Source organism: Podarcis liolepis (assembly GCF_965112155.1).
Source record: "Podarcis liolepis genome assembly, chromosome: 2".
NCBI classification, from domain to species: Eukaryota; Metazoa; Chordata; class Lepidosauria; order Squamata; family Lacertidae; genus Podarcis; species Podarcis liolepis.
This window is the reverse complement of record NC_139555.1, coordinates 86206264-86278352: the sequence shown is the minus strand read 5'-3', so window position 1 is coordinate 86278352 and position 72089 is coordinate 86206264. Positions and strand designations below refer to the sequence as shown.

The 72089-nt window shown below is 42.5% G+C and overlaps 2 long non-coding RNA genes across 3 annotated transcripts; one reads left to right on the top strand and one right to left on the bottom strand.

Moving 5' to 3' along the window:
* The first annotated feature begins 19724 nt into the window (after positions 1-19724).
* LOC310701024 lies at positions 19725-41554 on the top strand. Of its 2 annotated transcripts, XR_014522896.1 has the most exons (5): positions 19725-19971; positions 22996-23102; positions 36447-36480; positions 38420-38559; positions 40767-41554. It is a non-coding gene; the product is annotated as an uncharacterized lncRNA (long non-coding RNA). The 2 variants fall into 2 exon arrangements; XR_014522897.1 differs by lacking the exon at positions 40767-41554 and having other exon boundaries at positions 38420-38595.
* Positions 37281-55306, bottom strand: LOC310701021. Its single transcript, XR_014522891.1, has 7 exons — positions 55154-55306; positions 50707-50764; positions 48063-48245; positions 45234-45475; positions 42277-43450; positions 42053-42109; positions 37281-37530 (listed from the first exon to the last, which is right to left on the bottom strand). It is a non-coding gene; the product is annotated as an uncharacterized lncRNA (long non-coding RNA).
* Positions 55307-72089: the final 16783 nt, after the last annotated feature.

Here is a 72089-nt window from a genome sequence, read left to right as displayed (position 1 = left end):
ATCCAATCAGTGAATGTCACTTTCGATCCCTTATTTGCATATGTGGACCTGAACTATCTACAGTATCCCCCTGCTGGCCCAGGGTGAGAACTTCAGTACATAACAGATTCTTTGATATTGTGCTCATGGAGCTGTCCTAGCCTAAAATGTTGGAATGAAGAAAGAGGCATCCCTTTGTTATAAGAATGTTAAGGTCTCAAATATAGAATACATATTCATAAACGCACACTTATCTAAATATATGAACCATGTGTCTGAAATAGTGTGGGAAAGCAATCCTGAAGCCTTTTTGACTCTCCCAATGACCTCAAATATTCCTCTGCAGTAAGGGAGGCAAATGGGGAAAGCCTTCCCATTGTCTTTTTGCTTGCAAATCCTGTCTTAAGGGCGCATTTGTGTATGAATAGGGCGAGCCTGTGACCTGGATTCAGGCACTAAAGTATGAACCATCGCAAAGGAATGGCCAGACTGTCCAGGTAATGCAATCAGTGACCATTATTAGGTATCCTGGCAAACAGGATTTCTGCTGTAGACTGCCTCCTTCTGTGATGTATGTATGATGTTTTAGGGAAGTGGTCTTGGACTGCAGGGTTGGCAATTTCAAAAGTCTATATAAGGGCTTGCGCACCATTGTTCAGGGTTCTCCTCCCTCCTGCATGTGGTGAGTGGGGACCCTGTTGCAACAGTACCTTGAATAAAGATCAGGCTTACTAGCCGCTTTGCTTCTCAATTTAATCTGGTTGGCCTCTGTTACTTTCTTCTACCAATAGGGAACCTTAGAAGGACTCTATATGGACTCCTGGATACCCCATAAAGGAAAGAAGAGCAGTTTTTCTTATAACACCTTAGACAAGCTTGTGAGTACAGAATGGACCTGGGAAGCCACTTCAGCAGGCCACTACTAACTGACATGTAGTGCTAAATAATTTTTTTGGTGAAATAGCAGCAAGGCTGCATACCAAGCAGAGAAATGACTAGCTTGGTCAGTTCTCTCTTATTCTTTTTAAGCCAGAGCAAGGTGGCATAGGTGCTAGAGGAGGACTAGTGCTATTTTATGTATGTATTTATTTCATACAATTGCTCAAAACACACAAATCACTCTGGAGCTCAGTCCCTCAGTGTCTGCTTCCAAATTAGCTGTTGCCGCGTCTGAATTCTGCCCCTTCCTCTTCCCACTTTTAAAGCCCCACTTACACTTCCTTTCCTGTTCACACTTCTCATTAATTCTTGCGTGCCTACGTGTCTTGGGATAGGCTATTTCTGGTGGCCCTCCCACTAAGTCCGTTCTTAAACTGTCAGTCTGTGTCTTCTCCTTGGAACTCCCCCCTTCCTCCTCCTTGTTCTCAGAACTCAGGCTTCTACTGCAACTTGGCTGCTCCTCCCTCTTTCCGCATTCCTGCCTAATTACCTCCTCCTGTCTTTCCAAGCTCTTCCCCTCTGTCAGCAATGGGACGCAGTTGACACAGGCTTTCCTTGTGCTCATAGGGTTGGCATGGTCATCAAAGATGGAGAGGCCATGTGCATCCCCCTGAGTTTTGTTGACAGGATAGAGAATCTTAGAATTCTAGTGTTGGAAGGGATCCCAATAGTCATCTAGACCAACCCCTGCAATCTCAGAATCCTGCCCACAACTGTCCCTTGTAAACAGCCAGATGCACTGACCAATTGTGCAATATTTATTTAGGTCCAGTCGTGGCCGACTCTGGGGTTGCGGCACTCATCTCGCTTTATTGGCCGAGGGAGCCGGCATACAGCTTCCAGGTCATGTGGCCAGCATGACTAAGCTGCTTCTGGCGAACCAGAGCAGCGCACGGAAATGCCGTTTACCTTCCCGCCGGAGCAGTACCTATTTATCTACTTGCACTTTGACTTGCTTTCAACTGCTAGGTGGGCAGGAGCTGGGACCGAACAATGGGAGCTCACCCCATCGCAGGGATTTGAACCGCTGACCTTTTGATCAGCAAGTCCTAGGCTCTGTGGTTTAACCCACAGCGCCACCCGCATCCCTTTTAGTATTATTATAGCCTCCTGTTAATTAAAATCAATTAATTAAAGACTCAGCATTAAAAAATCAGACAGCAAATATTATATGACAAACAGAGCAAATTATGTAACAAAGATCACACACATATTCAAATTGAATGCATGGCAGAAAGAAGTTGAAATTATTTCACACTTAGCTTCGGATTAGGATCAGAATTTGGTCATTTGGGTCTGTATTCTGTGCCAAGATTTGCAAAAACGCAACATCTTGCCCACAGACACAAAGCACAAGACTTAGTCCAAAAGCAAATGTTTTGATGTCTTATAAGGAGTTACAGGTTCAGTGGTTCAGAGATACACAGTGTGTGTGTGTGTGTGTGTGTGTGTGTGTGTGTGTGTGTGTGTGTGTTCTTGTCTGGGTTTGACAGATTTGCCCAAACAGCTGAGGTTGTCCTTGAATATTGATAGAAAAGCACTTTGGTTCTTCAAAACAAGCACAAAACCAACAGTTCACACACACACACACACACACACACACCAGAGAAAGACAGGAAAACATTAGAAAGGAGGTCATGGCTGGATTTGTTGTACAAATGAGTTCTCCTGTGACTGCATGATCTCATCAAACTCTTCTCGATTTAAAGGAGTGTAGAACAATGGCTGACCTTCAAGCCCAGCATGAGAAAATGTGGGCAGATTTCCCACAAGAAAAGCCCACCTAGAAAATCGTAAGACATTCCCACACACAAGATGGTTTCTACATGATTGTTTAATGACCCCGGAAACAAATATTTTCTTTCAGTTAGATTGATCCTATGCATAGAAAGCATGTAACAAGGACCCCGTGTTTCAACAAACAACATGTCCAGTACATTTATGCTATCTTGTCCTTGCTGTATGGATTCGTTTTGGGAACATTTTTCAAAGATTGCTGGGAGGTTGTGGCCAATGAGGCTAGGCTACTCAAATTAGTTCCAGCTAACTCTTATTCCAGGCCATTTAAGGAGAGAGGAGGTAGAAAATACTGACACTGATGTCCGTGGGGCTTTACTGAAGCATCGCCAGACAATGTGTGCTGCTTCGTCATGAGTTTTAAAAGAACCTATTGCATCTGCTTAGAAAAACCAGCTTTAGCACAGCGAATGAGTGACAACGCAAGGATGTCCTTGCTGGCTTAAACCAATTACTGTGGGAAATAGATACTTCTGATCAGCAGGCTGCTGCTGCCTTTCTATCAGAAAAAGTTGTTGTCTTTGTCTTCTTCTTCTTCATTTTTCAATCTACTGCGGTTACTGTAGATATAAATGAGATAAATCACTGCACAATTAAAACGAGAGAGAGAGTTAAACTCTACAAGTACTGCCAGCGGAACTGACAGGGGCACATCCAACTTTATTACAGCAGTTGTGTATTACTTCTCTTTTTTTGGCATCACCCTACAAACAGGTCACGATTTTGATTTATATTTTGCCATCTAAAATGCATAAAAGATGTGGCGCGCTTGCTTCCCCATTAATCTTCCATGTTTTCGTTTGAAATTTTATTGAAGGTGACATGACAAATTACTACTGGAGTCAATCTGTTCTTGAACAGCGCATATATATATATATATATATATATATATATATATATATGAAAGGAAGAACATAGTAACGCAAATTAAATGGCCTTTCCAGGTGTGCTCTTTGCTCATACTGTAATGGCGGCTCCATAAAAATACTGCATGACTGGACAGAGCGGGAAGTCATTCACCAGTATAAGCTATTCACACATTTGTATACAGAGGCCAATTTTTTGGGAGTAATTCCACCCCGCCTCCCCAACACGACCACTAGCATGCTGTTAGCCCTAACCCAGCATGGAAACAATTTGTTTTAAATTAAGAAAGTCATCTGATAGTGAAGGATACGGAAAAGGACTACAGCCTTGCATCTCACATGTGAAGACTGCTGCCCAGAAATTGCAGCTGGCCACTACACTGCAAACTGGGACCAGTTGCTGATGTCACCACTGGCTTCTGGCCCACTTCTGAGCAAAATTGAAAAGTTCAACACCTTAAATAGCTTGGGGCCTAAGAACTTGAGACCGTATATTTTTCTTTCCCATCACAGAACCCAAAGTAGCATACATGGGGTCAGATCCGTCTTTAGCATATCCGGTGCCATTGTGCAAAGATCCCTCTGGCGCCCCCCCCCTTCCCAGAGTTGTCGACCTATTTTTAGGGCTGGAGGAGGCAGGCAGCGGCTGGAGGGCAGCTCCTCTGGCGGGGAAGAGGCGGAGGCTGGAAGTGGTGTCTCCCGGCTCAGCTGGCCACTTTGTGCCATGGTGGCCACAGCAGGCAGCACACCGAGCGAGCGGGCCTGCGCTGGGCGAGTGAGGGCACGTGCACTGCTCCCTCTGAGTGTCGGCTCGGTTTTTTCCCTTTTAGCCTTCTGGTGCCCTGCAGAATTCGGCGCCTGAAGGCTAAAGTGGGGGGGAACCGATCTAACGCTCGGCAGGAGCAGCGCACGCACCCTTGCTCATTCAACGCACTCGTTCAGTGTTCCCCGGACTCTTGCCTGGTGCCTTGGCACCCAGCGCCACTAGCCTCTATGAGTAAGACGGGCCTGCATGAGGTTCCCAGGAGATTTCCTGTCCAGGTACTGACTGGACTTAGACCAGCTTAACTGCAGCAAGATGGCAGCTTCCTCTGCCTCTGAACAACACCCTGGGACCATAAAGTAAGATATTTCTCCAGGGCACTACACCAGCTGACTCTGAAGGAAAAGGTCTTGTTTGGTTGTGCTGTCTTCTTTGTGGAGTTCACTTCACATGTGATACACAAATAAGACAAAACTATGCAGATTAAGAGGGGGTGCCTGTTTTGGGGTTTTTTAACAGCATGCAGATCAATGTGGAGACAGGCACCCAAACATTAGAGTGTGATGTTTAGGTACATGTTCCATTTAGGTACAAGATGTTTAGGTAGCCCTGCTAATAACGTATAATCTTAGTCACTAAAGGACTAATGATTGAAAAAGACCAAACAGTTTTTATTGCCCCTTTTCTAATTAATTGCATAACTCTCAATAATCCTGCTTGCCTTTGCTTCTCGCCCAACAGCAACCCAATTTATTGTTAAGTACATGGAGCCAGAGGAATCGCAAGCTGGCCTTGGAAGCAGCAAAAGCCCCAAGGACCCAGCATTTATTTGTATGCACATTTAAGTATCTGCCTGTCTAGCAATCAGTCAGTCCATGTCTCCTTGAAATCAAGGGGTTTTAAATACTCCTGATTGGGGATATGTATAGAACACGGCTCGGAGTGAAAAGTATGCAGAATGTTTTATTCAAAACACTTTGAAGAGTCAGGCTAATTAAGTATTTGACCTACTTTACTTAACCACCAACATATGAGTGAGGGGTGCTCCCAAGAGCAACACTTTCCCTTTTATTGAGTGAAGAATGGCAAGCGGGGGAAGAAGGGTAGATACACACACACAACGTATTTTTTGCATATGTCCCCAGAAACGGCGGGAATTTCAATCGTTTTCTGTAAGCTCAGATAAGCACCAAGTATGGTAATTCAAAATACCGGTCAGTCCTAATATATTCTCCACCCGCGAAGAGCAAGGATTAAATTTCTCATAAATAAGAACATTTTACATTTGTGTGAACAAAGGGAGCACTAGAAGAGTTTTAACATATGTCAAGAAGAGGACAGAGGAATCTGTCAATCGCAGAATCTCATTTTTTTAAAACAAAATATTAAGTTCAGTTCCTCACATTTTTGCATCAGTTTGCAATTTTTTAAAGGCCTCGTGTAACTTCAGCTGCATCTTAATACGAATTTCTCCTAACATCTGTATGCAATGTTGCCTGTTGTGCGCATTTCTGCAGCTGCTTTCCCTAATACAAATGATCTCCGTAAGTTATTTCCACTAATATATGCAACTTGTGCAGACTTTCCCCTAACATGCACATTTTGGCACACATTGTTAAGTTGAAGATCTGCGTCACAAAATTCAGAAAACTCTAAAGGATAGCTTTGGTTTGGTTTGCATAGTCTTTCATGAAGTGCAAATTGGATCCAGACTGAATTTCTCCCCCACCTTTAGTCAAGTATTAATTGATGAAAGCAGAAATTCTAGATCCTCCAAACATGGGCTTTGGTTCAGAGTTCTGCAAGGCTCTGATGTGTGCCAAAAATTACACACAAGCTGGAGAGGCCCTGTTCTTCTCACCATTCCAGCTGGTAGAAAAACAATCACCCCAACATGGAAGGAGTATATTGAGGAAGGACAGTTGAGCCTCTTGTGAGAACTGTACAACAATAATAGAACCATAGAATTGTAGAGTTGGAATGGACCACAAGGATCATCTAGTCCAACCCCCTGCAATGCAAGAATCTCAACTAAAGCATCCATGACAGATGGCCATCCAGCCTCTGCTTGAAAATCTCCAATGAAGGAGAGTCCACCGCCTCCAGAGGGAACCCATTCCACTGCCAAACCACACTTACTGTTGGAAAGTTCTTCCTGATGCTTATTCAGAATCTTCTTTCTTGTAGCTTGAATCCATTGCTTGAATCCATGCATCTAAAGCATAAAATGTCTTATGATAATATTTGTAAATCCACAGTGAAACGTCTAAACTTTTACTTCGTATATGGAAATGTCATTCTAGAGGGGCATTGTGTATATGTATACATGTGCATACTTCTTAAAGTGCAATGGAGGAAAAAGATACACATTTGCCATGCTAGTTGCTCAGTTACATGACATCTGATGTCAACAACTAGCTCTCAGATAAGAGAAACCTACTGGTAACTAAATTAGCATTAAAATATTTGCTTCGTTCTTTCATATGTTCATTCTTTCATATATGTTGGCCCTGTAAAAGAGTATTGGGAAATAATTCATAATGAATTGGGGGAAAAATGTGTAAAAGTACTTTTTTGGGGAGGGATAAGTCAGACTGAAATTCCCAGGTGTCAAAAAAGGCTATTTATATATACCACCACTGTTCTGTTAGCCCAAAAATGGAAAACAAGTGAGGTCCCAACTAAAGAAGAATGGCAACTTAAACTGATGGAATATGCGCAGCTTGCAGACCTAACATATAGAATAAGAGAACAAGAAGAACATATGTTTAAAGAAGATTGGAAAATGTTTATTGAATATATGGGGGGGGTAATTGTGTACACTTGAAAATGTTGGCAGCAGTAAGATAAATTCAACTGTGTGAACAAGCTTTGATGGATGTAATAATGGAATACTGAATGGTTTAGTTTATGTAAAATATGCAGGGATTTAGGCTGTGCAAAATGAACCATTGAAAGAGAAGAAGGGAAGCCATTAACATTTTAAGGTTGTTTAAATGAATATTCTAAAGTGTAAAACAGGAAATTTAATCAAAATTATATACCAAAAAAATAATATTTGCATGGACAGAGGTTAGAGGAGGGGTGGAAGAGAAATTCATTTCAGTTTGCATTGGAAGGGGAACCTACCTATGTCACAGTCATCCTTCAAAATCCACATTTCTCCACATTTTGTAATGTAGTTCACCAGCCAAATAACGTGTGTAAAATGCAAGTGCTAGGCTAGGGCAAAGTGCATGAATAATGCATATGTTAGTGAAAATAGCATTTAAAAATCCATTATTTACAAAATCTCTGTTTTACCTGCTTAGCTTTTGTGTATTTTTACATTCTTTCATTGGCCTTAGGTTGTGTTTTTGTTTTAATGGATATTGTTTTTTACATTGTACACAGTGTACACCACACATGGAATTTTTTTTCTTTTTTAAAAAAGAATTCAAAAAATGATATTAGGGAAGATTGCTTTGCAAAAAAAATACCTATATTAAGGGAAATTGCTTTTCATAAATGTGTGTAATAGAAGAAATTCACACTAAAATGCTGATGAATTTTCATGAGGACTAAAAAAAAAAGTTAAATGATGTGGAAATATGGAGAGTTATATTTCAGAGTGGAAAAATAAGGAAGTGTGTGTGTGTGTGTGTGTGTGTGTGTGTTTAAATACCAAAACTGAAAGAGTCACTCATTCCTCCTGGAAGGCACAGTGCAGATGCAATGGTGGTGGTAGAGATGTATGCTTTCTTCCCTGCCATCACTGTTGCAAATAATCCTCTGTGACAAACTCTGACACGCATTCAGTTGGATTCATTGCAAGTTTCTTTCTTTGCATTGTTGCTCATAGAACATAGAAGGCTGTCTCATACAGAGTCAGATCAGTGGCCCATCCTAGCCCAAGTAAATAAGACTTAAAGGGTGGGGGCAGATGGCTATTCTCTCCAGAAATTTTAACACGATACACTGTATGGGCCAAAAGTTGACTATCTTAAAAAAAAGGAGAGGGCCCTATTGCTAGATGCATCCTTAAAAAATGGGTGGTGAATTTGAATTGTGGGATTTTAGAGTTGGAAGGGAACTTGGAGTCCAACACTTTGCTCAATGAGGAATCTATGATGCAAGATGCAACTACAGCATCCATGACAGTGAAGGACAGTCCACCATCTCCCCAAGCAGTTTGTCCCACTGTCAAACATCCCTTACCATTAGGAAGTTTCTCCTGTGTTTAAATGAAATCTGCTTGTTTGCAATTTCCACCCATCAGTTCTAGTCCTCTGAAGCTACAGAAAACAAATTTAGAGGCTTGATAGGATGGCTAAGTGAACCTTTGGCAGACAAAATGATCTATCCCCATGCTTCTCCTCCTACCCTGTTCCCTGGATATTCTTATTCTTGTACAAAGCCATGAGATTTCTTTGTTGTATCACCTAAAAGGAAAGCAGGGCCCAACCTGGCAAAAACAGAATAAATGATGCAAGGAGGGAGATGTAGATCAAGATAGGAAAAGAGGTGGTAAGGGAACACCTATGAATTCAAATCTCTAGGGCCTGATGAGCTGCACCCAAGGGTACTAAAGGAAACTGCAGGTGTAATCTCAGAGCCTCTATCGATAATCTTTGGGAATTCTTGGAGAACATGTGAGGTCTCTGCACACTGGAGGCAAGCAAATGTTATCTCCATCTCCAAAATGGGAAAGAAGACACAGGTATCTACTGATCAATCAACTTGGCAACAATACCTGGAAAGGTCTAGAACAAATAATTGAGCAGTTGGCCTGTGAGCACTTTGAAAAGGATGCTGTGATTACTAAGACCTAGCATGGGTTTCTCAAAGCCCATGCCAGATGAATCTCACTTTTTGATAGAATTACAAGCTTGGTGGATTAGAGGAATGCTATGAATGTAGTGTATCTTGATTTCAGTAAGGTTTTTGACAAAGTCCCCCATGATATTCTTGCAGAGAAGCTGGTAAAATGTAAGCTTGACAAAGTTACTGTTATGTTGATTTGTAGTCTGTTTTGCTCCCCCTCCATCTTTTTCATAAGATGTGAAGAATTATGTATAATTCATTAACACATTTGTTTTAAGTTTCACACTGGTGGAAAGGGGAGGGAGAGGTGGCAACATCTAAGGTGCTAAGTAATATTAATCACAGTTTCCTGTGTGTTCAATTCTGCTACATGTTGTAAGTTATTAGAAGCCAAGCCTATTTATGAATCAAACAATGTTTCTGGTGATGAAAGATGGATTTGAGATCCTGAAGATGAAGAATGGGCAGTGGGGATGGGGGTGAGTTTTTAGATTTTGGATGCAATTGTGGAACTTACTTACAAGCTCATAAATCCCATTGACACAGTGGTATTTATGAACTCAAAAGTATCAAGATTGCAACACTAGATTCTATATATTTTTGCTAAAATACACAAACAAAATAAAGCTATAGAGTATGTCTTGCAAATATTGAGTCATAAAATGCCATCATCAATCAAATGCAGAAACATTTCTTATATTCTGGATGCATTTGCAGTACACAAGACGTGTTACATAGTCAATGTGGTCTCCTGGGTGGAATTTTATTCTTTGAGGTATGGATTCATATCCTTTCTCTGAGAAGCACCCACACTGGCTGGCCTTGAGCAACTGGTTGGCCATAGTTCAGTGTGAGACTCTGACACATTATGCATTGAAAACTTTGTGAGAAGGGGGCATCTGACTCCCATCTTAGAAGATGCTCTGTGAGCATGGAGGCATAATACTGAAGGGTTGGGACATTCTCTTCCTCACACACAGCTCTCTGTGACTCCGAATTGCAAATTGATCATCTTTCAGGGTAACTTTGTTGCCACCGTCTATAAAACATGAATAGGAAGTATCTCAATGAACAAGATAAAAAATTGTAAAGAATTTTACACTTTGTTTCCAAATTATAGGGGTCCTTACAAACGAGGCTTTATGAGCACCATGGATTAATATGAATTCATTTTATAAGTCGGTTACCTTGGAGAATTTATAGTGTGCCTCTATCCACACCTGAAGAACACGTCTTCACATTAATTAAAATGAAAAGCCGTTAGCAAAGGACGGCAATATTAAAGGGGAGCTCGTACCTTTATGATCTTCATAACACAATGATTCTCGCAGTCCAGCAGTGTGAACCTTCCCAGACCAAGATAAAAACAGTTTGAGCCTCCAAAAATTAATTAAAAGTAATAAAAGTAATTGTCAGGGAAAGAGCCCACTATTGTCTTTCCCTCCCACCATTATTTAATATGTGAGAACACACATGGACTTCCTCTTGTCAGAAACTGATTTGGTGAAAAATGGTGCTCCTGCCCCAAATAGGTACTAGGCAAAATCTTAAATGTTTCAGAACTGATTCCTACAGAAAACCCTTTGCTCCCTTTGAGGCTCTTGCTTCCCACTCTTTCCACCTAGTGTGCTGATTCATGCACAGCCTCACTTATGAACATCCTCCTCCTTAAACTGCATAAATCTGAAACATGAATAAAATCTGTGACAATTTGTTGCAGGGAACCACAGGCTAGCTGTGGACAAAGGACACATCTATTTAAAGCACTATGATGTAGATTTAAACAGTTGTGGCTTCCCCCAAAGAATCCTGGGAGCTGAATCCAATGCCTTCTGGGGATTATGTATATTGACTGAGAACCATGCCCAATTCCCTCTTCATAGACAGCTATGTGTACATTCTTGGAGAGATTTGATGAATGCTCACAATGGCCATTAACTGCTCAACTTACATCACTTCACACACACACAAACACATTATATTATCAAAAACATGCACACTCATCTGTGCTTAAAGCTGCATATGTTGTTTGTATATACTGCACTTGCTATTAATTAAAAACGCTGTTTTTTATGAAATAAAATCAAAAAGCCTGAGAGACATTGCTGATAGCATTCCTTGACTATTTCACTCTTCTATTGTGTGTATTTCCTCCCTTAGCTCTCTGGGAAACAGTTGTGTTGCTAGCTCTGTATTTTACTTTGGTTTCTTCTTGGTGTGCTAAGCCAATCTGAGCGAGATTTCTTGTCAAAATAAAATGGTGCTGTAATTGTACCCTGATCCTAATACTTCCATGAAAATAAATTTCATTGATTTTCATGAAACGTCCAAGGTTTCTTAGCATCATTCATTTGTCATTCCAGCATGAGGCTAAGAAAGAAAGAAAGAAAGAAAGAAAAAAGAATAATGGGTAATGTGTATTAAGGGGTGTTGAAAGGTGAGCTTTACACAGTGTGGCGAGTGGGGGAGTCATAGTAGAAATATGGAGTAAGGTCCTCCATCTCCTAGTTTCCTTGTAGTTTTTGATGGCTTTAATAAGAACAATCAACCACACGTTTTGGAATTTAGGTGTGAGTAAAGGGAGATTACAGCTGGCATTTTGAGGAGAGTTAGAAATGCTTAAACAACACAGGGCATTTTCTGGTCCTCCTCCTGCCTCTAGCCCATGTGGAGGGAGCAGATAACAGTGGCAAGAGGGTGTGCAGTCTACTCTGCCACAGAAGAGTGTGCTTTCTGGGGGGTAGGGAGGAGGGGGAAGGGAGAGCGGCCATATGTGCTTCTGAGGCATCTCTGGCTGCTTTGAACCTTATCAACAGGGACTGTGCAATGTGGTTTCTCTTCTCTCTCTCTCTCTCTCTCTCTCTCTCTCTCTCTCTCTCTCTCCCCTTCAAACTCTTCAAGCAAAACCTTTACGTGCAAGGAATCTCAGAGCGACAACAGGCCGGGAGATAGTGAAGAGAGCCAGGGAACTCAGAGATAGGAGCAGCTTTGCTTTCATGAAAAGCTGGGGTGGAGAGAAGGTAGGAAGCCCGACCATGCTCCAACTTTCTTTCCTGAAAGTCTGGGCTGTTGATCATTTAAGGCAGCCCTCTTTAGGGGAGCTTTTAATGTTTAACAGATTACTGTATTTTAATACTTTGTTGGAAGCCGCCCGGAGTGGCTGGGGAAACCCAGCCAGATGGGCGGGGTATAAATAATAAATGATGATGATGATGATGATGATGATGATGATGATGATGAAGGGCCACAGTATTTACCTGAACGCTTTCTCTTTTTTGGAAAGGAGAAAGTTATAAGGAAGGATGTCAGAGAATTCTGACAGAAATGGAAACAGGAGCAGAAATTTTCGATGTTTGCTTATTTGTCCCACATCTGAGACAGAAATCAATCCAGTGAATATGGTTAGTATTTGCTGCTGCTGCTGCTGCTTTCAGTCAATATGTAATTGATTAAGGTCCCCCACATCAGCATTGTGGCCCCTTTCTATTGAAATGAATGGAGTGGAATAACGGAATGATAAGGTACTTAAAAGACGCCTGCTCCTTGGGAGAAAGGTGATGGCAAACCTAGACAACATCTTAAAAAGCAGAGACATCACCTTGCCAACAAAGGTCCGTATAGTAAAAGCCATGGTTTTCCCAGTAGTGATGTATGGAAGTGAGAGCTGGACCATAAAGAAGGCTGATCGCCGAAGAATTGATGCTTTTGAATTATGGTGCTGGAGGAGACTCTTGAGAGTCCCATGGACTGCAAGAAGATCAAACCTCTCCATTCTGAAGGAAATCAGCCCTGAGCGCTCACTGGAAGGACAGATCATGAAGCTGAGGCTCCAATACTTTGGCCACCTCATGAGAAGAGAAGACTCCCTGGAAAAGACCCTGATGTTGGGAAAGATGGAGGGCACAAGGAGAAGGGGACGACAGAGAATGAGATGGTTGGATGGTGTTCTTGAAGCTACTAGCATGAGTTTGATCAAACTGCGGGAGGCAGTGGAGGACGGAAGTGCCTGGCGTGCTCTGGTCCGTGGGGTCACGAAGAGTCGGACACGACTAAACGACTAAACAACAACAAAGGTACTTTATGTAGGGTATGTAATTAGTTATGTAAATTACGTAAGTTATGCAATTTTGACACAGCGGACAGTGAGACAAATTACATAGTCCTTGCTGGCAGATGAATCGCAGTGGAATGGAAACAGTGCGGCATGCAGTGTGAACACAGGGCAGAATGGAAAACAATGCTTCCTTACATCCCTTTGTAAAAGGGTGTGGTGTTATTTGCAGATAGGGTGTTCACAAGCTGCAAATGCCTCTGCATGTGACGTTGCCCTGAGAGGATGTTGAGTCGCCTGAGTATGCACTGAGTGTGCCAAAAGCGGTGGTAGGGGGGCAAGCTTGTGACATATACACCCCTGCACATTTGCACCAAATTTCAAGTCCAAGGCTCTTGAGTCCAAGTTGGACTGCTCCCCCAACCCTCTTCACAAGCTCAGAAAAGGGAGGGAAGCAACCATCAGCAAATGGAAACATAGGAAGTTGCCTTACACCAAGACAGACCATGGGTCAATCTACCTCAGTATTATCAGCAGTGACTGGCAGTGGCTTTCCAGGATGTCAGGAATGGGTCTTTCCCTAGCTGAAGATGCCAAGATGCCAAGGACTGAACATGGCACCTTTTCTATGCAAAGCATGTGCTGTGTGATAATGAGCTGCAACTTTTCCCAGCTCTCTGCCCAGGGAGCTCTCCATGCTGCCTGCTTCTTGGCTGCTGAGGTGAAAGTGATGACACCATAATGTCTAGTGCCTAGGCTAACAGGCCTGCCTGTTAGAGAACGGGGCTCTCTCCCATTTCTAGCCACCTCTTTCCTTGCAAACAAAAGTCAGGGGTGGGCTTTTGTGTTTTTCCTTTGCCTGAGAAGGGGCAAAATTCTTGCAGATGGTGTGGGTTTCGAACGTTCTGTGCAAACATTTGCAAACCTTCTCACTGTTTTGTCATCACTCACGAAGAATGCTTGCAAACCCCCAAGTTGTTTTTTGAGGCAAACAGAAAAACACAGGTGGCAGCAGAATTTCTACGGGGAGGGTGTTTATAGCCAAGATAATAAGGTATTTTATTTTATTTTATTTTATTTTATTTTATTTTATTTTATTTTATTTTATTTTATTTTATTTTATTTTATTTTATTTTATTTTATTTATTTTATTTTATTTTTACCCCGCTCATCTGACTGGGTTGCCCAGCCATTCTGGGTAGCTCCCAACATATATAAAAACATAATAAAAGATTAAACATTAAACAAACTTCCCTATAGAGGGCTGCCTTCAGATTTCTTCTAAAGGTTGTATAGTTACATTTGATGTGAGAGTGTTCCACAGGGTGGGCACCACTACCAAGAAGGCCCTCTACCTCGTTCCCTCTAACTTATCTTTTTGCTATTGGAGAGAATGACCAATCCATGATGACGTGCTAAGAAGGGTCTTCCTGACGGATTTCAACTCCCAGGTACTCCTTCCAGTATTTAAGCTCTAAGAAATTTAGGGCATTGTAAGTTATCAGCAAGAACTGCAATTCAGACAGGAAATGTATTGACAGTCAGTACAGTCCCTTAAGGGCCAGTGCAGCATGCCTCTGCTTCGACAAGTTGCTGGGCATTGGTGGGGTTGGATGGCACATGTTGCTCATGCTATGAGTGGAAGGTAGGTGCAGGCAAGTCACTATGCCAGTCTGGAACTGGTGCACTGTTCAAGCCCCAGTTGAGTCTGATGATGTTAAAGGACAGCAGTGTGGCTGGTTCAGGGTCCCGTGAATCCCAGGCTGGCTCACCCCTCTCTGTCCCCACACCAAGAACACCTGATTTGGAGACTTTCTGCAGCCTACTGTCAGCAGCACTTCTGCCCACATGTTTGGCTAGCAGAATGGGGAGTACTACACTTGTGGAGTGGCACTGACAGCACTCCACAGGAGGAGGACAGCAGGTCAGGGGGAGGGACACCTCTGACGGATCCAGCCCAACTCCAAGGGAGTTCGGATTCAGCCATTATTCTCAGGAGTATGGGATCAAATCTCTACATTGTTTTTACCATTTTCTTTCTTAGTTTCACCATGCTTTGGTATGTTTTTTAAGCATATCTGATAAACAAGTGTTGACTCTCAGAATTCTAACAAGAGTCTTCTGTCTGCCAAAGTGTAAGGTTAAGGAAGGAATTTGTACAACGTATGCAAAGATCTGATGCTTTAAATTTAGATGGTCTTTACTCTCTAGAGAAGAGACTGGGAATCAGCAAAGTTTAGGTTGATCAACCTTTTCTTATTTATTCAGTTTCCTACTCTCTTGTTCTTGGATTTTTCTACAAATCAATAGACATTCTGGCAGCAAAACTGAATGTTTCATTATTAAATGTTCATAGACAGCATCCTTATCAAGTAGGCTGGAAATAGTCATTAAATAACAACTTAAAACTAAAGAAACCTAAGTTCTTCCACTAGTTTTTACTCTCCTTGCCAACCCCAAAGCAGCTGTCACAACCACCAACCTTTCCCCTAACCCTGTAAAAGAAGTTCAATATTGATGTTCCTTGGGAGTCATAAGCTCAAAGTTCCTACTCTCCAAGACTGTGCTTTCAACATACTGATCAATGGGTTCATAAATAACTATGGTGCACCAATGGGTGATGTGTCCGGCCGTGCCTTAGCACAATAACCTTACTCGGTTGATTTGGGAAAGAAGTGGTCTGTATTGTTTCTTCTAAAACTAGACTCATCTAAAGGGAAGAGGAATCGAATTAGTATTTTTATTATTATTATTAGGAGCTATTTGCGAGTTTACAGTTTGTATTCATCCAGATTTTGAATGCATGCCACCATGCATGCATGGATATATGGAGAAGCAATGTTTCCATGGAAGTGACTAGGCAACTGCTTAGGGAGCTGGGTAGCTGAGAGACAGAGTCTTTATTTATAGTTTATAAGAAATACTCATACCCCACATATTACATCCAAATAGGGATGGATTGTTTTTCAAAGGTTTGGAAAAGGGCATGGAACCCAGAATGGTCAAGGGGGTGGAGCCATTACCCTATGAAGAAAGGTTAGAAAATTTGGGACTTTTTAGTTGAGAAAAAAAATCAAGTAAGAGGGGACATGATAGACAAGCATAACATTCAGAATGGCATGGGGAAATCGGATCAAGAGACACCCAATGAGGCTCAGAGTTAAACTATGGAATTTGCCCCCAACAAGAGGTAGTGATGGTCACCAACTTGGATGGCTTTAAAAGAGGATTAGACAAATTCTTGGAGGGTAAGGCTTTCAATAGCTACCAGCCATGATGGTTGTATTCTGCACCCATGGCTGGTGCCAGTAAACCTCTGAGAACCAGCTGCTGGGGACTGCAGGTGGACTGAGTGTTGTTGCACTCAGGTTCTGCTGGCAGACTTCCCATGGGCCACTACTGGACTAGATGGGCCAGTGACCTGACCCAACAGGACTCTTCTTATGTTCTTTCGGTTCATAAAATGGTTTGCAACCAATGTCAGAAAAAACCAATAAAATAATTTTGCACACTGCCCCATTCTCCAAGCTGCGCAAGATTCCAGGGGTTCTAAAATGGTCAAAGGCCTGGAAACGATGCCTTATGAGGAACGGCTAAGGGAGCTGGGCATGTTTAGCCTGGAGAAGAGGAGGTTAAGGGGTGATATGATAGCCATGTTCAAATATATAAAAGGATGTCACATAGAGGAGGGAGAAAGGTTGTTTTCTGCTGCTCCAGAGAAGCAGACACGGAGCAATGGATCCAAACTACAAGAAAGAAGATTCCACCTAAACATTAGGAAGAACTTCCTGACAGTAAGAGCTGTTCGACAGTGGAATTTGCTGCCAAGGATTGTGGTGGAGTCTCCTTCTTTGGAGGTCTTTAAGCAGAGGCTTGACAACCATATGTCAGGAGTGCTCTGATGGTGTTTCCTGCTTGGCAGGGGGTTGGACTCGATGGCCCTTGTGGTCTCTTCCAACTCTATGATTCTATGATTCTATGATTCTATGATTCTATGATTCTATGATTCTATGATTCTATGATTCTATGATTCTATGATTCTATGATTCTATGATTCTATGATTCTAAGCACTTGCCCAGGGTTCACGTTTCCTTTTGGAATGAGGCAGAGTGGAGACTGTGGTGTCTTTAGGATATATGGTTTATTTACACACACACACACACAACCTGAGCCTGTGATGGAGGGCTTCACATCATAAATACCACAATACAGTAGTGCTTCTCCCATAGCCACGGTGACAGTACTGCACCTGCTACACAGTAATTTACCGCAATTTTATTTATTTATTGTGACATTTCTATCCCACTTTTTCCTCCAAGGAACTCGAGATATGGTGGCAGGCCCAAGGCCATCCAGGGAGCTTCATGGCTGAGCAGGTATTTGAACTTTGGTCTCCAAGGTCCTATCCCTACATTCTAACCACTACACCACAATGGTTAAACCCATGTAAATTTTTGATACTTCCATTTCTGTTTCTAGTGTGTTCCAGACAACATTGGGGTCTTTTAGCTTAAGACTAGTTATTAGTCTAATAGTTGGGTTCTCATCCCAAAGTAGAATGATATATGCTGCTTGGGTAGCTTAAAAAAAATGCATTTACAATGATACCTCGGGTTACACACGCTTCAGGTTACATACGCTTCAGGTTACAGACTCCACTAACCCAGAAATAGTGCTTCAGGTTAAGAACTTTGCTTCAGGATGAGAACAGAAATTGTGCTCCGGCGGCGTGGCGACAGCAGGAGACCCCATTAGCTAAAGTGGTGCTTCAGGTTAAGGACAGTTTCAGGTTAAGTACGGACCTCCAGAATGAATTAAGTACTTAACCTGAGGTACCACTGTGTAAAACTTAGAACAAATGTACATTCCTGTAAAGTAAAAAGTCCTTTGAAAATTAATATTATTCACAAGATATTGGGAATCAAGACTTGATTAGGAACATCAGGATCAACCCACAACCACACCCTCGTAAGAATCTTCTTTCAGAAGAATCTTCTTTCATTCTGATCCAGGTCTCTTTTTTATCGTTCCAGCCACCAGCTTTGTTCACTAGACCCTTATCTGGGAATGGAGATATAATTATTCTGTGCATCCTTCCTGATGTCCTAATGTCTTTGAGGCTAAAGGCATTGCCCATTATACACAGAGCAGATCTGTCAGAGTTAAATACCCTGTCCATTTTCCATTTTTCTTTCAAATACCAGAAGTGATTGCACCACATTATGGACTAATCATCTGTCAAATTTAATTTATTAAGTTGAATCTGTTATAATGCCATGTAAATGAAGAAGAAGAAAAATGTCACATCCAGACTTGGTAATTCTGGAAAGCATTTCACAGGCTGCTAATAAAAACAGCATTGGATCTTCAGCCAATATGTTAGCCTGAAACAAGATTCTCTTCATAACTCCATGTGAAAATGAAAGCCAATAATCAGGGATGGGCAGATTTTTCCCATTCTATTCCTCCAGCCATTCCTCCTGCATTCCAGTTTTAACTATATTTGTTGGAAGCCACCCAGAGTGACTGGGGCAACCCAGTCAGATGGGGAACATAGAAATTATTCAACAACAACAATAGCAACATCAACTTCCTTGATTTAATTGTACCAGTAGAATAGCATGCTGCAGCTGTCCATTCCTTCAGATCATTCCCACCCCCCACCCCCACCTTTGTTTCTGGATGTGCATGGATGCATGAAGGAAACACTGCAAAACAAGCCAACTTGATCATGCATATTATGGATCTAAGATATTCTTGTGCACCATGGCAGAGCATCTGATTTCTGCCAGCTGAGACCCTACCTGCCCACGGACTGTCTCGCCAGAGTGGTGCATGCTCTGGTTATCTCCCGCTTGGACTACTGCAATGCTCTCTACGTGGGGCTACCCCTGCCAGTCAGTGTAGACAATGCTAAGCATTAACAAAAAGAATCACTTTTGTTGTTGTATTGATTGGAAGTCCTCACTTAGTCCCTAGAACACAGGAGGTTGTATTAGACTGAGCCAGACCACTGATTGATCTGCCTCAATATGGTCCCTGCACTGACTGGCAGCAGCCCTATGGCATTTCAGACAGGAATCTCTCCCAGCTCTACTGGGAGTTGCCAGGGATTGAACCTGGAACCTTTTGCATGCAAAGCAGAGCTCTGCCACTGAACCACAGTCCTTCGCCTACCAGCCTCAAATTCAACACAGCTCAAAAGATCCAGCCAATAATTAAATGCTGAAGTTCTGATCCTAAGTCTGTTCCTTCTCTTTAAGGAATTCATTTACTTTATTTTTGTTTTTACTTAACATGATTTGTATACTGCTTAATTGTTAACATCTTTAAGCAGTTTGCATAAAACAACCTGCTTGCATCTTGGATGTGACCACATCTATTTAATTATTTTAGATGTATGCTCCAAACTATCTCAGGATGGGGAAACAGAGATTTAACATAGACAATGCATCTATGCTATAAAATGTGCTAAGCTTAAAGTGATCATTTTTATATACCCATAGACATCCAGCAAATATCAGAACTAACAGAAAGGGCATACATATTTCCTGTAGATATTATAACATTAGGGATTCTGCTCCATATTTTAAACAGAGTAGTTCCAGTCCAGGATTTACACAAAACTTGGGAACGCAGGAGCCTAGGTGTGTGGGTGGGGAGCAGCTGCAGTTTTCGCTTGGGCTTTTCTGTGTTAGAGTTTGTTCTCAATTAAACAATTTGATCACCATCCTGCATGTAAAGATTACATCTTACACCTCCAAGAAGCATGGTGAGTTGACGTTCGTCATTAAGCCGCACTTGGTTGATCTTAAAGATCATGTGTCAGAGGGATCCTGTTTGTACTTTTAGGCTGACATTTTAATAATCCTCTGTTTTGCGGATGTTTCTTTCCCTTGCCTTCAACACCTGGGGGAAAACCTGTTTGTTCGCTTTGCTCTCTCACTAATGTACAAACGGTTTGCTCATTTAACAACCAAGTGTACCAATTTCCTTCTATCAAATGTTGGAAGATATCAGTCTGTTTCCAATTTGGGTTATTGAATGCTGAATTCTTGCCACCCGGTGCTGAGTTTTTGCATCCTTTCCTCTGAGCTCAGTTATAAAACTTACCCCTTCCAGCATTTTATATTTGCTCCTGCTAATTTCCCGTGCTACAGAATGGATGCCCATCTTGACAAGATTAGTATAAATCAGCATTAGTTATTTTGAAATCCACACAGTTGATGCACGCAAAACCAAATTTGTCCCAAAATGAGAACTAACTATATTCTATATTCACACATTAACACTGAAATCTTATGCATACTTACCAGGGAGTAAGCCCCACTGGACAAAGTGGTACTTACATCCAAGTAAAGAGGCATAGGATGGGGGGGGAATCAAATATGCTCCCCAAGAGATGAGTAACCTCTGGCTCTGGCATCTGTGAACAAGCTATTAAAATGACTGAAGTCAGCCAAGCAGATGTCCATGTAAGAGTGAATTTAAGTTAATTCCTTAAGGTAAGGATCTGCTGCCCAGGGTGATGCTAGTCCCTAAGTTTTAGAAGAATTTCCTGTATTATGGATAATCTTGCATAGGGATATTTAAGACGTCAGAATGGAAAAAAGTGAAGCATAACCTATATTTATCTGAATTTGGATTCATGCATATAAATCAAGATACACAAATTCTACACAAATCTGTGCCCTCTTTTTAATTAAATTTTAACTTGTTATTTACTTTGTATACGGCTTAATTAGACAGAGTTGTTCTGCCTGGCCCTTTGGCTTGGAGCCAATTTGATTCCCTCCCCCTTTCTTTTTTATTTTTCCTTTCTCCTCCTGTGATGAGGCTGCATTTTAATATTTCAATGTTTCAATATTTTAATGTTGTATTTTAATCTTGTTTTTAAGTTGTACCCATTCAACTTGTTTTTATTATTGCTTGTTAGCTGCCCTGAGCCTGGCCTTGGCTGGGGAGGGCAGGGCAGTGGCGTAGCGTGGGGGGTGCAGGGGGTGCCGGCCGCACCGGGCGCAACATCTGGGGGTTAGGGGGCGCAAATTACTTGCCTTGCCCCGGGTGCTGACAACCCACGCTACGCCACTGGGGCAGGGTATAAATAAAAATTATTATTATTATTATTATTATTATTATTATTATTATTATTATTATTATTATTATTATTTGCTTCTCAGGATGTGCAAGTGGCCACCCCCATAGGCCCCATTTTGGGGAAGCCAACATGATGGCTGGATGCTGTTGAAGTGAAAGCCCTACTACCAGCAAAAGCCATTTTGGACCGGGACCTTCAGCCATCTTCCGATCCCCAGTTTGGATACTTTCCTTTTATGCTTCTGGGTAACACTGTCATCTCTGACCCAACAGTGTTGGCAGGTTTTTGAATCACAGCATGAACCTGCAAAAATCTGTTTTAGCAGACGTGGTAGTAGGTCAAGGATTTATTCACACTCGTGAACAGAAATGCCCCTCCCTTGCATCCTTCAACACTCTGCAAGAATGGGGGGAGGCAGCTTTCATATCTGTAGCTGGAGTCAGCCTGGCAACAAGGAAGCGCTCAACTTTCATGTGAGAAACAAAATATAAATAAACAAAGACACCAGAAATAGCAACACAAAAGCGAATCCACCCACCAATGCAGACATTTCCTTACGGGTTTGGAATAATGTCCACAAACGGCAGCTCAGGATAGACTAGAGAGAGATGGGTTGAATTTATCAGGCAGGGCAAGGAGAAACTGCTGGCCCATGCAGAGAGGGGGAGGGAGGGGAGGCGAACCAGATGGGACCTAATAGGTCTTTTCCATCTCTGATTTCTATGATGTACAGCACATAAAGCTAGAAGCAGCAACGGTTGAAATCGATGCTGAGCCAGAACTGAGCAGAGGGTTTTTAATCAATCTCAAAGGCCATTTATTGTGAAGATTCAACAAAGCGACAGAGATTATCGCTACGACACAAGGAGCCAGGACACGGAAAGCAAGAAAAGAGCACAGAGAGGTTCTCTTGGGAAGGTCGGAGTGTGCTGCCTTGGCCCCTTTCTCAGACTTAATTGCAACACCGAGGGAGTGGAAATAAAGATTTTGGGGAGGGCATAATTTCTTCCCAATTCCTGATTGCTAAAGATTTCAGAAAGGGAAGCATTTCTTTCTGTCACAGGAATGGGAAAGTTACAACACAACAGCTTGGTAACCTACACACACATCCACACACCACTTACAAGGTCCTGATTTGTGATTGGAGATCAAAGTAAATTATAGCAATATCATAATTTTATGCCAGACTTCTCCAGCCTGGTGTCATCCATATGTTGCTGGGCTCCAACTCCCATCATCCCTGATCACTGGCCATGTTGATTGGGGTTAGGAATGGATGAATTTGTCATTTATCCAAGTTCAGTCCTCTACATTTCTATATTGCTTTGCAATATTGCTAATCTTTTTAGTGTACATTTCTCCTAATGCACACATTTTTTTGTATGCAATTTTGCCTAATATACTCATTTTAGAAGCAATTTTCCATAATAGAATGTATTTCCCCATGTTATTTTCACCAAAATATGCATTTATACTCCTTTGCCCATGTTGGGAAACTGCATCGCAAAATTCACAGCAGTGTGAACATTAATGAATGGCTGCTTTTCGGTTTACGTCTTTTTATGGAAAGTTCAGGTTATGTAGCTTCACATGTGGCACCCCCCAGGTGAGTGGGGGGTCATGGGAGTTGTAGTCCATCAACATTTGGACAATAAATTTGACCACAAGTGTATGAATAAAGGTTTCATTTAAATCTAGGAGAAGTCTCGCCCTATTTTCTCAGTGGTAATTGGCTGGACTGAACCTTTTGTTGTGTAACGCTATGGAGAATGAAGAGGCAAAGCTTCTCATGACATGATTACTAGGTACGTCGCAGTTGAGCTTCGGTGGTTTTAGAAGTGTCATAATTACATTGATATGGTATTTCTGAAGAAAATATCGGCAAATGAAAGAGGAAAGGTAAGAGTTTCCAGAGTTGTTAGCAGGTAAGAGACTCTAATACTGCTCCTAATTGTGCTTCTTCCACACTTGGGAACTCTCAAATCTTCTGTTTCTTTGATATTTCTTTGCTCAAAGTTGAAAGACATTGCTTTCATCCATAAAATACTAAGATATGAAATGCATATTGACACTAGAGCTGTCAAAACAACCTTCCTGCCCCCTCTACATTTGTTCTCCTTCTCTCATAATGCTAGAATATAGGGTCACCAAATAAAATTGAGTGGCAGCAGGTTCAGGACACACGATGCATAATCAGTTTATGGAATCCACTTCCCCAAGATCTGATAGTGATAGCTAGCAAGCTAGATAGTTTCACAAAAGGGCGAAACACATTCTTGAAGCACAGCTTTATCAAAGGGTCTTAGCCTTAGTAGCTAAATGAAACTCGGATGGGCAGATCTGCCTATTTTTTACAGTACTTTTGCAAGTTTTTTCACATTCTGTTCGGCTCCATTTTCACATTAATCTGTAAATATTTTTTAAAACCATCTTGAAATATTTAAATAGCACTTAAATGCTGTGTATTTGTCTCTTGCTTCAATTGTCTCCTTTGTGCCATATTCGAGAGATACCGTTTCAGTTTCTTTCTGTTTTCAGACTGTTGGCATGTGGTTCTTTGAGAAGTTTGTTTCTTTGTTGAAATGGGTACAGGAATGTATTGATTCATCACTGATATGTTGTATGTCTATGATTCGACTTGTGCTCTTCAGGTTGGCTCAATGTGTTGTGTTATCTGCTCTCGCTTCCCTCTTGCTTATTGTGTCACCATTGTGCTCTGAATTGTGTGATCTGTGGGAGTTAAATATATGTAGCTGGTTCTGCTATATGGCTGGAACATAATCATACACAATGGTTGCGTATCTTGGGTGAAGAGGATTCAGATGTGGGTGAAAAGGATTCAGATGATTAAAAAAAAGATCTTAAACGGTTGTTGTGTATAGCCTACATTCTTATAAAAATAGCAGGGTCCTCGGGCACCATAAAAACATTTTTCAAAAAGAATAACCACCACAGTGTTGACAAGCTGGATACAAGGAACCATGACCAGAAATAAACTTGGCAAAGGGGAGCAATCCCATGCTCTCCTTGCAAGCCCCACCACTGACAGTCCCTTCCATGACCCCAAAGCTTCTCCAGAACAGCATGGGATAGGGCACAGAGGCTGCAATAAATGCTCCAAAACAGGCAATGGCCCTCCATGCATGGAGGTCTCTACTCTTGGAAGGTACTTCTACCTGAATTTTGCCACTACCAACACAAAGCAGAATAAGGTGGCAGTTGCAGGAAGTGGGGGCACTGAGGAGCAATGGTGAGGTGTTGGAGAAAATATCTATGCATTATGTGACTTGCCCTAAATCTGTCAGGGATTCTTTAGCTGTGATTCCTGAACTGCATAGGGTTAGACGAGACGATCCTACTTCTATGAATCTGTGATTCTATACTGTTGAGTCTTGCCCCGTTTTTGATGTCCGCTACTTGTTTATAATTCATTCAAATGAACATTCTGTTACCCCCTACCCCCAGGGAAGAAAACCATCATGGATCTACCACACCAATGTCTGTGTCATTTTGTGATGAGGTTTCTGGGACCGGTTCTCATTTCCACAGCTAGAAAACCAGGGAAGCTGCAACAGAAAAGACAGAGAGAGCACTCCCAGTTCTGACATCACTTGACAGAACATGTCTACTTGACTGTCTGCTTGACTCACTGACAGCTATCTCTCTCCTTGGAAGGGTGCTGGGGCATTGAGTGGGTGGACTGCACAAAACTGAAAATGGCTGACCCTTTCCTTCTGAGATTGAAATCATCTCACGTTTCCTCACACTAATAAGATACCCTAACCTGCTGCCTGCCAGCAGAAATCCTCATTAAGCCACCTTGAGGAAGAACATCTACTGAAAGTTTCTTCATCTCTTCACACTTTCTGAAAGACATCCAATTAAGTATACCTATGCTGTCATGTGCCAATGATTCACCTTAACTGTCAGCACAAGGTACCCACTTCTCCAAATGTGAACCCTGATTCCCACTTGATCAATCAACTCCTCAACGGGAAACCAGTGGTAGCGTCACTTGACTCGAAATCTTCACTGACAGCTCTCAGAAACATATGACAGGTTTCCCTCAGCTTTCTAGAAAAAGAATTCAAATGTTAGAAACACTGTAGAGCTATAGTATATTGTCCTAGAGTTTATAGGAAGCTGTAGTAGCCTCCTGTGAAGATAGACTCTTCGGGGGGGGGGGGGACAATCCTTTAAAATCAGGAAGTAATTAAATTAGGGACATCTGGCATGCACCTGGGAGGCCTTTCTGCCAACTATGGGGGGGGGGTGTTTCTCTCCTGATTTTGATTTAAATGGAGACAAATTGCAGTCCTGTAACTTTTAGATCCTGTATCTTTCAGAGTTGCATAGAATTGAGAAATACATTAGGCATGGATTTCCCATCACAGTGCAGGGGTGAAAGAGCCACACCTATTTTAATGTTCCTTTAAGGTAATTATTAAAGGTAGAATACCCCCTTCCCATATCCTAGCAATCTTACATCAGCATGGGAAAATAACAGAATTCATTGGGACCTCTGCCCGTATGCTTACAATATGTGCAGGAACAAGAGGAAGTGGGGAAACTATTTAAGGGCTATTATGTTTTCTTTAAATGTGAATCAGGAAAAGGTAAAGATGACATGAAGGCCCTGTCTCCACACAATATGGACCTCCCAGCCCTAACCTGGATGGTCATAAAACCTCAGAGCACAGTCTAAGACTAGGACCTGGGAGACCAGGCTTCAAATCCCCACTTGGCCCTGAGGCTCACTGGGTGACTTTGGACCAGTCATTGCTTCTCAGCCTAACCTACCTCACAGGGTTATTGTGGGGATTAAATGAGGAGGTGGAGGACCATGTAGGCCATCTTGAGCCCCTTTAGAGAGAGAGAAAAGTGGTATATAAATGCAGTAAATAAATAGAATTTTGAATAAATAAAATTATCAGTAAAAACAAATAAAAACAAATATTTAAAATAATCAACAATAATTAAAATCGGCAATAAGCTAAAACCTGATGAAAGCATTTGGCAGCTTCTATATGTCTGAATAGGCTTGCCTAAACAAAGATGTTTTGAGTTGGCACCAAAAAGAGTTAGGTGCCTGCCTGCCTGCCATCAATAGGCCGGGAATATAGAAGTGCCCCCTCTTTGCTTATGTGATTAAAAGCCTCCTCAAGGACATTATTTTTCAGCTAGGCTTTCAACCTGCTGAGCATAGATGTTTTACCAATCCCTTGATTTGAGTCTCTTTTATCTTCTGTGACATGTTTCTTCTCTGCATTTTAAAGCTGGGTTATTAGGTGGTTAGAGTGTGCCTAAGAGTCACTGTGGTGAAGGAAGAGCTGCTGGTAGAGCCACAGCCACCTCCATTGCCCCACCAGTTTGCTGCAGCCAGGGTGGGAGGTGAGCGGGCAGCTATTCCTTCTTCCCTCCTGCCTCTGCACCATCCCAAGGCTGGCATATATCTCTGTGCCATTCCAGAGGATGTGTCATGGAAACATGGAGGCCTACCCATATCACTCCTTCAACACACTCAGTTTTTCCTTTCACCTGTTGCAGATATTAATATTGTGCAGTTTGGAGCAACTGAAAGCATAAGAACTGACTCCTTTTGGAAATAAAGCATTTTCCAGGCCCATAAAGATATTATTCAAATTTTACTAGCAAACTTTCTTCATAACAGAATGAAAACATTAAATGTACATAAAAATACCTGTACAATGACTTGTGCTGTCCAGCACAGGCTCAGCATCTTAGAAAGTTTGAAAGGTCTCTGTCTCTTTATCCATAGCCTGCATTCCTGCCTTCATTGGCCTTAGGCTGTTTACTCTCCCTTCAGGAAAGTTTCACTTGATTGAGTTTGGGAGACAAAGACTAAAGGCAAGTCCCTTTCAAAATGGAGATTTGCAACTCAATACCTTCATCACATGATCTAAAGTTACAACACTCACACGTTAACTACCAGAGAACAACAATCAGTTACTTAATCTTCAACTTAGAAAGAGCTCAGTGTGCTCTACTTGGCTTTAGTACAGCTTCATGGGAAAGCAGCATGTTAAACTTTCTGCAATAAACCTTTAGCCATTTTTCATTTCAGTGTCAATTAAACAGTCATACTTAACATTCCAATCGCTGGAAAATGGATGGAACATGCACTGATGGAACATGCACAGCAGCCAAGCTCTCTGTCCATGTGCTGAGGATATGAGTTGCCCTGCTAGTAGTCCTCCCTCCCCACCAGTGGAGCAGCACCTCCATGGCTTCCTGAGGACCTTCATAAAAACAGCCTCAAGGTAGTGATAGGATTGCTTCTGGGCTTGTTCCTTAGATGCTGTAAGGCATGGGTAGGCAAACTAAGGCCCGGGGGCTGGATCCGGTCCAGTCATCTTCTAAATCCGGCCCATGGACGGTCCGGGAATCACGTGTTTTTACATGAGTAGAATGTGTCGTTTTATTTAAAATGCATCTCTGGGTCATTTGTGGAGCATAGGAATTTGTTCATTCCCCCCCCCTCAAAATATAGTCCAGCCTCCCACAAGGTCTGAGGGGCAGTGGACCGGCCCCCTCCTGAAAAAGTTTGCTGATCCCTGCTGCAAGGCTCCCTCAACATTCATTTATTTATTTATTTATTTGATGAAATAAACCCTTTCAATAAATAAAATCAACAAACCAGAAGATTTTATTGTGGTTCTTTTGGGCACCAGCCTGTTGCTCAGTGCCTTCCTGGGACAGTGCATCAAAGCACCACTCCACACACGGCGCTTGTAGCAAAGCCAAAGGTTAGCTGTCAATAGATAAATTGTGAAGGCAATGGAAATTGGTCTTGCCAGGCAGAACGGTGGGCAGAGTAATGCTATTTTCCCTTTCTATTCCCTGTTCCGTTCCAACGTGTGCGTGTTTGCATTTTTCATCACCACTTTCATTTCAAAAACTTTCATGCCTCGGCAATGAAGAATGAATAGTAGAAATAAGCTGCTTGAGAAGTTGAAAAGGGGAGTGGGGTGGGGGAGAATCCAAACAACAGAAATAGTCCCTAATCTTTCTTTAATGTATCTCTTCTTCTTGCTTCCTTTTTCCCCTCTAGAATGGAAGAGAAAGAGGAATAGAGGGCAACGGAAGAACCTTGCTGAATAGCCCAACTATAAAAACACAACCACAGTTACTAAAAGCCCAATCTATTTTCAAATGATTTGCTCTAATGGAATGTTGCTGTACATCTTTTGATGAGACAGGAGTCTATTTAAAAAGACAGGCGCTTTCAAATGTGCTTTTAAACCCCGTCTGTCAATTAGAACAACATCAAGGGTTCAGTGGCTGGGAAAAAAGATGACAGTAATGAAGCGCTGGGAGGGCAACAAGAGAGAAAAGACATGAATCCAGTGGCCAGAGAGAGGGAGAGAGAGGGGGGGGAGGAGAGAAGGGGAAACAAAACTGAATTTCAGAAAGGAAGGCAGGGAGGAAAATAAAGCGGAAAGGTTTTGCATCACAGGTAAAACAAAGCTTCTCGAGTATTTGTTCCCCCTCAAAGAGATATAGCTGGGCAGAGAACAAAAATATTTTATAGTAATTACAAAAGTCTGCTGCTGCCAGCTAAAGTCTGTAGTCCTCTACCCAGAGCAGTGGTGTAGCGTGGGGGGTGCAGGGGGGGCCGGCCGCACCGGGCGCAACATCTGGGGGTTAGGGTTAGGGGGCGCAAATCCACGGGTTAGGGGGCGCAAATCCACGGGTTAGGGGGCGCAAATTACTTGCCTTGCCCCGGGTGCTGACAACCCACGCTACGCCACTGACCCAGAGGCAGAACTTCATTTCAGACCAGTCTTCCTAGAGCTAACATAGGAGGGTGTCACAGAGCACCTGGAAAGTAGCTTTCCTTCCCCACTGGGTCATCACAAAGCACCCTCTATGCATCTACTGTCGGGAAATGACTCAGAACTCTTGAACCCCACTGCCTCTTACTTTGGAAATTAAGAAATAGGCCCAATATGAAAGGGGAGAAATCTCAGCATCTTAATGGATACCGACAATTCCCCTTCCAATGGCTTTACTGGAATTGCCAGTGTTTAAATTCAATGAAGGGTGGAAAAATAATGCTAAGAAAAGCTCATTCAACTTTAAAAACAACAACCAAAGTCCCATTTATATGTGTCTTGTCTGCTAACATTTTAGGTATTTGAGAGAGAGAGTAGGTGCAGGCCATGTTTTGGGGGGGGGTGATAGAAGCTACTAGGGAACCTCCAACATTGTGGGAGTGAACTTCTACTGATGCAATGGGACTTCCCTCTCCCCTTCTCCTCTCTTAAGTATCACAGGTTTGCTCTGGAGGGTCCCCTCAATCCTCTGGAGCAGATTTAGGGTTACACAGGGGAAGGGGGAAGGGGGAGATCTCGTTGCATTAGCAGAAATGCCTTCTGCTGACAGATGGAAACTGTGTGCAACCCATCAATAACAAGAGAATGCATCCCCTCCCCGAGCATGTTACTGCTTTGGTGAAAAACTAGCAATCTGCTCTGTAAGACACAGCTACTGTATAATGAATTTGTGATGGTGGCATAGACAACATATTTAGATACATGGCATGCATACATACAAAACTGTCTTCTGGATGAGATTGGCATCTCCTGGCCACTGAGTTCAACAGGTAGGCACACACGAAAGTCAAGATGGCAACATGTTATGTTACTTTCACTAATATGTGCATTTATTTATTTTTATATTCCCACCTAATATACTGTCAGGATGCTGTCAGCGGCTCCCAGGAAAGTACAAACATAAGGGAAGGTTTCTTACCATCCCTTTTTATTCAGTAATTACAGAGAGAGGCTATAGAACCCAGCCTCTTGGATAACGGCATTGTCCCAAGTGAATTTCGACCCCCCGACTCTCCCACTTGCTCATTCATCACTTCTACGGGTGCTGTTATATGCCCTCTGTCTTCTAGCTCTTTGCTCTCCTACTTTCAAGGCTCACCGGGTTCGGGGGGGGGGATCTGGAAGGCTTTCCAATGACACCGTGTCCATCAGCTATCACCTCGCTTCCTCCTCCTCCTCTGCTATTATTTCCCAACTTTGCCCTTCATCTGCCTCTGAGCTGTGACCTCCCGCAAACCACTGTTGTAAGTCTATGCTGTCTTCCTCTTCCTCCTCCCTGGAAGGGTCAGGGTGGGGAGGCGATCTCTACCATTCCTCCTCTGTCTAGTCCCTGACATATACACATTTTTGTACATATTTTTGGGTTGTAGAACTGTATCGCAAAATTAAGAGAATTGCAAATAATTCCTGCATTTCACGTTAGTATTGTTTCAGGAAGCATAGGTTAGGTAGGATTGCAGTAAAATGTGAACCATTTCTCTCATTTCAATAATAATAATAATAATAATAATAATAATAATAATAATAGATAATAATGGAAATGTCTGCCAGTCTTCATCAGGAAGCTGTTCCAACCCTGCCCTAACAATTTAAGTTTGTTGTTATCGGTTATTTTTAGATGCCATTTGTATTTATTTATTTATTTGTTTGTTTGTTTCACAATGTTTATATGCCACTCGATTGCAATAAAATCTCAAATGGTTTACAAAAATAAAAAATAAAAATTATCTGTAAGAAATCAGTAAAAAAAATCACAACCCCTTTTCACACTGTATCATCTCTTTCCTAAGTGGTTGAAGCTAATTCAAGGCCTCTGCAATGGATTGAACCCTGCACTTTTCTTGATTAACTAACAACCTAGGTGAGGTAAAATGGGCCCAGATTATTGTTAGATTTCCCCTTTTTGGGGGGTGGGGCTCAGACACAGAAGCAGAGTCTCTCTGCCCTTGAGTCTGAGCCCCTCCCTGTGGAAAAGGGTGCCTCGCTGGCTGCAGAGACGTCCATCTTGCAGCAACAGGCACCCACAATCCTGAGGGCAGGTTGGCAACCCTGCCCTCCAGTGTTCTTAGAAACCAATCATGTTCACACACACAATCAGAAATGTGTGTTGGCAGGGGAGATTTATCATTTACAAAACTATGGACCTGTATCCAACAGGAAATAAAGCATTGTTTCAAACAACCATGTGTGGGTAGAAGGACATTTCATGTACAATTAAACGTTCTGTTCCTCTCCTCTCCCTGCATGGCCAATAACCTTCCCCAAAATCTTTTTTGGGGTTCTCCTAACCCTACAGAGCAGATTGCAGGGGTTGCAGAGCAAAAGGAGAGAAGTTTGTCACATGAGCAGAAGTTGTTCCTTTCATGTGATAACTTCACCTGAGTCAACCCAAAGTGTCTTTTAAAAAATAAAATCCAAAAGCTGAGAATACAAATGGAATTACAAAAACTGGATAAGAGATTCATGAGTTCTAGATTCCCATCCCTGTACTAAGTAATAACAACAGGACACCCACAAATTACTCTAAGCTTTCCTTTGCTGGGCTCTGATTTAATCTCTCCTTTTAATTAGTTCCCAGAGCTGCACATTATTTATAGGTTGTGTTTCCATGTGCCTTGAAAAGGCTGAAGCTCTAACCTATCTTGCTTAGACAAACTAATCCCCCATTCCTTCCCACTCTGTTGTATTCGCACCACAGACACACAAGAACTGCCTTATCACATGCTGAGTTGTTTATAAAAAGCAGAACATGATTCCTCCAGACTTAATTACAGTCATTTGCCCAGGTTTTGGCATGTCATGATCTCAGTCAGCCCCGCGAAGCCTTCTCTGGTGTCTGAGTGCTATAAATATTTGCTTTACAGGTGGCTCTTCAACACATCTAATAGAGATTTCCTTGTATTGTTGATCACTGGGGGAAGCTGCTTCCAGACACTTTGTTCTTCCAGTAGTAGAAGCAGTAAAACTGTTAAACTGGGAAGGATAGGGCATTTAACAGAAGAGAAGCCAGCCAGCACAGGGGAAGGGTGGTGTAACTGTGGCTAATGAAAACTCTATGTGTGAAGGGGGACTAAATGTGGGGCAAAAGAAGCAGCAATTCTGACAGAGACCATGCCACATGGGAGCCACTTCCTCAAGATGCTCTTTGCTTGTTATAGAGTGAGCTTAGAGGGATATGTGATCTCACTTTGTTGCATTCCTCACCCAATCTAGGATTACACTTCATGCACCTGATGAAGTGAAGTGTGGTTCATGAAAGCTTATATAATAATAAATGTATTAACAGAGTAATTCCAAGCCCTGACTTACCATTGCAGAGTTTGGATGAGACTGAGGTGTCCCTCCACCCAGCTCTGCCCAGTGGCCACTGGCAAGGGGAGGGGCTGTCTCTGCCCCTTCATGCCCCTGCTCAAAACTGTGGGTAGAAGCTACAACTGATGGTAGCCCTGCTGGTGGTTGCTAGCATAATCCCCCAAATGTGCCATTCTGGAGTGACAAAGGATCAGAGCTGCGCTGGTGAAGGAATGTCTGGATCCTAAGCCAGCCCTGCTGCTGGCAGGTTGAGATGAAGGGCCCAGACCATTGAGCTGGCATAAGAGGAATAAAATATATTTTTCTTTCCCCACTCACTTCCACCCTAGCTGGCCTAAGTTTGACTGCTCTGTTAAGCCCCACTGCTGCCATGATGAGCTAAGAATTTCATCCTTAGTCTCTGAGGCTCAGTTGTGTTTGCTACCCCAGACCAATACAGCTATGCTTCTGGAAAGTTCCATATGTATCTGTGAATGATCAGCACAGCACTGAGTCGCATCATTAGGCTTCTCCACATACACGGAACAATTGGTGATAACACAGTTGCTACTATCTAAGTCAGGGGTTTGGAACCTTTTTCAGCCATGGGCCAGTCCACCGTATCTCAGACCATGTGGTGGGCTGAACTATATCTTTTTTTGGGTGGGGGGGGGGATGAACAAATTCCTATGCCCCACAAATAACCCAGAGATGCATCTTAAATAAAAGCATACATTCTACTTATGTAAAAACATGCTGATTCCCGGACCGTCTTTGGGCCGGATTTAGAATGTGATTGAGCCACATCGAGGCCCCGGGCCTTAGGTTGCCTACCCCTGATCTAAGTCAACACCATGAATGATCTGTGGGACATAGGAGCATGGCGGGGAGGGAGGGAGGCATGACCCAGAATTCCCTGGAGCTGACATGCCTTCCAAGATACTGTTATACAGAGCTTTTTTTCAGCCGGAACTCACCAGAACTTTGTTCTGGCACCTCTCAGATAGGTGCCATTGCCATTATAAGAGAAGAAGAGAGGCGGTCATGGTGAGTCCTATGTGCAGGTTCCATGTATGTGTAAATAAAGTCATATATCCTAATGGCACCACAGTCTCCCTTGACCTTCATTTCAAGAAAACCAAACCCTGGGTCACTGGGAGCTCTTGGACATTGGGATGTGCACAAAAATATTTTCAGTTATTTGGAATTTCACAAACCTTGTTTCCTAAAGGTGCCTATGATTACAATTCATTTTGGGGTCGGGCGTGTCACGTGAATTGGCCAACAGCTCCACAGAGATTCCATTGCAAAGTGACTGCAAGGGTCATTTTGTGTGGTAGGGGAGAAAGAGCTGGACCATGAATGGCTCATAGCAGAATGGATTTCATAGTCTTTTTTCCTCTTCCCTGGGGGACCAAAACATACACATGCCATTTGCTCTGATCAAGGTGCTTGGCCCGAAACCAGGGGATGTAGTTCACACCACACCTTTGTTGCCTGCCGTCTGTGAATGCAACAGAGAGCTGCTTTAATCTCTTTGTGCCCCAGAGTCTCTTCTGTAAAATCAGGGTAATAGACTTCCCTACTGTTTTGTGCAGATATACATTTCTTCATGTTTGTGAGTCACTCAGATATCCCAGTAATGAGGCCCATAGAAGTGCTCTAGACAGAGCAGATGCGTTTATGGAACTGCGGCACAAATCCCCAGTCATCATTACCCAGAAAAAAACCCTGCTGTTCCTTTTCTATTTATGTTTCTTTTCTCTCTCTTCCCACCCACCATCACAGTCCCCCCCCCAGTCCACAACTTACCTCTCTGTGATTCAAACCATAGTCTTTAAAATGTGCATTATATTGACATTTATATAGTACATTTCTTACACTTACTCTCAAAGCTTTTTACAAAGCTATGAATTACATACCTGTCACCCACTGAATTCATTCATGCAAAAGAGAGGCAGTCATTACATGCTTGGCAATAAAACTCATAATGCCACCCACCATTGAGCTTTTATATGTGCACACCAAAGATATAAAGTTACCTCCGTGCCCTTGACACCATGAATACATCAGAGGAGGATAAGCACATAGGGAGTTAATGATGGACGGGAGGGACAGGGTCTCTAGCCACTCTGAGATGTGAATAGGAAGCATATATTTATTCATAAGCGGCTATGGGTACAGGTTTAAAACTGTCTGATTAATGGCCAGGTGCCTTTTCCCAAATTGGTGAAGGCTACTGAGCATGATACACTACTTTGCTTTTATATCTCTCCCTTCAATCAACATTTCCAAAGCACTTTGCATGCACTAATTAATCCCCATGTTTATGTACGTGAAGATATCATTCGCTTGCATTGAGACTAGCTCAAAGCTAAACACTGAAATAGGGAAGGCAGGTGGAAGAGGACTGCATGATCAAGAAGTGGAACCAATCCCAGGCTCTGGCCAGAGTGAATGGGGTGCAACCTCAGAGTAGGTCCGAGAGAGAACTCTTTCTCTCTCTCTCTCTCCAGCCCATCCCACAGGAAGAAATTAAGGACCATTCCCCAGCACCATATCATTGTTTGTGGTTACTTCACCTACTCACCCTCAGTTAAAAATGGCCTTACTGCAGAGTCACTGGTTAGCAGTTCTGTCAAGTTCTGTTCTCAAGTTATTGTTCTGTTGCAACTTTAGGTGTTGGCAGAGCAGGCATATTGGACAGGATCTATAGCCAAACAGGGAGAAACCCATAATGGCCCAGAGGCACCAACTTGCACACAAGATTGTGAGGGCCCAGCATGTGGCCAGGGGCAGAAGAAGGGGTGTGTGGTAGGTGCGGTCCACCCCGGATGTCACCACCGAGGGGGGGTGTGACAAAATGCCGGGTGGCACTCACCGCAGGGCCTGCAGTGCGCCCAAGCCACGTGTCTCTCCTGGGAGAGGCGCAGTGGCTGGAGCGCTTGCAGGCTCTGCGCTGCCCAAACGGTCCACCCGCTGTCTCCCCCTCAGCTGTAGGGTGGCTGGGTGGGAGGAGGGAGGCAGACTCCAGAGGCCCCGTGGTGTGCCCCACCCCTGAGTGTGCTGCCCCAGGTGCCCCAGTGGCTTCCTCCGCTGCTGCATGTGGTGGCCTGTGTGTGTGACATAATGCGTGCATCATGCATGTTTGACACAATGCACCCAGCACGCGACACATGAGCAACGCTGCATCAGCGGGAGAAGGTCGAGTGTGGAGCCCAGCGTGGGACGGCTCCAATGCCCGGCGGTTCCTCCTCTCACACACTCATGGGAAGCCGGCCACTGAAGCTGCTCCACACTCAGCTCTGCCCTCCTCCTCCTCCACCCCCTCAACAGGGGGCCTGGAGTGGAACCCTAATACCCAGCAACTTCCAGTGCCCAGCCAATAGGCTGAGCATGAAGTTTCAGCCAAAAGACAGGCTGCCCTCTGCAGAATCCATGCTCTGTGGTAGCACTAACCTTTATTAAGACCATAATCAATAAAGCAGTGGGCATGTTTGACCTAATATCAGTGTCTTGTGGGCTTCTCAGAGGTATCTGGTTGGCCACTGTGAGAACAGGATGGGGCTTTAATCTGATCCAGCAGGACTCATCTTATGTTTTTATCTACTGCAGCTTGCGCAACAGGGCCTTTCCTTCCTCTACAGTTCCCTGCAGCCCTTCCACATGCCCCCAAATTCTATGCTATGCAGTTGCTTGTGTGAATCCATGTTGATACCATAGTGTCCAGATTTGGCTCCTCAAAGAAAAGCCCATCGAAACTGTAGAGCAAAATTTGTTGGGAAATTACAAATAATTGAATGATTAATAATTGACCATTTGCAGGCTTGTTTTGCAAGTTTAGTTTGGGTTAGCTATGGTGTTTGATGAAAACAGAACAGTATCAATAATTCACATATCCATCAAACACAGAAATATTAATATAACCTCTAGGAGGAGTTTCAGGTTTTTTTTTTTAAAAAAAAAACTTTTGATATTTTCATTTATTTTATTTATTCACAGAGCAAAACCTTCTAGTGAGGACAACAAATAACAGGTAAATAATCATCTCATCACAGGCATATTGGTTTTGCTTTCAAGTGTCCAATAGCTTAAATTGGTGATCAGTGGGTCAAACCATTTCCCTGTGAAACTTCAATGCAAACACTGTATCCTGTGGCCTCAGACCAGTTTATTTGAACGATCACTTTGCCCCATACATACCTACTCAATTGCTTTGATCTATGGAACTTGCACTTCTACAAATGCCACATGTTTGTTCCACATCTGTGAAGACTTGATCTTTCAGTGTGGCAGCACCTATGCTTTGGAATGCCCTGCCCTCCCTTTGACAGGCACCATTTTTTTAGATGCCTGCTAAAAAAGAAAAGAAAAACTGCTTCATTTCAGCAAGCCTACCCAGAAAACAAGTAGCTATGCATACTTGTTTTTGGGGTTGTTGTTTTTTTGTTAATTGATAATAATAATTTTTATTGATAGGGACGTGGGTGGTGCTGTGGATTAAACCACAGAGCCTAGGACTTGCCGATCAGAAGGTCAGCGGTTTGAATCCCCGTGACGGGGTGAGCTCCTGTTGCTCAGTCCCAGCTCCTGCCAACCTAACAGTTCAAAAGCACGTCAAAGTGCAAGTAGATAAATAGGTACCGCTCCAGCGGGAAGGTAAACAGTGTTTCCATGTGCTGCTCTGGTTCGCCAGAAGCGGCTTAGTCATGCTGGCCACATGACCCAGAAGCTGTACGCCGGCTCCCTCGGCCAATAAAGTGAGATGAGCACTGCAACCCCAGAGCTGGTCACGACTGAACCTAATGGTCAGGGGTCCCTTTACCTTTTATTATTATTGATAATTATTTTATCTTTTGATTATGCAGTTCACACATTTTGCTAAATAAAATTCAAATAAAGAATACCCATCAATAATGCACCAAACGTTCTGTGAGCTTCAAAGCAGATGGGCGTTTTCGTCATTCCCACAAAAGACTGCTGGGTTCTCTTCCGAAAATCATAATCTTGCCGTAACCTTTCTCCAGATGCAGTGCGTTTTAGGGCCAATAATTGAAAGTTATGTTCCAAGTAGTTCTGTGTTTTCCTAAAGGGAACAGAGGTACACTTTAATTCTGTAGACCTATAAAGAGCAACTTCTGTTTTATATGCAACAGCTTTCAAACATGTCAACTAAAAGACAAGTAACAGATGGGTGATGCCACTATAAGGACCCAAGGAAACAAAAGGTGACTGAAGGATGGGAGCGAGGGAAAGATGAAGTGCCGGAACTGAGTTCCTGCTGGGGCAGGGGAAGCCCTGTATATATAACTTTCAAAATGGGGAAAGATAATGAGATGGTCTCATCATTACAGTGGCATTTTATACAGCTATATTCTTTAATCTCTCAGTAATTTCCATGTTATGTTTCAAGGGATGGGATTCTCCTTGTTCAGCAGGATAGGGCCCTCATTTTTTAGTACCTTCTCCACACTAATTAGCTGCAGGCAGTCTTGAGGCCATCTCACCAAAGGGAATGAGCTATGTGTTTCTGGTGCATTTAACTACCACAGTGGGCACACGTAGAAGGCACTAGACCTTTTACATGCAAAGCATGAGTCCTACTAATCAATTACGGCCTTTCACTCAGTATATACTTCTAATCCTTCCTCTTCCACTGCATTTTCATAATATCTGATTCTGAGGTTGCCTTGAGATAGGAATAAGTCAGTGGTAGGAGTGATACATTTGTGGGCCGGCAGTCCCCCCCCCAAAAAAAGCATTGTCAGTTAGAACAATGTGTCCACCCCCCGCATCTCATTCTCTTTGAACCACACTGAGTATGTGTGTAAAGAATTATTTCTTTCTACTTCCCTTCCAAATTAACATTTTCATTTCCATCTGTCAAAATGTGGGGCTCTCTGAGATGCAAGATATTGTCTTGTTAGTGTTCCTGTCATAATCATTATATCTCCTCTAATTCTTACCCTTTACAGGCTGCCAATGGTACTGAATGCTGAAAAGCTGATAATAACTGATCCAAGTCTCAAAACAACAGCCACCATTCTAGGGGAAATCTGATTAAATATCAGATACTTTAAAACATACTTTTTAAGCTCCCAGCGGAAGCAACCAGGTTTGAATCGTATGGTATTTATGTTATTTGCAACACATCAGAAATTGCCTATATATATATATATATATATATATATATATGCAGGTTTTGGTGTCTTCGGGTGTCTTCCCGTGTAAGAGTTGGGGTGTCTAGGCGACGTTTCGACGAGGTCTCACTCGTCATCTTCAGGCTGGTGCTTTCGGCTTCTTGTTACTGGAACAGAGCAGGATCTCAGTGTTTGAGTTCCTATAAATACTGTTGAGGGGGTGTGGTGTATAGCCTCCAACGTTCTGGGCAGAGAGGAAGTTCCCAGGTTAGTGTGCCTTTTCTTCTTTTGTTCCTTAATTACTTGAGGGATATCTTGAGTGATTTCTTGAGTGATATTCTGAGTACCACTTAGGTGGGTCATTAAGTGTGGATTAGTTGCTAAAGCTTTCGTGTCTTGACCTCTTGAGCTTGTGAAGAGTTTTTCTGAGAAGATGGCTGTGCTGCACTTAGTTGTGCTCCAGAGGCACACAGAACGCCACCACCAATCAACCACACCAGACCCAAACCCAGACCCTCTCCACAGATAAATTACAGACACCATCCAGTAACCAAACCATAGTGGCACCTCCGGATGCTGCACCCCCCTGCAATCCCTACACAGATCTGGCTGGCACAGGGCACAAAACCACAGCTCGCCCCTATACACGAAGCCAAGCCAAAGCACAACTAAGTGCAGTACAGCCATCTTCCCAGAAAAACTCTTCACAAATTCAAGAGGTCAAGACACGAAGGCTTTAGCAACTAATCCACACCTAATGACCCACCTAAGTGGTACTCAGAATATCACTCAAGAAATCACTCAAGATATCCCTCAAGTAATTAAGGAACAAAAGAAGAAAAGAACACTAGCCTGGGAACTTCCCCTCTGCCCAGAACTTTTGAGGCAATACACCACACCCCTCTACAGTATTTATAGGAACTCAAACACTGAGATCCCGCTCTGTTCCAGTAACAAGAAGCCGAAAGCACCAGCCTGAAGATGACGAGTGAGACCTCGTCGAAACGTCGCCTAGACACCCCAACTTTTACACGGGAAGACACCCGAGGACACCAAAACCTGCATTCCTGTACCCGTGAAAATCTACGAAAACATATATATATATATATATATATTAGGGCCCTCAAAGTAAGAAGTGTCTTATCACTGGTTTTCATATCAATAGGATATGTTTCTCAAGAAACCTTCATCTGAAACCTTAATTGGAAACTAAATTGTAGTTTTTTGGTCAGAGGACAGTGGCAGACCTTGGAATCTATCTGTGTGGTACCAAAATTCAGTGCCCCCCCCCGCCGCCGCCTCTCATGCTCTATTCTAAATCTTCATTGTGGCGTCCCTGAGGCCCTGCTCCCCTAAATCCACCTTTGACTGTAGAGGAAGAGGAAGTTCCATTGTGTGCATGGGAGTCTTGTGCAATCAGAGCTGCAGCCCTGAATATAACTCAGAGTCGGTACTTGCATTCCAGTACAGGTTGAGTTTGTGGTCCAATGAAAGGAGCAAACGTTTTCAAGTATCATCCATTGCATCTACACAGGGGAAGGGTTCTCCTTGTTTTTGAATTTTCAGTTATTGATTTCCCTAGAGAAGAGTTCCACCACTAGTACTTTTAGTAGCTAGAATTGGTGCCATTGGTCTTGAAAGAAACACCAGGAAGACAATAAACTGAAGATCTCCAGCTTGGAACTATTCTACACAACATTTCTATCTAGGCATGGAGGAAATGGCTTATCTTCCAAATGTAGAACCTGTTTTCTATGGAAGAAGGTAAGGGGCAATCAAAACTGCAGAAAGCAGGTAAAACCAGCTCTAGTTCATATGATGACAAGTTGCAGGAAATGAAAGGGGTAAAAGTGAAGATTTATGGGAGAAATGGTGAGTGCAATTACTACGTGTGCTGTATTGATTTAAGAGGATTGTACTGCTCCCAGATAGAAATGGCTTTTATGTGTTTGGGCCTATCCCTGACAAAAACACTTTCTTCTCCGTTGACAAGGCCTTGTTGCTATGGAAATGTACGGCTGGATACAGGGGCACAGGCACGTTTTGATAACACAGGCCTAATGGATGTATTTTTGCAACATTCACAGCTCCTTTCTTCTTATTTTCTCCTGAGCAGACGACCATTTCTTCTATTTGTTGCCACTTGATGAAAAAAACGTCTCTCTCTAATCTTTTAATTTAGCTTAGATTTCCTTCTCCTTCCAAGCAATGCAGTCTGGCAATTAAACTACTTATCTAGAGACTCCATGCTGGGGCTGGTTGCCTGTTGCCTGTTTTTCCTGTCTGTGAATCTTCTTACAGATGCCTTCTCATTGTCATCATTCTAAAAGCATCATACGTCTTCTGGCTTCTGTTTCATGAAGGGTATGAAAGACCAGCCATATTTCTGATCTATAAAGATGCCAGCTAAATCGTAAACAATATCACGATGCCCTACGTGTACAGTTACACAACCTTTGACATGTGCTTTTCTTCTTCATGAAAGATCAGTTCCTCAGAATACTGCAGAAAGCAAGCAGGGAGGGGGGGGACCAGCTGTTTATATAGGATTTGGTGGCCAGCCAACTGCCCTCCACAAATGCCTCGCACTTGGGTATTTTGCAGAGTACAGTGGTACCTCGGGTTATATACGTTTCAGGTTACATACGCTTCAGGTTACAGACTCTGCTAACCCAGAAATAGTACCTCGGGTTAAGAATTTTGCTTCAGGATGAGAACAGAAATTGTGCTCCAGCGGCGTGGCAGCAGCAGGAGGCCCCATTAACTAAAGTGGTGCTTTGGGTTAGGAACAGTTTCAGGTTAAGAACGGACCTCCAGAACGAATTAAATACTTAACCCGAGGTACCACTGTATGACACAGATCCACTTTCAAAATACAATAATCAGAAATTTGAAGCTGTGCATATATTTGCAAAGTTATTGTGGTATGAAGATATCCAAGTTGGAAGACATACATAATACACACATAAGAACATAAGAAGAGCCTGCTGGATCAGGAAAATGACCCACCTGGTTCCTAGAGAAGTCCACTAGCACAACCTGAGTGTAAGGGCACTCTCCCCTCCTAGGGTTTCCAGCAACTAGTATTCAGAACCATATTGTCTCTGATAGTGGAGGCAGAACATAGCCATCATCACCCTAGCTAGCAGGACCAGTGGTCAGGGATGGTGGGAACTGTAGTCTTAAAACATCTGGAGGGCTGAGTTTGAGGAAGCCTGCACTACATGAAGAAATGCTTTCTTTTATCTATCCTGAATCTTCCAACATTCAGCTTCATTGGATGTCCATGAGTTATAAGAGAGAGAAACTTCTCTCTACCCACTTTCTCCATGCTATGCATGTTATGCACTTCTGTCATGTCAGCACTTAGTTGTGAGATAAATCAGCCTCATATAACCAGCATGCTTAGCTCTAGTTAAGACCATAGAGAAGCTGTTTTCCTAGACTTATCTGGGGCACATCCCTCACCTTGGAAGGAAGGAAGTCAAGTTTCTTTGCTTCTTCTCTCTCTCTCTCTCTTCTTTTCTTTTTTTAAAAAATAATATTTATTAAGTTTTCCAGTTTAACAATCCAATAAAGGCCACATTAAAGACATTCTGAATTGTAAAATAAACAGTCCAAATATTAAGCCAAATCATAAATCTTTGTTTGAATTCCCATGCTCTGAGGTCGGAAGATCGCCATAATCTCACATTTGCACTGCTTTCTTAATTAGTCCAGGTGGTTCCCATAAATCAATCCAATGTTAATCCTTCGTTCATTTTCACAGCCTCTGAGTTCATCCAGCAAGCGAGTTATATCAAAACTCTCTCTCTTTTTTCCACCATGTAAATGAGCAGGAAGGATGTCTGGGAGATCACTCCAAGTGTGGCTTTAGCAAATCCATCTTTGTGTTTCTATACAAATAATTTGGAAACACTTAGTCTACTGTGTGAAATATTTGTGTAATGGAGAATAGGACTTGATTGCTCTCAGCTCAGACCACATGCATGGCTTACAAGTCGTACTCCTCAACCTATAGTACTGAGATGCTGTCTAGTCAGAGGGCTTTTTGAGATTATTATTCCTCCTAACTTATAATGAATAAACTTGGCTGCTGGGTTTTATTCTTCTAATTATTTTATAATATTGTCATTGTAATTAAAGGCAGCATTGCAAAAAAAAAAAAATTAAAAATTTGTTTGTTTGTTCAGGAAATTTCTTTGGCGTTCAATGACTCCAAAAATACCCTGCTAAAAAAAATGCAACTACAAATGAATGAAGATGAATTTGGTATTTCAAATTTTGAGCCAAACCATCATGTTTACTTATTGTCAAGTATAAAATATTGGAAACCTATATCTGATGCTAACTATCTAACTTGGGCAACTTTAGAATATACACATACAACACCTTTGGTTGGTTGGACCAAAGATTAAGATCAAAATATTTGAGAATTTGGGAGACTCTTGAAACAAGTCCATTAGAAAGATATGGAATATAATGCCTAATAGAAACAAATTTGAGCCATTTCCCCACACTAAATTAACTTCGTGGAGAAATCCAATTTTTAAAACTGCGGGGAAAGATGGTAATATGGAAAAATTGGGTGGAAGCAGGCATATTGACTTTGGATCAACTGATAGATGAGGAAGGTGAATTTTATATGTACAGTGTTTTAAGAAATAAATATCATGATCAGATGCATCCCAATGGCAATAACTGCAGCTACAACATCTTGTAACAACAGTGTTTGGACCAGCAGCTTTCTCTCTTGTGGGCGGGGGGTGACTAAAAATCAGTCCTCCTGTCAGGGAAATATCTCCTCACTGATCCAGTGTAAGATATTCCACCTTCTCCTTCTTTAGCAGAGTTTGTCTTTTCATCCTGTGAAGTAAACACACACACACATGCACACACCAAAGCTTTAATAGTAGAAAAATGTAACATAGTAACATACTAAGAGAAATGAAACATCTTGAGGTAAGTGACAGTTATCCTTTTTTAACTGACAACTGAAGGGAGGGGCCAATTCTAGAGTACAGCATAAAAGCCCCGCCCACTAGAGGCCAGGTATTCTATTGATCAAATTTGGCTTCCATGCTTTTCCTACATTCTCAGCTTCTGAGACACAGGAGATATTAGAACAATTGGTCAAATCTTTGGAAAGAAAAAAAGCAATCATTTCCTATTTGTTATTAATTAGTAAGTTTGATACACAAACTTTAAGAAACGACTGGAATAAAGAATTGGATGTTCTCTACTACCTAGACAGTGGAACAGTCTCTTAGCTTCCGCAGCAAAGGTATCGATGGATCTCAAACTAAGACTTACACAACAGAAAATAATATTTGGAATCTATTGGACAACTCCTTTGAATTTGTATAGAGAAGGACTGTCTAACGCAGCTCATTGTTGGAGATGTAATAAGGATAATGCCTCTTTGAAACATACATTCTTACAGTGTCCAATTCTCACTAAGTTTTGGGAGAAAGTGTTAGACTGTATAAATATGACTGTACAGAAAAACTTAAAAGAGTACTCCTATGCAAGGAAGAAACTCTGAAATAAACCTATAGCTCTACTAAGTGTAGTGTGAGTCCAGAGCCTGCTAAGATTTGCAGACCTTGGAACACAGCATTCTCCTCTATGAACTTGCTTGGAGTTTAAGATCTGCACCAGAGATCCTTCAGGTTTCCTTTGTCAGGTGAAACCAGGCAGGTGGTGACCAAAGAGAAGACCTTGTCACTCTTTGAAGAGTGTCCTGGGAGACACCAACTCATTCAGCATTCCATAGACTTTCATAAAACGGATTTGCTCACTGATGCCTTAAATGGCTCTTAATAGTTCTTTAATTTTATTGTCTTAGCGCTATTTAATTGTATTTTATTATTTTAAAATGTGTTTTACTTCTGCTCTTAAATTTTATGACATTTTACGAGGTGGTAATTATTTCTCGTTCCTGCTACCTTTATTTGTTATTTTGGGTATGTCACTTGGTATATTATTTTTATTGACAAAACTGCTCATAAACGTTTGAAATAAAACAACTAGGGATGTCACAGAGTTTCCAGAGTTTCTCACCATTAGGGAGTTACAGCTCCTGCTGGGCCTGTAGAAACAGATATGGGACAGGCATTTATATGGGAAACCCAGCCAGATGGGTGGGGTATAAATAATAAATTTTTATTATTATCAATTATTATTATTATTTATATAAATAAATGATTGTGTATACCTAAATGGTTCTATGAAGTAATATAATACTAATTTTAAAATAGAAATATACCAAATCATGCAAATCTAATTCCAGTAACACTTTGCTAAAGTTGTGCTAGTCTACAACTTGACATCAGCTTGAAAATATTCCTTAATGGCGTGAATGCACCTATTTCATTTCCTCCAGAGAGGTTTTTCTCCCTCTCTCATAGTACTGGAAGCTGAGCTCATCCAATAAAGATGATTGATGGGAGGTTCAGGACAGAGAGAAGGAAGTACTTCTTCATACACCACATCGTTCAGGGGGGTGAGGAACCTCAGAGACCTGGAGGGCTCTATTGGCCTCCAGGTCTCCTTGACTGGCCTTTGAGACTCTCCCCAGGCTATATGCCAATCACACCACCTCTCCCCAGGATATACCCCTCAATGGCCAGGATCAGGGGCCACATACCCCTCAATGCCATCTGTTGGGAAATGAGAACAGCAGAAGGGCTATTGCCTTCCTATCTTGCTTGGTTCTTTCAGAGGCCACTATGGGAAATAGGATGCTGAACTAGATAGCCCTTAGGTCTCATCCGGCAGGGCGCTTAGATTCTTAACTGTGATGGGATTATTATGATTTGATCGGTCCTATGAATCCGTTACTCATTGCTTCGGTTGCTGGTAAATGGCTGGTGTCCTATAGGCTGCTGCCTGTTAGAGTACAAAGAGGCAAGGAAGAGCACTGAGTATGTCAGATTAGCATATCAGATTGCAGAATTCAAAATTTATGCATTTCATTTTTCAAAAGTTGACTGGTATGTGTGTGTGTGTGTGTGTGTGTGTGTGTGTGTGTGTGTTACACACAACGGTTAAAACACACCCCCTGAAACAAACTCAGTCAGAACTCAAATGTTCTCAGATTCAAAATATGGATTTCTTTCCTTTCTTTATTTTGACACTTTCTCATTTTAACTCTGTAATAAATTCTCTCTATGTCTCTGCATATTCATATTTGGTCACTGTATCAAGCAGATGCCCTGCTTCCTATGATATGCTACTTGTCCTTTCATAGATTAAAAAAATGATATGCACACATTTATATGTAGAAATAACTCTTTCATTTGCTCTTTCAGAAAGTGCAGATGAACTGATGCTCATAAATACCCTATTAAGGCTGCCATCCTATGGAGAATTAGGTGCACCTAAGCCCGCTAATTTCAATTAACTCTGCATAAAATTAATCTGGAAACAGGACGCAGAAGCAGGAAAAAGAAAATGCACAATTTTTGCACATGGGCAATTTTTTTGTATCGTTCCAAGTGGGAAAGACTCTCTTCTACTAGTTATTTGATGGAATAAATACAGGAGGTGTATGTTTTATTTATCTATCATATTTGCATCCAAGGTTCTTGGGTGGTACATGTGGAAATTATGCTGTTATCTTAACAGTATTTTTTTGAAGTAGGTTACAGCAAAATTCAAACCAAAGAATCACTGGGGTGAGAGAGCTTGGAATAGGCAGGTCTTGGGTTGTCTTGGTTCAGCTGGGGCTAGACCAGTGTAGCTATCTCAACCGGGTTATGCTGGCTCACCCAGAAGAACTTTCACTTAAGTCCAAAAGCTTGGGCATGCAGGAGGTGGGAGACTTACGCCTATTCCAAACCAGTTTCAGTTCAGGCACATGACCTGGTAACTCGGGGGAATTTATGCTAGTAAAAAAGGGTGGTGTAAGTCAAATTCTGTTTCAGAGCCTTGCTTTCCTTCTGCCAGGCTCAGGTTGCCTCAGCAAGCAGTACACTGCTCCCAAATGGAGTTTGGAATAGGGTAATTTACATCACTGCAACTTAAACTGGTGTAAACATGACCAGCTTCCTTTACTTGGGAATGCTCTGCTAGGAAATGAAGTGGTTTCTGCTCCAAGGTTGCTTACAGAGCTTCATGGCATGGCTCCTCTCTCCTGCCAGTCCAGGCTGGGCATCACACTGGTTGTACTTATCAATGGACAGAAAAGGCTATACTCCTGGGCCAGGGAGCCATTAAAGGCAAAAGAGCATTTGTCCACATTAAAGAGTGGCGTTCTGGTTACTCTAGCTAACAGCTTTCTGTCTTCCTTGTTCAGAGATAGTGTTGGGTGAAGCACACTTCTTTTGCCAGAGGCACACTTCACTCCTACATCTGAGATGATTTACTTTAAGGGCAACATGTGAAATGCATGATCACATTTGGATTCATTTAAAAAAAAATTGGGGGGTGGATTCCAGGAGCTCCCTATCCAGTTTGAGACTACAGCACAGGGAAGTGGGGTTGACTTTTCTCTTCAAACTGTTTTTCCGACACCCCTCCCCTCCCTAAAACTGTATTTCGTCAGGAGGGAAGTTGTGGAGGGCTACAACTAGCAGTTCCCCTTCTAGGGCAAACAGTAGCTCTGGAAGTATTTACCTCCACCCATTACAAAATGACACAGCAGGAGTGCCAACTTGTCCCTGCAACCATGGGTGCCTGGGGCCATGTCTCTGGCACTGAAATTTGTGGGTGCCAAGCCTCTTCATGGGGAATTTTGTGGGTGCTTGCCCAGGGAGTTGACACCTATGTGACACAGTATGACAATTATCAATGCAAGAACCCAACCTCTATGTCTGTGTGTGTGCTTTCTCGGGTGGCGTTGTGTGCAAGTGTTGTGTGCACGCTGCTGTTCCTCACTGCACCAACCAGCTTCAACCCTCACTCCATCACCTAAGTTTAAGGTGCTTCAGAGTAAGGCCCCAGACAACACGCAGCCTCTTCTGAGAGAAAATACTTTCTCTTCCTTTCTAAGGCCACATCCGCACTATATAGCTCTCACAGTGGTTCAGTAGTAACTCTCTTTTCACAGGAAACCCAGCTTTGCAGCTTTGTGAGGGGAATAGGGGCCTCCTAACAAACCTCAACACTCTTCCCAAACTACAGTTCCCAAGATTCATTGGAGGGAGCCATGACTGTTGAAGTGGTATAATAGTGCTTTAAATTTCTGGTTCAGTTGTGGCTTACAACAGGAGTGCCTGAATGATCCATTAACACCCGATGCAGCAATGGCAGCCATTCTTCGTTGTAGGGCCTTGTGCAAAATACATTTTGTGGGGCTCTCCCAGTTTAGCCATTTGCCTTTCAGTCTCTGCTTTCTTTTTATGCTTTGTGGCCCTGCTCTCACACATGCTTTTTTACATTACCTGCCATAATGCAGAAAGATTTAATTTTAAAAAATTAAAATTAAAAAAACTAGTAATAATGCCATATGATGCAGTTCCATACGTAAGCTTACCACTTAAATCTTACATCCAGAGACTATCCCAAACAGATGTGGATGAGAGGGAGCGCACACAAAGCAAAGCAATTCCATCTGTCACTTTGGTCCGCTCTGCTAACAGTGACATTTATATATGGTAAGCCCTTGTTTCTGGAAACATCCACAAAGTTCCACTTTGGAGAGCAATCATTCGAGAAACTGTAATAAACCAAAAGTGCACACCAGCAGTAGGAGAGCCTTTACATTACCACTCTGCTCTTAAACATAAACAACTGAAGTGCTGAGGGAGGGAGGGAGGGAGAGAGAGAACAAACAGTAGGTAGCACAGGAAAGTCTACAACTGGCGATGAGGGCTCTTCATGGCAAAGCAGCCAGAAGCACTTCAAAACTCCAGGAAGTCAGGATGCATAGGACATGCAAAACCGATAACACTATGTCAGTGCATGTCTCTGGGAAATTCAGACATGGCACATATCTGTCAGAGAAAAGAGAATGCATGGCAAAATTATTGTATATGATGGTCTTGCGGATTTGGTGGGTGGTCTGGAGCCTCCATACACCACACACCTTATGGGGTCATTACTGTACTGCAGAGATTTCAACAAGAACATAATCCCTGCCCCACACACTGAAGGCCTGCTGGAAAGAAGTGAGCCCCAAACAGCTCATATGTACAGTGACTTAACAGTTAGGAATCCTCCCGTGCTGTGGGTGCCTTGTAATTATTTCATTTATTCTTCACGGCGCATGAACCCCGTTCTGTCAGCGTGCCGCACAGATTGGCAGTCGTAGTTCTCGGGGCTATGGAGAATGCGCTCTGCGCGGCTGTGCCGGGGCCTCTCTGCTTTGTGGCTTAGAGGAGCGCAAGCAAGCTACAGCTGGTGTCCCCAACTGGGAGCTGTAGGCGTAAGCGTAAAACACACTGTTATGACTGGAGGTGAAGTGTAGCAGAAGATGATGATGTGGGATGGTTGAGTGGGTGTTTATTAGCTTTTTTTAACCAGTTTGGCATTTCCTTCCACTGTTGTACATTTTTAAATACTGTGCCGCCTCATTTAACTAAACGGCCCTAGGGAGAGCCAAAACATTTGGATAATCAGATGCCGAGATAGGCTAACATTGATCATGGCAGGATGTAGAGGTCACGTAGGAATTTTCAGCTATCCAGGAATTTTGGTTCTGTGAGCTACGTATAACGGAGATCCGACTCTGAAATGTTTCTTTCTGCAGTAACTGAAGAGACAAGACAAAGCTATTTCCCTCTTTAGAATTCTTTCCCCCCCCCCTCCCCTGCCACCTACTTACAGTTTCTGTCACAAAAGCCATGAATTTCTAGGGAGTTGCTTTGTTCTCTGAGAGAAGGTAGCATAAAACGGGTGTGTGTGTGTTCTTAAATGTATTACATTTCTTGTCATCCTTGCTTTAGTTTTTTAAATGCATTTATTCGTTTATAAAAAAATATTTATAAACCATCTTTTTGGTCTTAACAAAGCCCCCCAAGGCAAAGCGTAAAAGTGAAGACGTTCAAGGCAACCGTGAGGGAAATTGTGTTTATGGGTGTGGGTGGGTTTAAGTGGAGGAATGTGCACAGGTGTAGCCTGATTGCGGGATGGGTGCCTTAGTAGGTGTTGAACATGTGCAGGTATTGAAGAATAGAATCCTATCGTATGGATTTTGATGCACTATCAGTTTTATTGTTTTCTACACAGTGTTTACTTTTGATTTGCTTGTAAACTACTTGGGTGGGGTTTTTTCCCAATGAAAAGTTGAACATAAATAGTTGAAATACTTGACGAAGAAAACCATTTTTAAACAATAAGCCAGATGAAGGACAGAGCGGAAAATATCTTAGAACCAGGAGGAGCAAAATCAAAGCATCGTTGAAACTATTGAAAGCTACGCAGAGCCAAACATTTTTACTGCCGTTCTAAAAGTAGGCAGCGATGGAGGGCAGGACTCCTACAGACAAAGGCCTGTCCTCTGTTCCCACCAAACTCACATCCCAATGTGGTGGGTCACAAATTTCCTCCTTTTTATTACACACTCTTAGGCTACAACTACACCAAACCTTCAAAGCGCTATTCTACCTCTAACAGTCATGCGTGACAAAAGAATCATTGGAACTGTAGTTTGTTAAGGGTGCTGAGAGTTATTAGGAGGCTCCAAGTCCCCTCACGCAGCTACACTTCTCAAAGTATTTTAACTATCAATTGCTCTACCCAAGGAACTGTGGGAATTGTAGCTCTGCATGGGAGCTCTCAGAATTTGCATGAGTAGGGACATACAATACAGAGGTGCCTTTAGGTAGGTTCTGTGCAAAATTTCAGGAGGATAGACGCAGGGTTTAGGGAGTGATGAATTTCAAAAAGTGTAATTAAAGCTTTTAAAAACAACTTACCGTATTTTTTGCTCTATAAGACTCACTTTTTCCCTCCTAAAAAGTAAGAGGAAATGTGTGTGCATTTTATGGAGCGAATGCAGGCTGCGCAGCTATCCCAGAAGCCAGAACAGCAAGAGGGATTGCTGCTTTCACTGTGCAGCGATCCCTCTTGTTGTTCTGGCATCTGAGATTCAGAATATTTTTTTTCTTGTTTTCTTCCTCCAAAAACTAGGTGCGTCTTATGGTCTGGTGCGTCTTATGGAGCAAAAAATACGGTACTTTGTTTTCTGCTCAGTCTGTACTGAAGTCAAAGTCTTTCTACATCCTCCCCAAAGCACTGTGATTTGAAACAAAAGGGCAGTCTTAATGAAGTAATTCTGTCCGTCAGAGCTGTCCATCAAAGAACTACATTCCTCTTCAGGATTCCCCTTTCCTCTCTGCCTGGAAATTTCTATTTATGGAGAATTTGGGGATGTTGCAAAAATGTATAAACAGTGGTAGTGATTGGGGGGAACAGGTACCAAAGTCCTCCCAAGTGCTAAAGCAGCTTCAAAGCCTCGGAGCTAGCCTGCTTCACCTTGGACCACTTCTGATTCTAAAATAGTCTGAATATCTCCAGGCAGATATCTTGACCTTGTTGCTGTTCCTTTATGTAAGGCTAATGCACAATATGCTTTTAACAGTTAAGACTTTTGCATTTACATTTACTAGGGGCCTTACTTCAGAAGCTCTGTTATTCATCTTGCTTTCTGCCGTGACGAAATAATGTAATTTACGTAATCTATTTCATAATTTACCCCAATGTCATACCTTAGGTCATTATGTGATTCCGCCCCATTCATTTCCATGCAAGGCCAATGCAAGGCAAATGGAGGCAAACATAATTAGTTGTGTATCATTTGTACACTAGAAGCAACAAACGCCAGTTGTATTCACTGGACTGATTTCCATTTCGGAGATGGGACGAACAAGGGAACACCAGCAATTTCCACTCCTGTTTCTGTTCTCATAGTAATTTTCCAACATTCCTAATATTTACACATATTTACCAATAAGTCACTTATAGTTTTGTTCTTAACTTGTTGAGAATTGCCTCTGAAATTTAACTTCAATGTGAGTCTCTTGAGCTCATACCCCAAATAAATGGATTCTCAGTCACATTACATATGCGCCACAAATCACAGCATTATAATTCAGGACATATCCAGAGAAGAGCTTCTGGTGTTCTGAGTTTGGCTTCTTTTAGGGCCCAAGATAAGCCCAGGAATTAATTAGCCACCACCTCCCTTGCTTCCTGCTTTTACTTTTGATTTTTGTCTTCTGCCACTGTTCTCTATGCCTACAATGGCCTCCTCATCTTTATCCCTTAGGATACCTCCTTTAAAATCTTCCTTCTTGAGTTTCACTCACTTTTTTTTTTACTTTGCTGTAGCCATACCTGTCAGCACAGTTAACCATGATGTAGTTAACCCATTCATCTCTGTTCCTTTTTCAAATCCTTTCTTCCACCTCCACATTACACGTCTATAATAAAAGGGAAGCAAACATGTGTGCAAGTACACTGATTTCACCTATTGATATATTTTTCAACAGTATGTTCAAGACAACATATGACTGAACAAGAATAAAACTGTAAAACCTCATGGTAGAACAAGTGAGAAATGCTGAAAACACGGGGGGGGGGCAATACAAAGTGTGCAAAAAGCAACATTGCAGCAGTTAAAACCAATTAAAAACCATCTGCCAAGATTTCCAAAATATGTACACAAAAAAGTTGTTAGGCAGGAGAAAAGGCCACCTGAAAAAGTATCTTTAATTCTTGGTGAAATAGCAAGGGAAGGAGCCAAAGAGATGTCTCTGGGAAAGGAATCCCATAGCATGGGTGCTGCCACTGACAAATTTCAGTAAAAGAGGTGACAAAAGAAAGGTGCATCAATCGGTATTTCTAGATAGGAAGGAATATATGGTAGAACATGAGTTCTGCATGTGCTTCAAGAGTCCACTAGTTGGTTCTGCCACATTCACGTGTCTGAAAGATCAACTCCATCCCTACTGGCTTTCTTGGGTGTTAAGATCTGCAGAGGGGCTCTTTTGGTATTCCGCCACCCTCACAAATGTGGAGAACAATGGCTCAGAAAAGGGCTTTCTCTGTGGCAGCTGTTAAACCGTGCAACTCCCCCCACCCACCCACACAGTTGCATCTTGCACCTTCCTTGTACAGTTTTCACCACATGCTGGCCTTTGACAGTCAGGGCCGTCTTACCCATAGGCACTAGGGGTGCAGGGCACCCGGGTGCCGGGCACTCAGGGGTGCCAGTCCGAGAGTCTGGGGCTGAGAGTTGTGTCTGGGGAAGTGCCCGCCCATTGGTTGGAGCGCCGCGGCAGGCGGCTCTGCTGCGGGCGGCTCTGTGCCGCGAGTTTGGGGGTGACCGAGCCAGCGAGGTGCTGAGGTGGCCGGCCAGCTCCGCCCTCCTGTGCGCCTGGGATTGGCCAACTTGGGGGCGCTCCGGGTGGATCTTTGCACCCCGGCACCGCATATGCTTAAGACAGCCCTGTTGACAGTTAATGTCTTTTATTTTGTGAGACCCCCTTCTTTTGGTAAAATTCATACGGTTCTGTTCCATTTTGAATGTTTCTTCCAGTTGTCTATTTTATGATGGTAATCCACCTTGTGACATTATGGTGAAGGGCAGGTAAGAAATCTTATAAATAAACAAGTATTGTTTAATAAATTGCTTTTATTTCCCATAATGTGTGAAGAACCCTCTGATAACAATCATGCAAGGATCAGAGACCATGATTAGTAGGAATGTAAGAAACTGTATTAGACTGAGTTACAGATAGGTAGCCGTGTTGGTCTGCCATAGTCAAAATAAAAAAATTCCTTCCAGTAGCACCTTAAAGACCAACTAAGTTAGTTCTTGGTATGAGCTTTCATGTGCATGCACACTTCTTATTTTGTATTAGACTGAGTCAGACCTTTGATCCATCTAACATGGTGTTGCCTATACTCAGGCCTGGCCCATCCATGAGGCAGCTGCATCAGGTGGTAGGATCCACCAGGACAGCAGATCCCAATGTCAAACTTTCTTTCCCCCTTGTTCCTGATGTGGTTCTTTCCTCACCCCGTGGGGAAGGGGTCACCATGTTGGGGTCCATCTCAGATGCCAATATGCCTTTGCTGGCCCTGCCTAAACTGACTGGCAGTGGCTCTCCAGAGTTCTTCTTCTGTCATGCCTGGAGATGCCAGAATTTGAAACTGAAGCCTGTTGCCTGCAAAGGATGTCCTCTGCCACTGAGTTATAGCCCTCTTCTGCTTCCATGTTTTATTCAGCTGAATGCATTTTTTATTATTATTAAATGTTAAATACTTGTAGTAAGTAGGAGTAGCAGCAATTTGTAACTTTGGGGGCCACTTGAGAAGATATCCTTTGTGCTAATTTCACTCCTAAAGGTGACCTGTAGAACTGTTTTAAATAAGCAGAAATAAATTAATTTATTAAACTATTTCAAAACTGCCCTTCATGGAATGTCACCCTCACATGGCAGTGTGTAAGAGAATAACAGCAAAATATAATGCCATATAAAAGCACAGATTAAAACCACACTGCACCCTTTTCAAAAAAAAGCAGTAACAATTAATCAAAACTTAAAAGTAAAGGTAAAGGTACCCCTGCCCGTATGGGCCAGTCGTGTCCGACTCTAGGGTTGTGCGCTCATCTCACTTAAGAGGCCGGGAGCCAGCGCTGTCCGAAGACACATCCGGGTCACGTGGCCAGCGTGATGAAGCTGCTCTGGCAAGCCAGCACCAGCGCAGCACACGTTTACCTTCCCGCTATAAAGCGGTACCTATTTATCTACTTGCACTTAGGGGTGCTTTTGAACTGCTAGGTGGGCAGGAGCTGGGACCGAAAGATGGGAGCTCACCCCACCCCGGGGATTCGAACCGCTGACCATACGATCGGCAAGTCCTAGGCACTGAGGTTTTACCCACAGCGCCACCCGTGTCCCTAATCAAACTTAGGTGTTAATAAAAATCACATTTAAATACTTTTCCTAGAAGCTAGATAGGAATGTATGTTTCTTTAGGGTATGGGTCATTGTGTTCTCAGGACAGGGCTCAAACTCCCCACAAATCAGGGCCCTTTTCAGCTAGAACTTGCAGAAACTCAGTTCCGGCACCTCTCAGATGGGTTCTGTCACCTCTCAGGTGTTCACCATTGCCATTCTAAGAGAACAAGGGAGGTGTTCATGGTGAGTTCTGGCACCTCTTTTTCTAGAAAAACAGCACTGCCACCCATCATTATCACAATGGCTCCACCTTCTTAGAGTGTCATCTGTAAATAATATGCCAGACATGTTTCTTCCTTCCCAAGCGGGATGGGACGTAACTTATTTCCTAATTACAAAGGAATATAGGATAAAAAAGAAATTATGACTGCCAGATGGTGAATTGCTGCTTAGCAGGAACAAGCAAGGAGAGGACTCAGTCAATCACCGGGTAAGTGATAAGGCAGCACAGTGAACTACCAAAGAAAAAGGAAGCTCATTACACCAGACACTAAATTATTCTTATAGAGACTTCTACTTCTTTCCCTGCTTCTATTTTTTATTCTAAGCCATAAAGCAAGCAATTCCACCAAGGCCCTCTTTTAAATGATTAACATTTTCATTTTAACTTTTGTTTTTGATTGTATTCCAGCCATTAATCTGACTTGTGTCTTACCCTGCCCTTCTCCTCTTCCCTTCTTTTAAACAGGCTTCATTCATCTCAGTGTGCTTTGCGAGCCACGGTAGTCTGTTCTGAAGGTGTGGAGCAAGACTGGGTTGCTATGGCAATGTGGGCTTACCACAGAGCAAGGCCATAGCTGGATTCCACCGTAAGCAGGACTTGGTGGGAAGCTGAGCCATCTAAGGGGGCTTTGTTCAGAGAGAGGCGCTTCTCTGAAGATTATTCCGAAATGGCATCAGTGTGACCTCTAAGCAACAGAGTTCATGAAACAACTTCAAATGAGCACGCTAAAAAGGTGTGCCTGGAATTATTGGGAGCCTTTCCTCTTGTGTGTAACATGATGCTTTCTCACCTTGGATATAATATCTAGTGCTCAAAGAAGAGACAAAACTAGGTCATTAAAGGAAAAAGGGGAAAAAACTCTGGCAAGAGCTAAGGAATATTTTCAGAGCTGGCCTGAGGAGTTATGTGTCTAACTAGTTTCAGGGTAGGGATCAAGGCTAAAACCCTAAATGAAACTGTAATGCCCCTAAAATCTGGGAAATTGTATTTTCTCCAGCCTCTGATGTCCTAATGACTGGACTTCAGAAACGGATGGTTTGTTGTCCCTACAGTGCCTCTGTTCTTGTTTGCTCTGGCAGATCCCCCTGGCAATTTTTATTGATTACATTTATTATATCCCACCTTTCTTCCAAGAAGCCCATAGAGGCATACATTGTTATTCCCCTCCAAATCATATCCTCATAACAAGCCTGTGTGTTAGGTTAGGCTGAGAGACAGCACCTGGCCCAAGGTCACCCAGTGAATTTCACTCTTGATTGGACATTGAACTCTGGTCTCCCAGGTCTCAGTTATGGCTTCCTGAAAAGAATCCTGGGAAGCTGTAGTTTGTTGATGGTCTCCCAACAACTCTCCGCTCCCCTAACAAACTACAGTTCTCAGAATCTTTGTGGGAAGCCATAGCTCTTAAAGTGGAATGGGATTGTTTTAAATGTATAGTGCAGTTGTGAACTAGTCTGTAAAAGGGGCAACTGGCTTGTTCATTTGTAGTCCCATTGGGGGGAAATGGCTTAAGGAGCCCCCCTCCCCACCCCCACCCCGTTTGACTCTGGCAAGTAAAGTTGGTTTAGATCCACATAAACCTTTACCTGGTTGGTTCTGTGCTACTTGGATAAAATTCCCTCGGAGGTGGAAAGTGTGGCTGTGGCTCAGCCCTGATTTAATAAGACACACCCAGACTGGATGTGAGAAGTTTGGTGGGCCCAACTAAGCTTGATGTATAGCAGGAGTTCCAAGTTCACTCAGATCAATTTTTGATAACACTCAATTGTTACACTAAATACAGCTGTGGTTGCACTAATGATACAGTCAGAGCTTGATATGCTTTCCTGGGAAGTGAAAGGACAGTCTATTTTCCAAACTAGCTGCAGACTATTGTCCTGAGCTGCAAAGCAATACATCTCCATTTGGGTGCAATGGAGCAAAATGGTTCTTCATAAGTAGGAACCAATTATTCATAGTTGTGGGAACCAATTATTCACAGCTGTAAGACTCTGGGGGATATATTTGGGGAAGCTTCACTTTCTTTTATCTTTATAGGAGCTGATGTTTCTTGAAAATGCTTTGTGCAGGGAGCAAAAGCAAGCATATGGCAAGGGGTTTCTTAATTAGAAACCAAATAATGGTATATAACTTAGGATATGAAGCTAATACAGCATTTTTTGTTTTTGCTTTCCAAGTCAAACCAACATTTTAATAAGAAAGATTCAAGTCAATGGGTCAATGGGTATAAATTATTTTATTGAAGCTGGAGCACTTTAGGTTTTAACGGCAAGGGAGAGCAAGTTAATTGCAGCATATCACAAGTATGGATACTTTACTATCAATAAAAAACAAATCTTGTGCTTGAAGTGAAAACAAATTAAAATTAATTAATCAGTGGAAAACACTTCATTTGATCAGGGAAAAACAACTGAAAATATTAAATCTGTGTGGACATACAGGATAATCAAATCAATACACACACTCTTGTATTGGCTTGATGCCATAGGCTATGTTGTAGACATACACGTGAATCCAATTAAATTCCTATTAGCTGCCAAGTGGTTATATTATTAAGTTGAATCCACTCCTGAAGAAGAACCATGCCATTTCTTGAATTTAAATCCTATTTTGTGCAAGGGGAATAACCACTTCATGCTTTTGGTATCACTTGAGGCAGGTTTCCTTAGAGTAGCATTTCGTCTTCCTCAAGCCAAACCCATCATGCAGGATTCACATCCACTTCTTGAATTTCGTAGAATTATAGAATTGTAGAGTTGGAACGGACCACAAGAGTCATCTAGTACTACACCCTGCATGCAGGAATCCTTTGTCCAACTTCAGGCTAAACCTACGGCCCTGAGATTAAGACTCTCATGCTCTATTCACTGAGCTAGCCATGCATTTAGAGTGTGCGTCTCCCCCTGAAATAATCCTGGGAACTGTCGTTTGTTGAGGGTACTAGGAATTGAAGCTATGTAAGGGGTAAACTAGAGGCACGGGTGGCACTGTGGGTTAAACCACAGAGCCTAGGGCTTGCCGATCAGAAGGTCAGCAGTTCAAATCCCTGCAATGGGATGAGTTCCTGTTGTTCGGTCCCTGCTCCTGCCAACCTAGCAGTTTGAAAGCACTCAGTGCAAGTAGATAAATAGGTACCGATCCAGCAGGAAGGTAAACAGTGTTTCTGTGCGCTGCTCTGGTTCGGCAGAAGTGGCTTAGTCATGCTGGCCACATGACTCAGGAGCTGTACGCCGGCTCCCTCGGCCAGTAAAGCAAGATCACCCATGAATGGACCTAACTGTCAAGGGTACCTTTACCTTTACCTTTAAGGGGTAAACTACAGTTGCAATAATTATTTGGGTGAAGACATGACAAATGATTCTGAATCCTGGCAAGACAGAGGCACTATGGGTGGGTGAGTAGTTACCAAGTCTGGAGAATTGGTCAATTGCCTGCTTTGGAAGAGATCATGCTACCCCGGAAAGAGCAGGTTCATAGTCTGGGGGTGCTCCTGGAGCAATCTTTGTTGCTAGAGGCATAGGTAACCTCAGTGGTTGAGGAATGCTTTTTACCGTCTTTGGCTGGTAAGTCAACTACAGCTGTTTCTGCACCAGGATAGCTTGACCACTGTCATTCATGTGCTGGTAACCTCAGCACAGATGTCTCACTACTGTCAGCAAATGTGCTGCAGCATTATGCACTTACTGCAGCTTCCAGATCTTGTGCAAAGGCAGCCTGCATACAGCACACTGCAGTAATCCAGTCTTGAAGTAAGCCATGCATGAACTATGGCCAAGCCTTCCCATCCCAGGAAAGATCATAACTGTCATACCAATTGCAATTGGAAAAATACACTTCTAGACACAGAGGCTACCTGAACCTCCAGGGACAGCAAATTGTGCCATATTGTGAACCTGTTCCTTCAGGAAGAGTGCAACTTGACCATAGAAGTAGAAAGAATAGAATGGCAGGGTGAGGTGGGCAGGCTGCTGAAAAGAAAGGTGTTTTTCCCCCCATTTCAGTTGTAATAAATCAGAATCTAAAGTGGCGTGCTTATTCAGCAAGGAATGGAAATATCAAGAAGCTGCTTGTATTTTGGTAGCATTCTCCCTTCTTTTCCTGGTAGCCTCCAGAGAGTTCCCTTGAAAGTGCACCAGAGTCCACTGGTAGATCACAATTTAAGAACCACTTAACTTTTTTTTCTGACAACGGCCAATTTCACATGTTATGGAGGAAGATTACAACATGGCAATAATGGAACACTCTGCTGGGAACTTGTTCCAAGAATTAAATCCGGGAATCCATCAAAGAGAGTGTTGGCTAATCCAGTTTTAAAACTCTTTGAACTGTTCATGGTTCTCAATAAAGATGAATTACCTACGTGTATGTCTGGAAAGAGAAGGGGGAATACGACCATGTTTATTCCTCAGGCTTTCAGTGCCATCAGCATAAGAGTAAGAGAAGCCCTGCTGGATCAGGCCAATGGCCCATCTAGTCCAGAATCTTGTTCTCAAACGATGCCTATGAGAAGCCTGCAAGCAGGACTGGAACAACAACACTCTCCCCACTTATGATTCCCAGCAATTGAAATTCACTGCCTCCAATACTGTACTATCCTTCTGGGTTGGGGACTGGAGATATCATGTTAAGATGGTTCCATTCCTATTAGACAACCTATTGACACCCAAGGAGTTGCTGTTTTTTTATAGGGAGATGTTTTTCAGCTCCCTGACAATTGTCCTATGGGTTCTCACCAAGTTCTATTGGTTCTATTTAAGTCCCCCATATCATTTAGCACCAACTGCCAACTGCTTCCATTGTGGACTGAGATCCAGCTTCTCAGTTCTTCTCCCTTGACCCAGAGCTCCCTTGGTGGGAGCCACTGCCTAGTCCAACAGCTGGGAAGAACAGAGATGAGGACAGGAAATGCAGTTTGAACAATCCTGGTTCTATGTGGGTGCCATGTAATTTCTCTTCCTGTGTTATATTTGAGTGTGTTTCAATTTGGAGAACCTTTTGCAAGTGGCTCTTGGGTCTATAAATCATGAGGCAAGTGTTCTTTTTAAAAAAAGATTTGCAAATGAAACCCAACCTTTTCATCCAGTTCAGGTGAGGCAGTGATGGTGCTAAACCACAGCCTGTGTATGGTAATGCATAGAACGAGGGCTAATAAATGAAGCTCAGACCAGACAAAGATGAGGATCTTATTGGTAGGTCCTTTCTTGTTTTGTGAATTACCACCATTAATTATGTTGTTATCGCTGTCTGCACTTGAACCCAAAGCGGCCTTGTCGATTCGTCTCTTTGGCCTAACACCAAATGCTGACCTCAAAGCCTTTCCCAGGGCAGAAGGGTCTCATGGCAAGGAGAATGGAAATGTTCTGAACCACAAAAGTGAACAAAACTTCCTCTGTTTGTGCTGCATCTCTCTTTTCCTGAAGGTTCTGCTGGTAAAGGTTCGCTGGGGCGAAGGATCACTGGAAGCTGGCAATCAAGTACTCTGTAAAGGAACAAGAGGAATAGAGAGCTATCTTTGGTAATAATGTTCTGTACAAAAACCTCAGTAATACTATATTAAAGTAAAGAGCACATTCTGTGCCTCATCACTGCATTCTTTTGTGTTTGCTATCACCACTGATGGCCATTGAGATGTAATAGTCTCCTAAGACGTCTGTTTTTTCAGTCCCACTGTGATCTGCCTGGAATAGCAACCAGCGTCCCAGCCATGAGAATTAATGTATTCCCACTGACCTCAGTGGGGTTGCACTAAAGTAAGTAGTGAGTAATCTTTATTACCTGATCAGAAGTTGAGGGCATACAGTGTGACCTGTGCATCCAATCAAGGCTCCTCGAACTGCACATTTCAAATGCACTTAATTCAAATGCAATTTCATGCGATGGAAAAGCTACAGACCAAGTGCATTTACATAAATTAACTCGGAAATGATTTAAACTAATGAATAAGCACTGCTTAAGCACACATACATTGTGAACTTTGGATGAAAAACAAGCAGCAAAAAGAGGTTAAATTCATGTAAATAAATGATTCACCGCAAATAGTTTATCCAGTACTATTTTCTGTTACCAAATTTCATTCCTGTGTTGTTTCAGGAATGCGTTGTTTGATCTTTCTCTCTTTTGCTCCTTTCTTATAGATTTTCTTCATTTTAGAAAATGCTTAATGCATAATATTAGCATGTATTTCACCTTTGGTGGTCTTACATCCATAAGGTTTGCTTGATATATGCATTCATTTTAAAATAAAATAAAAAATCCATACTGTGAGATGCATGATCTGTACAACATATTTTAAATTTATGTATGCACAAGGGTGGGGGGAAATAGAATGAGAGATTGTGGATATTCACATGTTACAGGTTTTTTGTTTTTGTTTGTTTTTTGCATGATATGCCTGAGCAAATGCTCATGTCATTGGTTCCTGCCTGATTCTGTTTTCCTTTCACCCAAGTTCTAATTAGAGCAAGAATGCACTGGGCTGCCTTTTGCTCCGTTTCATCTCCTGATTTTTTTTTATGTTAAATCCACCAAGGAAATCTCCTGAAGGCTTTGAAGTCTTGGGGTGTGTGAATAAAGATGTCACAACTGCACACACAGCGCTTCTTAATGAGGACAGAAGGTTTGATGTTGGAATACTCCAGCACCCAAAGGGAAGAGATTCTCTCCAAGTTTGCCTTTTCTCACCCCCCCCCCTTTGCATTCATGCTTCCACTGCCATCTCCTTAGTGCCGATTTTATCTGAAAGCTAAGGTAAGGCTGAGACAGGGAACTGACAGTAATTTTGGCTGACAGTTTGGTGCAGTTTAGAGAATCCTGGCTTCTCTAACACTGTCAGGGCTATTTATTTTATTTTGACTGGAGCTTTACCAACAATAATGAGCACCCTTCTGAACCTGACTCATGATATCTATGTTCCTGCTGGTTTGGAAATGCAGCTACTGACTTGTGCAGCTCATGTGTTCCAAGGCAACCTCACCCAGTAGTGGAGGAAGGTGGGGGTGGTGGCGGCAGGCCGCCTGGGTGTCACCACTGGGAGGGGGTTGACAAAATGCCGGGCAACACACCGCAGGGTCTGCAGAGCACCCAATCCAATCTACCGCCTCCCCCTCAGCTGTAGAGCAGCTGAGTAGGAGGAGGCAGGAAGACCCCTTAGAGGCCCTGTGGAGTGTCCTGCCCTGGCTGCCCCCCCCCCCACACGCAGGGCACACACGCCGCCCCAGGTGCCCAATCGGCTTGCTCCACCACTGACCTCACCTCTCTATTGTAGCATAGCTCACAGTCCCAGAACATGCTGAATACTAGGACTCAGTAAGAAAAGGCAGAAGCAGTGTTGCTGGATAGAAAAGGCAGCACGCTAGGTGCTAGGAGCTGAAGGAAGGAAGGAAGGAAGGAAGGAAGGAAGGAAGGAAGGAAGGAAGAAGTCCATGATGGGTGGAGCTTTGAAGGTTGGGTTTCCTCCACATCTTCTCCAAGAGATTCCAGAATGGAAGGCAAAAGCCTGATCTTTCCACCCTTCTTGGAAATCAGTGACCTTCATCTCCCAATGACGTCAAAATTTCCCTGACCTAGCTACTAAAAAGAGCCATACAACACAAGGCCACCCTATACCACATCAGAACATTGATGCATTCAGTTCGTTATGATAAACACTGATTGGCAGTGGCATCCCAGGCTTTCAGGCAGTCTGACCTGGAGATGCCAGGGACTCTATGCATGCAAAGCATGTGCACTACTGCTGAGCTACAACCCTTCCACCACTATAACTGGTCTTCAAAATGATCCCATTAAGCTGCTCATGGTTCTCGGCTGTCCCAAGATGAGTCCAAGGAGAATCCCCCCCTTTTTTAATGTAGCCAGTTGGTGGGGTAGAGCAGGCACAGCCATGTTGCTCACCTGCCGTCTGAACACTGCTGGTTCCTCAGAGGGAGAAGAGTGCATAGCAAAGCAAATCAGATACTCCTGCCAAACCCTGCCCCTCTTCATCTCAGGAACCATCAGTGGTGCTTGGTGTTCAGAAGGCAGATGAGCAACACCATCGAGAGCCAGCGTGGTGTAGTGGTTAAGAGCAGTAGACTCGTAATCTGGGGAACCGGGTTCGCGTCTCCGCTCCTCCACATGCAGCAGCTGGGTGACCTTGGGCTAGTCACACTTCTCTGAAGTCTCTCAGCCCCACGCACCTCACAGGGTGTTCGTTGTGGGGGAGGAAGGGAAAGGAGAATGTTAGCCACTTTGAGACTCCTTAGGGTAGTGATAAAGCAGGATATCAAATCCAAACTCTTCTTCTTCTACCTGTAGTGACTGCTACGAGTTATGTAACCGCTATAGCAGTTTCTCATCTCTGATGCATCTTAGGCACTGACCAACATACCTACTTCAATTCTATGAACTTCCTTCCCTGCTCAGAGGCAGCATAACTCTGAATATCAGAGTGCTGGAGAAAGACAACAGGGGAAAGCCTTCATGTCTTGCTTATGTGCTGCCCAGAGGCTATCTGGCTCACCACCGCTGGAAGCAGTATGTTGGATTAGATGGGCCCTTGGTCAGATGTTCTTATTACTTGCTATTCCTGCCAGTGATCAAGGCAATGCTGCTCTAGAATGTTGTGGCCTAGCAGAGCTTAGAAAAATTAAAAGACAAGGTGCGAGACTGGTTACACTATGCCCAAATTCAAGAGACTTTTAAAAAGGACAAAAAAATTGGTTTCCAGGTGGAAAAATCGAAATTAGAGACAGAACTACTTGAACCTAAGACAAAAGTGCTTTCAAGAATGTATAACTTGCCGCTTAAATGGAACACTCAAGATGAGATAGTTAAATCAGCCATGATAAAATGGGCTCAAGACATTGGGTACAACATTATGTTTGAAGACTGGGAAAGGTTATGGACCACCGGTATGAAATTCACGGCATGCAGTGCCTTGAAAGAAAACATTATGAAAATGATATACAGGTGGTACATGACCCCAGTCAAACTTGCAAAGATATATCATCTGTCTGATAATAAATGTTGGAAATGTAAGGAGGCTGAAGGAACAGTCTTTCACCTCTGGTGGACATGCCCGAGAGTGAAGGCCTTCTGGGAAATGATTTACAATGAGTTGAAAAAGGTATTTAAGTATACCTTTCACAAGAAACCAGAGGCCTTCCTCCTGGGCATTGTGGGCCAGAGAGTGTTAAAGAAGGATAGAACTTTCTTTTTATATGCAACTACAGCAGCAAGAATTCTTATAGCCAAATATTGGAAGGCACAGGAGCTACCCACGCTGGAAGAGTGGCATACGCAACTGATGGACTACATGGAATTGGCCGAAATGACTGGCAGAATCCGAGACCTGGGAGAAGAGGCAGTGGAAGAGGACTGGAAAAAATTTAAGGACTATTTACAAAAACACTATAAGTTATATGAATGTTGAGAATTTGCTAAGTTTCGGGAAAACAAGCTTCAGTAATTAGATTTGAAAATGGTGGAAACTAAGTTATGACCGTGAAAAGTCTAAATTTTAGAGTAATGTTCCTTTTTTTGGGATTGATGATGGGAAAAAGTGAGCTAACAACACGTACCCTAAATCTAAAATATAATTAGATGAAAGTACAAAAACGCATGAAACAAGGTATCAATTTGCTGTTATTTTTTTATTGTAAAGAATGCAGGGTGTGGAGGATGTGGGGAAGTCCAGTGGATTATGAAAAATTGTTTGGAAAATGTGAATTTTCTCTCTTCTAATTTCTTTTTTCTTCTGTAAAGTCGCTTTTGCTGAGTTACTGACGATGTATTCGACCTTGGAAAAAAGCAATAAAAAATATTATAAAAAAATAAAAATAGAATGTTGTGGCCTAGCTTGAGCCCAATAGAAACACACTGAGGATTGGCTTGATTCCTCCCCGTCCAAGATAAATTGGACAAGGCCAGGTCATGATAGTTTGAAACTGGTTTTCCGCAGGGGCTGAGACGTACAAAGTTAGGCAGGAATATGCAGCCTAATGTTATACAGTGCATGAGGCAAGATCCTCATAAAGCTTACCACATACAACTTGAATGCCACTATGTGGAATCAATTTCCCTTATGGCTCCATGTGTGGGCTGCAAAGTATGAATTGTGCTGACTGTCAAGGAAGTGCCTATGCCAATTTCAAGTATAGTATTTATGCATGTCCAGAACTGTCCTTGATAGTTTTAATGTTGAGAAACACAGCAAGAAGGCCCCATATATTTTTTTGCCCTGCCTTCTGAGCTCCATACTAGTATCCAGTTGTGTTGGTTTCATTTTTCTTCCTCCCCTAAGCAATGCTGTAAAATTAATCTGGTGGCTGCCGAAGCTAATACTGCTCCTGAGGAGCCAATCTGTGGCATTTCTCATTAAGCTTTGACATAGCTGGAGTGGAGTTTTCAAAGCAAAGCCTGGAATTTCAGGCTCACTGTGGGTCGATCCTGAAAGTGCTGAAATATTTAAGTTTCTTTTGAGCCAGGTGTCGGATTTATCGACAAGGAGCGCATTACTGCATTTTTTTCATCTAAGGGGCCCTGACGTTTGGGCTGGTTATTATTATTATTATTTTAAATGAAACTTTGCATTGACTAGCCTTGTCTGCTCAGCCTCACACTTGGCTAAGCAGGCAGGCTTCTTCTCCCCATCTGATCAGAAATTCTCCATGCAAACCAGACAGTCGATATGTGGGCCCCTTTCGGCTGCTGTTGCTATTAATGCATTGGGAAGTGTACAATCACCCGATTCATTTGCAGGTTCAGGCACAGACTAGCTGACCGCCATGAGGTGTATGCCTGTGGGGTACCTACAGGGGCCCTGTATGCAGTGAGATGTGAGAAATGAGATAAAATCAATGGAACAGCAGAGCTGCCAAGCAGCTACACAGGTGCTGCAGACATTCACCCACATGGAACAAAAAAGGAGGCTTTGCCTGATTTATGATCCCATCTGGACCATATTAAAGAAGATACAAGTTGTATTTCCCTTTCCAGTGTCTAAACCAAAGTCCTGTTGGACATCTGGGAATAAAAAGAACCTAGAGGGGGAGTGGAACCTGCAAAACATTTGATGTGGTTCATGCCTCAGACATTAAGAAAATAACAACAATACTATGCTTGTTGTAGTAAAGCAGGAAAACCATGAATATTATATTTCTGTCCTATTCACTGAGTACAGTGGTGCCCCGCAAGACGAAATTAATTCGTTCCGCAATTTTTGTCGTCTAGCGAATTTTTCGTCTTGCGAATCACGAAATCCCATAGGAATGCATTGAAAATCAATTAATGCGTTCCTATGGTCAAAAAAAGTCCAAACAAAGCCAAATTTGGTACAACAACAGTTTATTAACTGCTCTTTAAAGTCACACATACTGTAAAGAGCAGTTCAAAAATTTAAGGGAAAATAAATTAACTTTATAAACAAAACATGTCTTTGTTTTTAGACAAAGAAAAAAAGTCGCGAGACGTTTTCGTCTTGCGAAGCAAGCCCATAGGGAAATTCGTCTTGCGAGGCAAATCGAAAACGGAAAAACCTTTCGTCTAGCGAGTTTTTTGTCTTGCGAGGCATTCGTCTTGCGAGGTACCACTGTACTCCTAAAACTGCATAGCTGAAGCTTGCTGAGCAGTTTCCAGTTTCAGCACTAAGGACAGCGCCAGCTTTCATATTTTGCTGTGTCTTGCTGCTCTGGGGACCAATATGATTCTATCTTTATTCATTGGCAGTTAAGCCAAATGATGAAAAGGTAAATGTGTGTGAAAGAGTGAAGTATGGGATGTTTGATGTGTGGGTAATAATAATAACAACAACAACAACAACAAAATAATAATAACAATAATAATTTTTTATTTATACCCCACCCATCTGGCTGGGCTTCCCCAGCCACTCTGGGTGGCTTCCAACAAAGTATTAAAATACAGTGGTCTGTTAAACATTAAAAGCTTCCCTAAACAGGGCTGCCTTCAGATGTCTTCTAAAAGTCTGGAAGTTGTTCTTCTCTTTGACATCTGGTGGGAGGGCATTCCACAGGGCGGGTGCCACTACTGAGAAGGCCCTCTGCCTGGTTCCTTGTAACTTGGCTTCTTGCAGTGAGGGAACCGCCAGAAGGCCCTCGGCGCTGGACCTCAGTGTCTGGGCTGGATGATGGGGATGGAGACGCTCCTTCAGGTATACTGGACCGAGACTGTTTAGGGCTTTAAATATCAGCACCAACACTTTGAATTGTGCTCCAAAATGCTGCATGATTGGTTAATAACACACAGCATGATATTGCCTTCTTAATTGGCTTAATTTGCTTGGGTAGTGTCGTTTTGATTCTGATCCTATGAAAGTTTCCAAAAGAGCCAAACTGAGCTTGGTTTAAAAACCCAAAAGAAAACAATGTTGGCTGGTTATTTCAAAGTTAGGTACATTTTTGGAGGATTGCAGCCTGAGCTCAGGAAAGCTAAGCCAACTTTCTGTTCTCAGGAAGTAGTGCAGTCAGGCTGTCAAAAGGCACAGAAGCACACCTAATAAAATTTCTTGTTGATGACTCAGTGCATGGATTTTATTGGTGCTTAGATCTGACTACTATAAATGGAGCTGGGGAGGAAATTGGTCCACAGGTCAAAGTGATGATGCCAAACTTACTTTGCTTTACTTGGCAGCATATGGATTTGCTCTGATATCTGTTTATTACTTGTTTATTAAAACATTTAAATACCACCTTTCCAAGTCATATAGAGAGTCTTAGGGTGGCTAACAATGGTATAATTAAAACAAGCCTACCATAGTCTAAAAACAACAAAACTAACATGACAATAAAGTAGCACAACCTAATTTATAATTTAGGAGCCAAGATTGAAGAGACAGCCAACATATATGTCTGGAGGCCATTAGAAAAAGAGCCAATTGTACCTCCCTGATTGCAAAGGGCACCTAGGTGGAGAAGGCTGTGCCCTGCATCTTCAACAACTATGCCTCCGGTGGCAGAATGGAGAAAACAGAGGTTGTGATAAACCCAGGATGGGCTAGAAATCTTTGCCTCGTTATATCTATAGCTCAGAAACAAATCTGGGAGGGAAATCAAACTCCAAAGGAGCTCGAGATGGCATACATAGTACTCCCCCTCTTCATTATAGCTTCCCAGCAACATGGTGAGGTTGGTTAGGCTGAGAAAATGTGACTTAGACCAAGGTCACTCAGTGAGGGGGCCTTTGAACCTCTCAGGTCCAGCACCCTAACCACTGCATGACCCTGGGCTTTTTATCCCTCCCATCTCTGCCCTTCTCTGGTTAAGTGGCTCTCTGGTAAATTTCATGGCAACCTGTATGAGTTTAAATAACTAGTACAGCTTGAGATCAATTTAAAGCACCAAGGAGATAGGAAGCCTCACATTTGTTATTGTTTGTATTAGTTGGTACTGTCTTATTATTGGAACTAGCTTGAAAAAAAACCAGAACAAAAGCAGGAAAAAGGACATTCAGTGTTTTTTAGGAAACACAGATCCAGACATAAGACTTCCAGATGTTTCTTCATGCTTCCATATATATATATATATATTTTAAAAATGTTTTAACTATGGGAGGGGGGTGATGTAAATGGAAATTGAGCTGTAACAGAGCTTGGAGTTGACCCTTATACGTTACTTGGAGTTAATACAAAATGTGCTATCACACCTATCATTTGAAATTAAGTGCAAAGCGAGTGCATTTTGAATGTGTGGAGAGACTTCTATTGTGAACTATTAAAAGACCTATTCACAGAGAAACAGAGCAGCCAAATAGGGACTGATGATCATTCAAGCTGAGTTGAATATGTGGGGCAGAGGTGATAAAGAGACTCCTTCCTTTGCCAGTTCTGACTCCTTCACATGCCTCATAAGCAGATCATGTTGTTGGGCACAAAATGCAGGTGATTTGCAGGCAAACAGAAGTGACTGATACCACTGTCCTCACTGATTGATCTAACTTAGTCTGGATTTAACCTTATATTTGGACGTATAAAAGCATCACCTGGGGGAGGGGAGTTGGAGGAGAAGGAGGTAATGGTCTGGATTTTCACCACACACAAAAAAAAAGGTCAAATCTCCAACATATTTTCATTTGGCATGTCAGTGAAGTCTGAGAAACAGAGGTTTTGCAGCTATACAGTTTATCGTTGGATTACCAAAACAATGCAAATATCTCAAAATCTGGGCACAAACAGAAGGCCTGACCTTGCGTATATTTCCAAAAAGTAACTCTTATTTAAATGATGAAAATGTGTTTAATAAAATTCTTCCACAGTTGTATCACACATTGTAAATGGGTTGGTCATTTGCATCATTACCATTCTGGAAGCTAGTAGACCTCTGTTGAAAAGAAAAGATGCCAGGCTAGATAAAATCCTTAGTCTGATGCTTTTGGGTTCATTTAATGTTCCTCAATGATGATGATGATGATGTTATAACATTGCAAAACAATGAAATCTCTCTAGGGAGAATCATGAAGTTTCATCATTTTCCCTGTTAATTAACTTGCCCCACTGGAACAAAAGGAGAACCTTGTCAAGAATATTTATGGTGGCTCGGATGACACAACACCCTAGGGAAGTGACCAATGACCTGTGTTATTGGAAAATACATAATATGGGTAAGGCCTTGATTACAGCATTCATAATTAATTGTGAAAATTGACAAAAAGATAAATAATGCAAGAAGCCTCTGTGGTATTAAAGCCATAAATTGGGAGTCCACCCAAGACTCATGATTGGCAGGTACCCCAACTGAAGTTGCAGAAATCACATATTGCAAAGGCTAAGGTCTAAACGATTACATTCCTTTTCTTATTAATATTCCTGTTAAATTCATTGAGACTGTAAAGTTTTAATATACTTTGAATGAGAATCAGTATTTTCAGGTAGACTAAAACTTGATCACAGAGGCTATGCAAGGAAGGTCTCAGACTATGTTGTAGGTGGTCCCTCTGAGTCAAAACGACACTTCTTCCAATTTACTGCTAAATAGAGCAGAATAACTTTATTGCATTAGCTCTTAGATTATAGCTGCACAGTGAGATGACAAAATTTAAACCAGATAAACTTACATGGAAAAATCACTGCTTGCTATTTAAAATTTAATAGCAAAATTTCATTAGTAAAATTAGTGATTAGGATAAATAATGTTAAAACATATTTATGTTAGGGGATAAACCATATCAAAACATTTTCTTAAAATAACACACATTACTTACCTAGTGCAAAACATTATAAACATATTGAGGTGCATTTCTCATGCTTTCAAATCTCCAATTTACAGCAATTGTGTCTACTTGCTTTTTCCAACACCTGGCAGCCTTTCCTGCAAAGGCCCACTATAGCAGAACACCCAGCTTCTTTTTAGTGTTTCTTGTAGCAGAAAAGCTAATTTATATTTAGCATACCAAAATTTCATCTTCTTTAGAAAAGGATCTAAGTAATGATCTTTGGTGTCTGTGTATAATCAAGGATATACATTCAAGGATATGTGCCAAATCCTTCGAGACAGGTTTCCCACAAATGCACAACCTCTCTTCAACTGGAATGCCATAGAATCTACCTGATTCCGGCATTGTACTGCATCCATTTGCTCAAAACATGATTCTGTGTGAGCCCTTCAATGTTCCAATGCTGTGAACAACAAAAAGTACCCTGCAAATGGGTGCTGATGTATGATACCTGTCAACCTTATTGGCAGGGGAGGGAGCTCTGGCTGTGACATTTGTCACTGCATTGATTTCCAGGGTTCATTCAGCTCATCTGGCTGGTGGGTGTCCCTCCCTCACCCCTCCATGTTCATCCCTCCTGAAGCTGCACACACAGTCAAAGAGGATGACCATCCCAGATAGAAGGGGTGTACCATTCTTCCATAAACATGAGGATTTTTTGCTAGCTTCCTAAAATCTTAACAATTAGTTGTAAGCAACATTCACTGAATTACTGTTTTGTAAATACCATGCATATATAAAGAATGATCTGTGGAGAGGGGCATCTCAGAGTAAGGGATATTTCTGCGAATTTGGGAGGATGAGAGTTGGATGGCCTTACTTTAGAAACAAGGTCATTGAAGGAAGATTCCCCCCTTCTTTTTCACCCTTCTGCCCCTCTTTTCTCCAAGGAGCTGCTCCAGCCATGATTGTCTTCAGCGGCGCTGTGAATGTTCTACAATAAGCATCAACTACTGCTGAAAACGGAAGGTGCTTTTCAACAGTTGCAAAACTGAATGCAAATCAGGCCTAGTGTGTGCATATGTGTATTTAACACGCTATGCATGGAAGGGGAAATAGGTAGGGAAAAGGGATATGGTTACTCAAGCTGGCTAACTTGAAAAGTCAGGCTAAAGAACAGTCTTGGGAGCAGGACAGGGTCTTGCGAAGTGACCATGGCTTAGAACCCCATCTAGAAACAACCATCACATATTTAATACTGTGTGTTTTATTATTATTGGAATGATGAACCTTAGTAGCTGACATGACCATGGGCATTCTGAGACCTTGCCTCGTGGGTTAGTAATGTGTCCAAACTACACCTATGATGAGCTATGGTGTCAAAGGCAATTTGAGTGGTTGTCTACAGCTTGCTGAAGGAATGCATAGCCTATTTTATCACTACTATATACCATGGAATGGCAGTGGTGGAGCAACATGCTGCAGCCCCTGGAGCAGAGAACGGGGGGGGGTGAGGCTGGGGCATGGCGAGCAGCACGGGGGCATGGTGCGTTGTCTTTGGGGGTGTGGCGAGCGGAGCAGGGTTGCTCAGCGTGTGGCATGCATCCCGGGAGGGCACGGAGCTCATCCGGGGGGCACCCATGATGGCACCCTTTCCCCAAATGGTGCCCGGGGTGGTGCACTCCCCGCCCCCCCCCCTTTGCACACCAGTGTGGAATGGTAAGGAGCTCTACAGACCTTAAAGAATCATCTGCCCTCTTGTTGAAATATTCAGGATGCAATCTAGGAAAGGAAAAGGGAAGAAAACAGGAGGCTGAGGCCCAGCATATTTGGAGAAAGATGGAAATAGCCAAAATAAATAAAGAAATAATTGTCCAGTAGCACCTTAGAGACCAACTAAGTTTGTTCTGGGTATAAGCTTTTGTGTGCATGCACACTTCTTCAGATGGAAACTCATTATTGCCAATCTCAGATATCTGGAAATTATGAAATCCCCATATAATCTGGGAAGTGATAAGGGATATCTATTCTAACAACAACAACAACAACATATTTTATTGTTCTAGCCCAAGGTTTGACAAATATATGCAGCAAGCAATCAAGTGAGTCAAGTAAAAAATTTCAAAGCCCACATCATAGGAATTGAGGGTTACTCAAGGAACTAAATTTTATTCAGATTCAATTTCTGTATCTTTGCAGCAGTTTACAAAAATTTCATCCAGTTTCT